The sequence below is a fragment of the Vicugna pacos genome, unplaced genomic scaffold (genome assembly GCF_048564905.1).
Source record: "Vicugna pacos unplaced genomic scaffold, VicPac4 scaffold_202, whole genome shotgun sequence".
NCBI lineage: Eukaryota > Metazoa > Chordata > Mammalia > Artiodactyla > Camelidae > Vicugna > Vicugna pacos.
Genome location: NW_027328881.1, coordinates 47,224 through 119,312, shown reverse-complemented (window position 1 = coordinate 119,312; position 72,089 = coordinate 47,224). Strand labels below are relative to the sequence as shown.

The window sequence follows — 72,089 nt, the reverse complement described above, 5'->3', positions numbered from 1 at the left end:
CTCATCTCAGGTTATTTCATAATCCAGAGGCTTGCAAGCATCACTGACTTGTAGATTGCTCGCTTTATTGAGGTCATTTGTTAAAACAGGAATTCCTTTACCTCTCTCCATGCTCCTCATAACTGAGTCACACTAAGATTCTGATTCAAAAGTATATGAAGCTCTATAAGAAACTTCCAAGTGACAAGTATGTACTGTCTGGTTTGAGAATCAGTTCCTCACCTACTGCTTCTCTATCAGCACAAAATTATCCATCCCTTAATTGCAGATTCAAGTGTTATATCTTGCTGAAATATTACACAATCTTATCTCTAGATAAATATGATTTCTCCCTATCTGCAGCTGTGTAACCCTCCAAGTTTCTCTTTTATGATTCAAATAAAATTATTTTACTGTGATGGTTAAATATGTAATATGTGTATAGTGCTTAGAACAGCTCTTGGCGAGTAATAACCTTCTGTCAACCATTACCTGCTGTGGTTGTTATCACTGCTGTATTTTTTGTTCTGCTTCTTTCTTCATCCCAGGAAAACCACCTGCTGCATATGCTCCTAGGCATGTGTACGAGATAGCTACCCTTAAAGGAAAGAGCTTCTCTGTTCGTTGGTTCATTTTCTTTAAATCAGCATTTCCTGCAGGTCATAGTATATTTTTCACTAAAAAAAAAATTACTAAATACCTGATATAGAAATGAAAGATAGAAAAATGAAAGGATGGAAATAAAAATTTTAAAAAGGAGGACAAAATGGAAAGAAGGTTGAAAAAAGGGCTTGTACTATTTTTTGAGTAACAATGACTGCTTTCTTACTATGCTGGTTATGGAATAGACCTCATTTTTATGTACATTTAAAATGTATTCTCCATGATTTCATTCCTGCTGAGAAAACAGATGGGAAACATTTAAGGCTGACCTTAAACCAAACGTGAATGGCGTGTTTCTTGTGTGTCAAGCACTAAGCATATTGATGAATGTATGAATAAGACCAAACAAACTCAATGTCTTTCAGTTCACAGACCTGAAAATAGGAGGGAGATTAAAAGGCAGAAAAGTAAACCAAGAATGATGTTTATGGGTGAAAAAGTGGGTGAGCATCTCACAGACAGAAGGCCAGGGTGTCAGAGGCTCACGTGAACGGCTTATTTAGGAAATGACCGACAGCTGGCGGCAGTTAAAGGTCGCTGGAGGGGGCGGGTGAGCGGCGCTGCGGGGCCCAGGGCGCGAGCCGAGCGAGCCTGCGGGCGGCGCTCAGCGAACTGGGCTCCACGTCGCAGCTTCCGGGTGGCGCTGAAAGGTACTGAAGTCGGGCAGCTGCATTCTGACACTGCGTTTTATACTTTAATCATAAATTACGGGAGAAAACCAATTAGGCGGCTATCGTGTTACATTCAGAACTGGACTTCAGTGGATGTAGAGAGGGGGTATATAAATATATATATTTAGTATTTAGAAATTCTTATCATATGTTGGAGATATTTGGCTAGAAATTTTGTTGACCTCAAGCCATTTAGGACCTTGGGAAGTATTTTATTTACATATATTCCAATTTTCATATATATATAGATAGATATATATCTATATATATCCCAATTTTATGCAGTGAGAAAACTTCTGACTAATATATGGTGAACACAATTCAATTGGTACTGCATTTTGACAAAGATTTTCTTCCCCACTCACAAGAGATAATCGTAGATGAAAATATGCAAAGAAGAGTGGAATCGTGGCAAGTGTACTAAACACAGTGTTTAGGGCTGGGTGCACACATTCACTTTTCAGACCACTAGGGCACCATTTAGTGTGATGCAGTAAGTTAGAAAAACTCAGCTTAATACCAAGGAATGTCATAGATACTGGAAATTACGAATCTCCAAAGGACCATAAAACCCTCAGCTAGAAGGAATGTTAAAATGTAATATAGTCTATTCTCAACTTCTACTGAGATTGACTGAACATAAAACTTCTCTAAGAGATGAGTATAATCCACACGTGTTCTAAACCTAAGAGGCTCTGAACTCCGGAAGGATCCTTCCAGATTGAGTGGGAAAAGATTCAGTGACAAGCCACCCTGACCCCTCGTTGGGAGATCTTCAGCAATCGAGTTGACTCTCGGTTAATGTGCCTGACGCATTCTTACTCTGTGGTTGTCAAATGAGATCAGATCTCTCAAATTTTCTGTCTCACCTTCCTTCTTCCATGTCTTTTTTTTCTCCCCAATACTATGATTATTTAACTTTACTTTAGCAAAAACAGAATATTCTTTTGCTTTGCTCACCTATCCATAAAAACATCTTTAAAAGGAAGAAAACAGAGAAAGAAAATTGACCACCATGCTATGGTCCAGCCTGGAGCTAAAGCCCCAGCATTTTCTGTGCAGTGCTTGTAAGAAACCACTCTTTGCTAGCATGATCGGAATCATTACAGGCAAGGAGGAAGCAGTGCAGGATAACAGAGAGAGAGAAGAATCCTTTTGGATAACAAATCTTGTCACTTCTCTGAAACTCACCACTCGTAATCCCCAATAAAATGCATTTAAATATTCATTACTTTGTAGGGTGGTACCAAGTGTCCAAAAAAACACTCATGTAAAAGAGCTCTGGGAACTGAGAAGTAACACGGCACACACGCTGACTCTGCTCAAGGAGGAGGCCCTCCTTATGGAATGACCGCCGCTTACCTGGTCTGCCCACAGGGACACGGCGTCTCCTTGCCTGCAGTTTTCACCTGGATTCACAGGTATTTGTTAACGGTGCACACATAATTATTGTGCATATTATTTATAAGTCTAGCAGGAACAAATGGTTCATGGAAAATAACTGAATCCATACTGTTAATAGTAGCAAATACATTGTAAAAAAGCAAACAGTAAATCTAATGTGAAAACATGCCATAGATTAAAATCCCTGTTTAAGAATCTATCAGTTCACTCTGATTAAGTTCCATGACCAACAAAATCAAGCTCTGACCCAAGAAATCAGAATGGTGGCTACCTCTGGAAGATACGGACCAGAAGATCATAAAGCTTCTGATGTAAAGAAAATATTTTATACCTTAAGCTGGACGCGTAGGGTCCAAGCTGGTATATACAAAGGTAAACATTCACTGAGCAGCACCTCTAAGAAGTGTGCCTTCTACTGCATATAAATAATATCTCAAGGACATCTTGTCCTGGTTCTCTTCTTACCTCCTACCCCTTGACAACACATCGCTGTCTCCTGGACACCTTTGTCTGTGCCTCATGCTAGCTGGCCTCCTGCTGGTCACTGTCATGTAGAAGAACTGACTGTTTCTTTGAAAAATATCCTGACTTTTGTCAGTGTTCTGTCTTAGTATAGAGCCCTTACATTCAAGTCTATGTCAAATAATACTATTTCCGTGTTGTTGTTAACAAGAATGTGACTTGTTGCTACTTGCGGAAGTCAATTCTGCTCCAGCAGACTTTTAGAAAGGGGTTGCTGAACCTGCTTCTTGTCACTTTGGACTTGCAAATTGTCTCTAGCTCTGCTTTGAGTTGTGGAAGTTAGACGAGTTATATAAACGATATCGGCTGTCTGAGGGTAGAGACAACTGAAGAACTGAATTCTAGTTGAAGGTCCTCCCCAGCGCGCTAGACGCGAAGCTACGTTACTGTTCTGTTGTCATTTTACCAGGTTCTGTGCCTGACTGGAAACAATCTGGGCTTTGCTTTAAACTCTTTAATGGCCTCAGGCGTGGTTCCGTATCACTGTGTAGTGTCAGCTACTGTTACCAAATTACAAAAGTGCTTGGTGTTTAGAATGATATAAGAACACATCATAGACGTGGTTCTTGCCCTGTTTTGGGCAGGATACCAGTTGACATTTCTGATAAGTGACATGCAGGCAGGTAACGTTTATTAATATAACCATCCCAATTACCTGTGCTTGGAGTCTGTGGTCAGTGGGTTAGCTGTTGGCTTGCTTTTTACCTGCCGGCTGCCAGGCAGTGGGGGAGGAGGGTCAAGGCTGGATGATGAGGCCGCCAGGCTGCTTGTATGTACTGAATAATGGTGACAGAAGCATTGGCAAGTTTACTACTGCAAACTTGTCATTTGTATTCCTTGCATATTTACTTTGTTCAGAGACTCTTCTGGGAGACGTACATCTCGTTGAACAACACAAACTTAAAAAACAACAAAAACCACTGTGAGATAAGTTTAATATCTTATAAAGCAAGATATTAAGTTTGCTTTATAGATGAGAAAATTGAGACTAGATGTTATTCTAAGTTTTTCTAAGGACACACACAAAATGTGGGAGCCAAAACACCATCTTTTTCTGTTACTTCATCTTCAAGAGTCTAGCATGTTATACTCCCTCTGAGCACACTGCTGACTGATATGTGCACAAGACTCAGTGCCACTTAAATTTAAGCAATGTTTCCGATCACCTATCTCCTCTGCATAAAAAAAATAGAATTCAATATATATGAAAAGCTGTGGACTGTACTTTGAAATATATGAAATGTGAAAACATGCCATACATTATAGGATGGATATATAATATCTAATAATTCTAATTCCATAATTAGGATGGGTAATTCTAATCATAATACACAGAAGACTTTATCTTGGTGGTAATGGATTTTAAATGGTGACTCTAGTTCTGTGATCGATAATCTACACTGAATTCCTTTTCTATAGTAGTAATTAAGCATTTGGGATATGACGCTTCCACCCATGTTATTTCAAATTATATCTCTAATATCCTTGTGAGGAAGATAATATTTTCATCTAGAATTCACTGATAAGGAAAATTCAGAGAGGTAAAATGGCTTGACCAACATCAGAGGACTAGTCAATAAAAGATGTGGGGCTCTCACCCAGGGCCTCTGGTGTTGAGAATACAAACTCTTTCTATACAACCTTCTGGCTATGTTTGTTTCACCCCGACTCCCAGCTTCATTACGTTCTATGCATCTGTTAAGATGCTCTCAGAATAATTGTGCTCATCTTTGAGCTTTACTGCCTAGCACGGTATTTGGTATAAAATATACTCAATGAATATTTGATAAATGAAAAGTCAGAAAGATGACTTACTTGCTACATCTCCATATAATTGTTCTATATGCTTGCTATTCACAACTGCCATCCAAGATCTCTGTAGACACATATTAGTCACTTGCTTTTGTTAAAGTTACAGTTTTAATGAAATGTGATCATTTATGCCAAAGACACAGAGGTATTTTTCATGACACAAATGCTTTCCAGGGCTCTTTCTTCAAATCTTGGCCAAAAACAAAAGGGAAGATTTAGAGTATACTATTACTGATTTTATTCATTACCATGAGAAAGAATTTTCCTCCCAGGTTCTCATATAAACCCTATTTAATCTGAAAATCAGTTAGGCAGTGACTTCCTCAATAACATCTCCAATTAAAAATAACATGTTTTCAGTTCATTCTAGGTGATAAGTAACTTCAACACACTTTTAAAACAAAAGCAGAAATAAGATTTATAGTTGACCCTCAAACAACGTGGGGGGTATAGATGCACTGACCCTCACCCAGTAGAAAACCAGTGTAGAATTTCTGACTCCCTAAAACTTAACTACCATGTTGACTGGAAGCCTTACTGATAACACAAACAGTAGGTTAGCACATATTTTGAATGTTTTATGCATTATACACTGTATTCTTACAGTAAAATAAGCTAGAGAAAATGTCATGCAGAAAATCACAAGGAAGAGGAAATACACTTACAGTGTGATGCTGTATTTACCACTACTGTAAGTTTCCGGGGTCTGTTTACAAGAGGAAGAGTCTTTCTCAGTTTCTACATCAATATCATCTGATATTATAGAAAACACTGTAGACGCTATACATACTAATAGCAGACATCAAAAAGAAAAGATAATGTAAAAAAGTCATTCATATTTATTTACAGATGTATCAATTCACACACTGATAATGAAGAAACAGCACTGTGATTGCTGTATAGTAGCCAAATATAATTGATATGATTGCTTCATGGTAACCTAGCATATACACTAATGAATAAATCATTATAAAATTTTTATGGAATTCATTTCAGCAGTCATATTCATAATATAATACTGGGTTCACTAAAAAACTCTGTGATGACAGACTGAATATGCTGTTTCTTCAATTATGGGAGAGTTAAGTGGTTTGTCTGTGAGTTTTTCCAAATTATCTCAAATCTCCAAGAATTATTCCAATATATTTATTGAAAAAAAATCTGTGTATGAGTGGACCTGCTCAGTTTAAACTATGTTGTTCAAGGGTCAACTTTATAACCAAGAATGCAGAAATGACTCCATCTGTATCACTGTAAATTGCATAATTCCCCTTTTTTTGTTCTGAGTTCTTTAATAATAAGAAGAATTGTTGTGTTTAAATATAGGTTCTCCAAAATTATACAGGGGCAAATTATTTATAAAATATATTAAATATGAAAATCATAGTTTTATTTAAAATACAAGTAAGGTTTAAGCACTTTGCTTTCCATTGCTAATGACTTACATGTTCTCTTATATACGTGCCATTGCCTATACAGTGAGGTTTTTACAACCACATGCTTTCCTTTAACTCTTTTTCATTTTATACTTAAGAAACCAATGAGAGAAAAAGTAAAGTGGGAGCAGAGTCTGTGTAAACTGTTTCTAAATTTAAGCAAGAAGCAACAAGCTTGTAAAAGCACAGCATGGTGTGAAAATCTTTTGAATTTCTAGTAGTGTAATATTCCTATTGGCTCTGGAACTTGTAATTTACATTACATTACATTACATTACATTACATAAATTTCATTTATATTTCCTTCAGGGAGATAAGGATTTAGAAGGGGGTGACAGACAAGTTAACAGATAATTACCAGACATTGTGATAAGTGCTTTCATAGAGAGAAGCAATTTGAAGTACTATTTGGTTTAGCAAATTGCTCTTAGACATATCGTGCCATCTGACACTCAAAGTAGCACTCCAAGTAGATAGAGTACAAATTACCCACAATGTCCCCATTCTACAGTTGAAAGAAGTTGAGATTCAATGAGTTTGAAATCATATAGCAAAAAAAAAAAGAAAAAAAAAAGGTTGGGGTTGGGGCTTAAAACAGGTCTTCTGATTTTCAACGCTGTGGCCAATCTAGTAGCTATATCTGTATGGTTAAAACTCCTTAATTATCTTGGGCTTAAAATTTCTATCCATGTGTCTCCAAAATGAGGGCAAACTATATTTAGTACTAGGAGGAATAATATTCTAGAAATACTTGGATTGAAATTCTCAATTTTGATGGCATTTCTCAGGTTTTTTTCTATATCCAGTCCAAACCCATTAAAATCACAAAAGTATGATATTTTAAATTTATAAAGTTTTTCTGAAATGAATCAAATTTATGAAAATTTTCTAAAATGAAAAAGTTCTATGAAAAATTTAGAATTCTGAATTGTTTTCAAAATAATTTAGAAAAAAAAAGGAGACCTATATAACCACATTTTGACATTTGTCACACAGCTATAGTATTTGATTCTGTGATAATAGTGAAAAACAACATTAATAATACTGCTAAGAATAGACCAATTGACCAGATGAGGAAATCCTGATGGACCTAAAACGCGTATGTTCAGTTTATTTTCAGACAATTTTCCAAAGCAATTTCAATGGGGAATGAAAGCTTTTCTAACAATTGGAGCTGGATATTGAAAAGCATGAAAAGCAGGATCTACCTAAAAACATTCACAAATACAGATTTGATGTGGGTCATAAACCTAAGTGTAACATCTAACATGTATAGCTTTCCAAAGGAAATATGGAAGGGGAAGGTCAGTATCTTTGTGACCTTGGTGTAGGCAGATAATTCTCACACAGAACCGTGAAAGCATTCGCTGTAAAGTAAAAAGTAATAGATTTGACTTCACTTTAAAAACCTTTGCTCTTCAAAATAAATAGTCAAGCCACAGGCTAAAGAAAACATTTATAATATATAGACCTAGAAAATGACATATCCAGACTATATAATAAGATATTACAACTCAGTAATAAATTACCACAAAAGCAAAATAACAATGGGCAAAAGGCGCTCAACAAAAAAGATATAAGAGTGGTCAGTAAGTACATTAAAGAGTGCAGAACGTTATTAGACATTAGGGAAATAGGAGTTACAATCATAATTATATACCTCTATTTATCTACTGTGTAGGAAAAATAATGAAAAGCTTCACATCACCAGGTGTCAGTGAGGAGGTGGTGCAGTTGGACACATCACTGGTGAGAATGAAAGATGTATGACTTTAGAGATTACTCAGCAGATTTTTCATAAAACTAAATATACACCTACCCTGTAACCCCAAATTTCACTCATAAGTGTATTTCCAGGAGAACACCTACATATATCCATGAAAGATGATAAGAGCAGCTTTATTCACAACATCTCCAAACTAGAAACAAGCCCATTTCCATCAGCGTAAGGAGTAACCATCTTTTGGTACACTTGCACAATGGACATTACCCTGAAGTAAAAATGACTCAGCCGCTTCTTGATGCTCTCCCTTGGGCAGAGGCACCAGCCACTGGCAGGCAGTTCTGGGCCATGAAGCAGCTGAATGCGGAGTGCCAGGGGTCCCAGGGCTAGTGTTGGCCCACTGGTGGCTGGATCCAGGTTCCAGGGTGGGTGATTGTGGGCCTGGGGCTACCAGCTCCAGTGTCAGCCTACTAGTTCCCAATGGGGCTGGCTGTGAGGTCCTGGGAGGTCCAAAGCTGGTGTCAGGTCACTGTTTAATGGGCATGGATTCTGGGGCAGCTGGATCAGGAGTCCAAGGTGTCTTGGAGCTGGTGTCGGCCTGATGGTGGGCCAGGCTGTGGCCTGGCAGGGGTGTCCTGATGCTGGTGCCAGCCTGCTGGTGGGCAGAGCCAGATTCCAGAAGATCTGGCTACAGAGTCTTGGGGGCCCCATTCTGATGTTGGTCCACTGGTGGGTGGCACCAGCTACAGACACAGCTGGATTCAGGGTCTAAGATCTCCAAGGTTGGTATTGATCTGCTGGTGGATGGGGCTGGGTCCTTGGTGGGGTGACTGAGAGGCCCAAGGCATCCTAGCGCTGGTGGTGGCCTGCTGGCAGTGTAGACTGGATCCTGACATGGAAGGCTGTGGGGCTGTGGTTGTCCTGAGGCTAGTTCTGGCCCACTGGTGGGTAGACTGGGATCTGAGGTCTCTGGCTGCAGGGCCCAGGGGTCCTGGAGGTGGTCTTGGCCTGTTGGTGGGTGGGCCAGGTCCTGATGGATGGCTGCAGGGCTCAAGGCCTGCCAGGGCAACTGACAGTGCGCTGGCGGGCCCTCTTAGGGATGGGGCAGGGTCCCAGGGTGCCCAGGGAGTCCCGGGCAGCTGGCCTGGTGGTGGGCAGAGCTGTATCCCTGCCTGGCTAGCTGCTTGACTTGAGCCATCCCAGTACTGGTATGGAATGGCCAGTGGCTAGGTCTGGGTCCTGGGATTAATAAGCCAGAGGGAGGATTCTAAGCCAGTGCCAGTGTCCTCATGGTAGAGCGAGCTCCTCAAAATGGCTCTCGCTGGAGTCTGTGTCCCCAGGGAGAACTCCAGCTGCCTCCGGCCTCTCCAGGAAGCTCACTCTTCAAGATCAGCAGATGAGTCTGACCCAGTCTCCTTTCAAACTACTGCTTCTGCCTTGGGTCTCAGGGTGTTAGATTTTGAGTGTGCCCTTTAAGAGTGGGGTCTCTATTCCCCACATCCCTCTGTCTCTCCCAAAAGTAGTCTCCCTGGCCTTCACCCCCAGCGTCCTGGGGGCGGGCTTCCTGGTGCAGGCTGAAGGTGGGGAAACCTTGTCTAGAAACTTCAGTTTAAAATGTCATCCTAAAACATGTATTTTTAGGGGGAACCTTTGCTTTTGCTATGCTTAGAGTGCTTAATTAATATTTTAAATATATTTGAAAATAAAGATGCTTTCCACATACTTGGACTCTGTTGCTTAGACTAAAGAGTTGTTAATTAACATAGACTAGGTTCTGCCTATTTACTGACTTACTTAAGCAGCAAGAATTAAATATTGGCTTTTCTAAAAATGGAACTACTGAGATTGAGATATGAGGAATGTGAAGTGTAAGACTAATAGTTCATGGTGAACAGTAGAACAAAACTGCAGCTTCTGTCAATAACTCTACTTATCAAACTTAATATTCTATTAGCTGCATGTTCTTTGATGATGGTGAGGTGACCAATGCATTATTTTTCAAAAAAATTTAAGCGTGGTTACTAATTGTGTCAGCATTATGTAGGACACCTTGCGTTTTATCTCCTTAGCTTGTTATAAACTACCACAATTAAAACACTTTTTACATGTACCTACTGACATTGGGCCATGCTATGAAGGCTGTTACGAGAAAAAGATACCCTGCCTCGCTATGCATTGTAAGAATTCCTCCAAGTTTTTATTTGTATTTATCTTTTGAAATTTGCAAGGAACATGGTCAACACAGAGCAAAGAAATTTTATATTTTTGCTGATGCTAATGCAATCAAGCATACACATAGTTTTAAAAGTCTTAATCTCAATGTCACTAATTTTTAAAAATTATTTTTTATTTATTCAGTTATGTATGCTAAACCCTTATGTGTTCATTGAATATAAATAAAGCCGCAATTTCATTAACAGAAAGTGAGATGAAGGGTGCAACATAACATGAAGTGACACTGGATCCCCTGGACAAGACAAACTTATGTTTTATATCATTAATGCTATAAAGATTTAGGTTTATTTTGTGTCTGGTACTTTCAAATAGTTATGAGCTTTATATCTTTTAATATCTTGCATTAACCAACTACAAATTCCTAGGGTTATTTAAAAGATTTCATATCTTTAAAAGACACATTCATTACTTGATTTTTAAAGACAAAAATCTCATACTGCTTACTTACAAAAGGCAGCACTTTGTGAAATCCAGACACTCAAACAAAAGGTTGGATTTTGCTTATTTTTTTAAGTTGATTTTTTGGGGTCTTTATAGGTGTCTCTACTGTAACCCGTGAGCAGTGCTCATGAAAAGTTGGTCTCTGACCCCTCTCTCAGGTGAATACGAGCCTTAAATGACCTCTAATGTTCACCATTCCCAGGCACTTCTCAGCTCAAGTCCCAGCTTACATCTCGATGGCTTTGCAGCAGAAGGGGAAGCTGTGTCCGTGTCAACATGATGCCATCAGACTACTTGTGGTGAGAGTGGGCAGGGACTATCCAGCCAGGACCTCTTCGTCCAGTTTTAATTTGTTGCTTATAGCCCTTCAATCAAAGGATTGACTGAGACTGAAGTGGGCTGTTGGCTGTAGATGAGGAACGGCCTTTTCAGACTGAAATTAATCATTCTAGAAATAAACATAATCTTACTTGTATCTCAAAAAGTAGATCACATTCAGAGATAGGATGGCCTGATGGGAGAAAGACTGCAGGAGGTACTAGAGAGTCTGCTTCTGGAATGACTGTCCTTCAGTCTTCTCTTAGAATCTTACAACTTGAGTGTAATTAGCAAAGAAAGTCTGCAAATGAGTAAGTTAAATACAGATGCTTTCTGTGAGACCTACTTACAGAAACATCTCCACTTTAGTTCACAGGGAATACAAGGGCGGAACAGCATGGGCACTGCGACTTAGGCGGGTGAGCTAGGGTAGTTGGTTAAGTATGTCAATGTCTATATTCTGAGGCTGAGAAGCTCACCTCCATTTCTCTTCCATATGTGGAAGAACACTGCCTGGGGTTTTCTGAGTATCAGCAGACATAATTAAATTCACAAAACAGTTACCGAGCAATTACTTTGCATCAGACAAATTCTAGGCACTAGGACCAATGTCAAATGATTAAGATTCTAATAGTCTGGGTGAGACTCATTGAATTTTAAGAACCTCAGAGATTAGTTTTGCTTAAGTAAAGACAATAAACAAGGAGAGAGGAGACACGGGAGGGTATGACCATAAACTCAGACAACTACTTAGGGTTTGGGAACTAACAAGTCAATGGAAGGGGAGGTAGTGTTTGTGTCACTACAAAGAAGCAGTGTAAGAACAGCTCTGGTGGGACAGCAAAATGCTTAGGAGACTAACCAGGGGCCAGAAGGCTTGGATTCAATTCCTGGTTCTATCACTTTCAGCTATAGAACCGTCAGCAGGTCACAAACCCTCTTTGCCTCGTTTTTCCCATCTGTAAAGTGGGGATGATCATAGTATATATTTCAGAGGGTTGCCAATTATGTTTAGTAATAATAATTATCTTTGTTAGTATTATTATTGCATGTGTTACACTTATTCTGAATCAAAAGTTAATAAAGCCAAATACTACTTCCGATTAAGACAAGTAAAGTGTTAATCTAATATACACTTTTTAAAACTGTATTTTGCTAGTTGCACTTAGTAACTAAACAGTCTACAGGCAAACACTGTATGTCCAACGTATAAATGACCAACCCCCTCTGCAGGAATCTATCATGAATAAGCTAGGTTTGAAGCAAGAAAATGTCATTGGTCACCACACAGAGAAATGAGATAGACAAGAAACAGAAGGAAGGAAAGCAGCGGGTCAGAGAGTCTGAAAGGGATATGAAGGCAAGCTGTGTTCACATGAAAAGTGAAACCAAAAAATCCAGTTAAGAAACTGGTTCTCATATGAGAAACAGAGATAATAATACCCAGCTCTTCCACACTGGGAAATAGTAAGAGTATTAATTTTTATTGTTCTGATCTTTTTGACAGGAAGCTGTCACCCATTCAAGGTACTGTGTCTACTATTATATTCCATACCCTTGCAACTTTGAAAACATTACTTGCATAAATAGTAAATAACTCAATAAAACTCAATGTAAAAAATCTAAAAGATACACTTGGAAACATTTTTCATTCTCTGTTGGAAAATTTGGCTGAAAATTTTAATTTAACTATGATGTAATCTACAGGACTTTCTCCTCTGCCATCTTGAATTTCAAGGACTTTGTAAACGATGAGTCAATGGGACAAAATATATGAAACAACTGTTTTCAGACACTGGACAACCAGCAGCATAAAAATATGATTCCTAAGCAAAGATAAACCAGTGAGCTGAGTACTTGAAGGTATGCATACTCTGGAGCACTGAGCAGGGAGGGGGAGATCAGGACAGCCTCACATGTTAAGGAGACAGAGATAAGAGTACAGAAAAGATAAGGTGATGAGAAGCTGCAGGGCAGCGATAAAGAGAGGAGGCACCTATGTAGAAACAGCACTAGAAATCTGCATGGAGTCCCCTTGAGTCTTTCCTGAAAACTAAGTCATGTATACGCAAGTTGAGCAAAGAACGGCTGAAAAGCTGCAGGCTGGACAATTCCCAGAGTTCACACAGGGTAAGGAGACTCTGAAGCTCTAACCAGTTTCAGTAGAAAAAAAATTCTTGTTGTTCAGCAGAGGCATTCAGTAGAAACCTCTAAAAAGCTATGCGTTGGAAGCAGTGTCAAGTTCTACTAGAATAAAAACTACTCTAGACTTCCCATAACAAAGCATAAGGAAAGCCTTGAAAGGATCAAGCTACCTGCCAGCACAAAGCTCAACACTCTTTAAAAGAAGGAAATAAAATCTAGACACTCAACAATGTAAAAATCTACAATACATACAACACACAAGTTAAAAAATCACCAGAATTACAAGGAGGAGAAAGTGACCACAATTAAGAGGAGCAGCAGTCAATAGAAAGAGACCCAGAAATGAACGAATACTGGGATCAGCAGAATGTGCAAAATGGTGAAGACCTGAAAAAAAAAAAAAGAACATGAGCAAACATACTAAAGAGATGGGAAAAAACATCCAAAAGAACTTCCATAGAGAAAGAAAAAAGAATCATTCAATGAATTAACAAAAAATTAAAGAAAAAAAATCAGTGAACTTGAAGACATAGCAATAAAAACTGAAGCAAAGAGGAAAAAATGCTTTAAAAAAATGAAAGTCTTAGTGACCTGAGGGAAAAATGTAACTTTCTAACATACTTGTAGTTAGGATCAGAAAGCAAATGATACTTGAAGAATTAATGGCAAAAACATTTTTCATTTTGATGGAAACTATAAATTCACAGATCAATTGATGCTCAACCACCTCCAAACAGGATAAATGCAAGAAAAGCACACCAAGATACATCATAATCAAACTGTCAAAAAATTGGCATAAGGAGAAAATTTTCAAAACAGTGGGGTACAAAGACGTAATATGTACAAAACCACAATAATAGGAATTACCACTGACTTCTCATGAGAAATAATGTCAGGGGACAAGAGAATGAAATCATAAAGTTGCTCAAAGAAAAAAAAACTACCTAATATTTTAAATCAAGCAAAAATGTTCTTCAAAAACAGAGGCAAAAATATGTTTTCAGACAAATGAACACTGAGAAAATTTATTCCTAGTAGACCTGCACTATAAGAAATCTTGTTAAAGGAGTTTCTTCATGCTGAAGAAAAATACTAGATAGAAACTTAAAATAATACTAGATAGCAACTATTTTAAAGATGCTAAGAGAATAGATCTTAAAAGTTCTCATAACAAGAAAAAATAATTTTCTTGTAATTATGTATGGTGACAGATGTTAACTAGACTTATTGGGGTGATCATGTCACAATGTATACAGATATTAAATCACTATATTGTACACCTGAAACTAATACAATGCTATATAAACCAACTATATCTTATTTTAAAAAGTAAAAAAAGAAAGAAATTCAAATCTATGTGAAGGAATGCAAGTCACTGGGAATGGTAAATATGTGGATAAATACAAATTTTTATATAAGCATAAACTTTTAATCTTCCTTAAAAGTAAAAAAAAAAATGGTAACAAACTGTTAAAAACAATAATAATAATAATAATACATCATGGAGTTTCTAAGATATATAGAACAAAGGTATGCCAAAAATAGCAAAAAGATTGCAGGGAGTTGATGGTTGGTAACACTCATATAAACTGGTATAGTGTTATTTGAAATTGGACTGTAATAAGATAAAGATGCATATTGTGAATCAAAGGACAACTAAGAGAAAACAGAGCAGAGAAGTGCAACTGACAGGCCAAGACAAGGGCTAAGTTGGAATGCTATAGATACGAATCCAAAACAATGCAGGACAAAAGAAATAACAAAAAAAGATGGAAAGATAAAAAATAAATGGCAAAACAGGAAATAACCATACCAGTGAGTATATTTTTGCAAAGGGTATAAACATCTCAATGAAAAGTCAGAGATTGTCAGGTTGGATATAAAAGCAAAACTCAGCTATATGCTATCTACAAGAAAACCAATTTAAATATAAAAACAGACACATTAAAAGTTGGAAGATGGAAAAAGATACCCCTCCCCAACCATGCTTTGGAAATATTTGTCCTGGCTTCACAGATTCCCCTGGTCCCAGCGTAAAAATCCTTTTTCTGTCTTCTGCATGGGTCTATTACCCACTCCCAACAGATGAGGCAGCAGTGCACTTACAATTCCTTAGTAGTTCAGCCTGTAACATAGGCAACTCATCCTACCTGTTCAAGCTCTTTCCAAAGTAATACAATTTTCCTTTTAAGTATTTTTCACTTATCAATGTCCTTACTGAAAGCGATATTGTCTTTTCAAATACTTTAAATTTTAAACCCAATGAAATTACCTGCCAGTTCTTAGAGTTTTAATTCATTCTCTTGTTTATCTTCAGTTAGTTCCATGTTAGCTTGATTACTAAAACAAATTTACTTAACCGAGCATTGCATGTTAACAGTACATTTCCGTGCAATCCTTTGTGTAAATTTAAAAAATGTCTCTAACAATACAAATGTCCTCCCAAGCACTCCTGTCAAAAGCTAAATATTTGGAAGCTATGAGGAAACTGTCTTGAAATAAAGCAGTAGATGCCCAGGCTCAGTGACGCTCTCCTGTCAAGCAGCCCACCGCACAGGTGGACAGCCACCACGGACCTCGCAAACCTTGCGGGGCATGGGAAACCCAGGCAAAAAACCGTGACATCCTGGTACTTCTTTTGTGGTAAGAAGTAAAATCCTTTTGCTTCTGCCCCAGAAATCTTGCATCTGCTGTCAGCAGCCACAAAACTGGCAGGCTGACTTGTTGGCTTGGAAGAAGAGTAAAAACCTCAGACCCCACACAGTTCATGACAGTCATTGCTTTGTCCACCGTGTAAAAAATCTACGCGTCTTGAGAACAGGCACTCTAATAACCGGAGGCTGTGAGTCTCCTGCCACTTTGTCTAATTATAGTTTGGTGTTCTTAAAGGTGTTCTTAAAATCTTAAACTGTAATCTGACTTCCATTTATATTTTAAAAAATTAAATGAAAAACTGAAACTGAGGAAATTAAAGAGATCAGGTTTCACCAAAGTCTTGAGACTGCCAAAGGTCTATGGCACTTGTAGAGCCCCAGCTCAGTCAGCTAGCAGGATTCCCAAGACAGATGAGGCCTCTTGGTCAGCGTCAGGGCCGACCACACCCAAAGGCAGGACACAAGCCCAGTCAGTCTTCGCTGCCTGGTTCCTCCTTCCCTTTCTGGTCTGATCTCCCCTGAGTTTACAAAAGCTACCTGGGTTCTCTTATCTACCTTATCTGTGGAAAATCACTTAACAAATTACTTTCCTAGTTAGGTCTTTTTGGCAAAGTGCTATTAGATTAAACAGTATCTCAGGCATGAAATTTCAGATATTTAGAGGCTCTCAAATACAAATACAAATCAACATGTTCCATATGTATATATGTATACGTATATATGTATATGTATACACACACACATGAAACTCCAACCAAAATAATGAACAGAGAGAGTTAAAAATAAGATTTAACTTTTGCCTGTTAAAATATCAACACATTTAAGTCCATGCATAGACCAGCCTTTGAAAAATACAGAAAGACACAAAAATCATTTAATGATTAGTGTATATTATACTTATATTATGCACGTATTCCTTATTTAATCTTGAATAATCCGTGGAAGATATTAAGCCTTTCTCAAAAAATTGCTCCTTTTCCTCTTGTTCTTCTACTGTGTCCAGTCCTAATCCAAGAACACCGTGATTGAGCTCAGAAACTACTATATCTAAATGGAAAGCACAAATATATTTTATTAACATACAGAATTTTGATAAAATTAATTTAATGATGCATCTTTTGACATTATATAAAAAAACTTGAAAAAATTTAAAACATATTTAGTCTTACCCACCAAGTATAGCTTTACATTCACAACATGTAAAGATATAAGGCTTCTCCAGAGGTGTAATTTTAAACCTTCTAGGAAGATATTAAGTCTGTCTACATACCTCAGTAAAGGAGGCTCCACAATAGTTATAAATTAATTTTTCTAAAAATTCTAATTATAAGCATAGTAACCTGTCAACTCATGGCCCTCACATTTCTTACCAGTGGGTTCTAAGCTGTCAATCCTTAAGACAGAAGTTCCACTGCCCTTAAGAAACTGAATCCCTTCAGACTCCTCTTCTATTTCCATAATAGTCTTCTTTGTTTTCAAATAGCTCATATTTGTTCCAAGCAGTCCTAGGGATGGGATTTAATATAGTTGGATATTTATATTAAGAAAACTGTTTTGACTATTATGCATGGGCGGGGGCAGCGACACCGGGAGTGGGAAATGGGAGCAAATCCCCGCGCTAGCATGGGGCAGCCCCAATCCTGCCATCTCCTGAGCACACCCCGACTGCCTCCCAGGAGCAGGCTGACAGAGAGAAATTCTTTCCAGGAATTTCCTGCCCCCAAGCCAGGCAGCGGGGGAGATGGGAGCAAGTCCACTGGCTCTCCCAGGGCAGCCCGCCGCCTGCTCCCGGGGCCGGGCTGCCCCCTCCCTCCCGGCAGCACCATCAAGCACCCAAGGCCCACTGGCGAGAGGTTTGCAGCCCGGGACCACCTTGACCCGTGGGCTCTGAGAAGGCACTGGGCACAGGGGGAGGGGTGGGGGAGTGGGAGTGGGGTCAGACACCCGGGCAGGCATTGGAACGGCCTGCAGCCCCGCCCGCCCAGGCCGGGAACCTGGGACACAGGGCTGTGTGCCCCCACTCTGCCCGGTATCCCTGTCTGGAGGCTGTCGCCCTGGTGATCGGAACCCGGACCGCCCCGCCCCCGCGAGGTGAGGGGTGAGGGGGTCCGCTAGGGTATGGGTGCACTCCAGGTGTGGGGGATCCCGCGGGGAGGGGGGACAGGCTGAGAGGGGAGAGGGGTCGCTGGGAGTGGAATTGACTCGGCTGAGGGTTGGGGGCTAATTCCTGGATGAAGGGTGAGGGGACTACCTCTGGATGGTGGGGGGACCCGGGGTGACGCAGGAGGGGTCCGCTTGGTTTGTGGGGGCTGTAGCTTAGGACGTAGTGGGGCGCAGACGGGGGCGGGGACTTAGGGGTGAGAAGGAGCCTTGTCCTGGGGGTCCGATCAGTCCGGGACCGGGCCTGGAAGGGGGTGGAGAGGCAGTGAGTGGGTTGGGGTCGGCGAGCAGGGGGAGTGGGGCTGGGGAATGTGGCCTGGCCCGGGGCGGTGGTCGTTCTAGTTGGGTGCTGGGACCCTGTGGGGTGCGGGGTGGGGGCGTTGGGGTTGGGGACCTGGCCAGCCCTGGCCGCGGAGTGGGGCCGCCCCGCCCCGCTCGCGGGGACCCTACTGCGGGAGCCGCAGCCTAGCGTCCGCGCTGAGGGTAGGAGGGGGAGGGGCGCGCGCGGACGCGGGAGCGCGCCCAGAGCCAGTGGAAGCCGGGCGGGAGCCGCGTGCTCCTGGACCAGCTCCCTGAAGAGGAACGCGGCCTGGGGTCTGGGCCGCCTGCCGCCTGCTGTCGCCTCTGCTGCCGCCGCCCGGCTGGTAAGGGGGCGCTGGTGGGGGCGCGCAGGTCGGGAGCCGGCGGGTGAGGCCTGGGCTGTGCAGCTGGGGAGGCGCACAGGGAGGGCTGCGGAGGTAGGTGAGGTCCTGGCCGCGTGGCCCGATAGGACCCTGAGGCGGGCCCCAGGCCCGCCGCCCTGGTTGGGCCCCCCCCCAACATTAGTGCTCACTGAAACCCGCGTCTTTCTTGGCAGCCGCTCATATGCGGGCTTTGGAGTGTGGGAACAGCCCCGGGAGGTGGGAGGGCGCTGGACGGCCCCGGAGCACCTCAGACTGGCCCTCAGGCCATGGCCGGCCCGCGCGGGTGGGCCCGCCTTGGGAGCGGAGGCCGCCCCGGACCCTGTGGGGCACCTGCGAGCTGCAGCAGAAGAAGGGGCGAGGCCCGGCCTTTGGGAGCTTGTTAGCCTGCCCCCGGAATCCAAAGCTTTTGACAAGTGTATTTTCCGTCTTCTGAGGAATCTCCCTTCTGTTTTCCACAGTGGCTGCGCAAAACTACATTCCCACCAACAGTGTGGGAGGGTTCCCTTTTCTCCACAGCCTCTCCAGCATTTATCCTTTGTGGATTTGAATGATGACCTTTCTGACTGGTGTGAGGTGATACCTCATAGTAGTTTTGATTTGCACTTCTCTATTAATTATCGATGTTGAGCATCTTTTCCTGGGTCTGTTAGTCATTTACCTCCTCTCTTTTACAGCCTCGGATTTGATTCTTCCTTTCTCAGCCCACGTTCACTTCCCTGGCTCTCGCGATAGTTCACTGCTGCTTGATCATTGCCTTCCTAGTTCCCGTCTGTCCTTCTTGTACCTGTGTCTCCCAGCAGGGCAGTTTTGATCTTTGGACTGGGATAGTTCTTTTTTCTCCAGGATTCTTGCAAATAGCAGATGCCTGCCATCTGTGACCTCCCCCTAGAACTGCAGCCATGTTCCCACAGTCCTGGTGACAGACGCAAACGTCTGGGGAATGGTCGTGCTCCCAGTCTGCTCATACCTCCACACTGGGTTTTGCCAAGTACAGCTTCCATTGTCCCTTTGCTTCCTCGTTTAAACATCTTCAGCGGATTTCCACTGACAATGAAGAAGACAGAGCTGTCTATTTATCCCCCAGTTTTACTTCCCATTTCTGCCTGCCTTGGAGGTTGTGCTCAGTACTTTCTGTGCTTCTCAGCCACCTGTTTGCTTTTGCCACACCCTGCTCTTAGATGGCCTCTGTCTGTTTCTCCTACTCAAAGTCTCCTGTGCCCTCCTAGATGTAATTGAAATGTTAATTCTGCAGTGAAACCATCCCTGATCACACCCTGTCTCCCAGATGAGAAGGGATCTCTCCTTATTCGGAACCTCCCTTTTTGCCCTGTGGTGTGGAAACTGAAGGGAGACAGGGACAGTCTGATCCACGTTTGTGTTCCCTGCATCTCTGTCCTCGGTCCTGCCTTAAGGTCATGCTCAAGAAATACTCCTCGAAATAAACTGAATGGGAGGTCCAGTGAATCCTGCTATGCTGCCTCTGTTCATGATAATTGACTTCTCACCTACTATAAAATTTTCAGAGAAGTGTCATGAGAGGTTATATATATAGCTCCAGAGTGAAGTTTTAACAACAGATCTACTCCGTTCTGAAAGATACGTTTGTTCTTTCGTTTTACATCATTAAATTCCTTTTAGTAGCTAAACTCACACATTTTCAACTCTTCATCACGAGTTTGATCTGTTTTTCCTGCAAATCTCAGTTTGAGAAGCTGAGTAGAAGGAATGAAACCTGCTTCTAAGGTGTCCTACTAAAGGGCCAAGGGTAACTGAAGCACATCTTTGAAATTAAGTGTGACCCCCCCCCACCATTAATCCATCAAATTTTGCCAATGACGCAGCAAAACATATTGGCATTTGGGCATCTCTAGTGATTACCTGTGAACACGTATCTTTGCCATTTGGACTGTGCTTCTGGTTTTCCTCATCACGCTCCATGGGGTTTACACCTGGGTCTGGGTGACTCCTGGTTTAGAGCTGGCAGGTGGCTGGAGCCTCTGATTTGGTGCTACCGTGGAATGGCTCCTGGCCTATCTTCCTCTTCCGGGCTTCTCAGAACCTGCCAGGGCTTTTGCTGTGTGGGCTGTGCTTGCTCTGCTCCTGTGATTTGACTGAGATGAGTGCCATGCTGATCGACCCCCGGTTTTCTGAAGGTTATACACCCCCAGGGTCTGGGACATCCGGGAGTTCTCGTTTCTCTTGAAGCCCCCCATCCCAAACCCGTCACCAGCAGCTTCAACTCAGAGGCCCCACCTGGCGTGCCGCTGCTGGCCTGAGCTGGCTCCCTGCCCCACCAGACCCTGGAGTGCTCCCTGGTCAGCGACCTGTGATGCAGCTGCGATGGTTATGGTGCGAACAGACTGTGGTCTGCCTCAGTGTGAGAGGGAGTATGTAACCCTACACCAGAGGGAAATACAAACGACACAGTGCTGTAACATCGGATCGCTTTTTAAAACATATTTGTGGCAAACTTAAAAAGCATCCTTGTAGTAGGGCTAATATGATCTTCCAGTGTTAATATGAAAATGGCTTTGTAGAAGCAACAGTCTATAGAAATCATAACTGACCTTCTGGGCTGAACATCCTTTTTGCCAGAAAGAGGCATTCAGTGTATAATACAGACTAAGTACAGTGATTTATAATTAACCACTTCTAAAGTTGGCGAGGTGCTAAGTAAGGATAACATTCCTTCTTCAGCTGGTTAGCATGTTTGGTAATCAGGCAAATGCAATGACAATCAGACGTCACAGTCTAGAGCCCAGTGAAATCAAATTCACTTCTCTTGGTGAAATAATTATGACAACACAAGTATAATGAAGTTTAAGCTTTCTGTGATATTTTAGAAGTTCCGTTTATTTATTTTTTTAATTTTATTTTTTATTGAAGTGTAGTTGATTTACCACATTAGTTTCAGGTGTACAGCAAAGCTTTTCACTTATGTATGTGTATATATATGTGTGTGTGTTTGTGTGTGTATATATATATATATAGTAGTTCCATTTTAAAAGGGAGATATCCACAATGAAGTATTTGTATTTACTGAAATCAGTTTTACAAAGTAGATCTCAGTATTTGTTTACAAATATGGTGCCTTCTTGTGATCAGTGATCTTGACAGAAGCTCAAGAATTGAGGTCTAGAGACTTGTTTTTTGCAAGCAGGATTTGTGCTTTTAAAGAGTTTTGGGAGATTTGGAAGGCAAAGAACATTCAGTTAAACATTTGATTAAAAACATAATTTTGAGGGGGAGGGTATAGCTCAGTGGTAGAGTGCATGCTTAGCATGCATGAGATCATGGGTTTGATCCCCAATACGTCTGTTAAATTTAAGTAAACAAACAAATAAATAAACCTAATTACCTCCTCCAGAAAACAAAACAAAACAAAACAAATTTTAAATCACGTGATTTTGATTGATTTCTCTATTCCTTGGATAGAATAAATAAAACCTTGGGTAAACATAACTACCACGTCTGCAGTGCTTGCTATGAGCTGGACATTGTTCTAAGTGCATCATGTGACTACGTAATCCTCAAAAAAACACATTTTACAGATGAAGAAACTAAGGCCCAGAGAGACTGAGTTGTGAGCCTGGAGTTCCCTGCTGCATGGCAGAGCCAGACTTCAGACCTGGCCACAGGGCTCTGGGTCCATGTCCTCCTCTCCACCCTCTGATGCCTCCATAAGTCAAGTCTCTGCTGAATGTTTTTTGTTTGAAGTTAGCTTGGCAAATTCTAATGGCACACTTCTTTCACAAATTTTAAATGTCAGTATTTATGGAACTTTCACAACAAGCATTTAACAAAAGTCTAAGTGGAGCTAGTGAAGACACACCAACAGAACATCAGCCCCAACAAATCCCTGGGTCTTACCCCAGACCTGCTGAATCAGGATCAGGGCAAAGAGATGGGGTGTGGAGGGAGAGAGAGAGAGGAGGGGTGGAAGACACCAGTGAAATGTATTTCTGAAAACTCCCCAGGGGATTTCAGTGCACAGCCAGAGTTGGGAATCACTGGTAGAGGGTCTGCATCTTTTTTTAAAAAAGCCTTGATTGGCTTCTGAAATAGGGATGAATGTTGGCAGATGTGTCTGAACATGTTGGGGATATACATGGTGACACAGAGCATCCAAGAGAAAAATAGAGCATTTCTTATGGTCTTCACATTTTTAATACGATTTTACCTTTTTTCCTGGTTCCTTCCAATTCTCTTGTTAAAGATCAAAACTTTTGTCCTGGAATTTGTAAATATTAGCCACTGGGCAGGATCGCCACTTCCCCACCAGCCTCTGTTGCCCACATCTGAGAATATGGTTTCACCACAGCTATTGAAACATAGGAGATTTATCATTTATTTAGCACACTTGTGGTTGCCAGTTTATGGTGAATTGCTCCTGGCAGGATGTATTTCATTGGATGTACGTTTTCAGAGATTATTATTAATGTCTTGATTCCTCATGTTCACCTTAGTTCCACGTGGGATTCCAGAACTTAGAGAAAGAATATGCATGGTTTTAGAACATATAGAAATCATAAGATGGCCATCAGAAAAATCTTGTCCTAATACTTTTTTCGTAGCTATTTGACTATTGTTGTGAAAATAAGCATTCCCCTTTTTCACAGCAAGTTGATTTCTATAGAAATACTAGCCAAGGATTATAGGATAGAAGTGAAATGAAAATGAAGACCCACATGCTGTCTGTGTGCAGTGATGGCAGAGTAAATGCCCATGACTTCACCGGTCTTTTCCCTGGTCCTGTGTGTGTGGCAGTGTCATGGCTGAAGAAGTTCAGCAGGGCAGGCTGTCTAAACTGGGTTCTGAGCCATTCATAGGTGTTAACAAGGGCCTGCCAGGGGTTGGGAAAGACTTCTGAACTGAATAGTAAGAGCTCATGAAAGATGGAGAAAATGAGATTCCAGCAGAGTAAATCTATGCCTTTGACTAGGAAGAAAATTAATCTCTCCCAAAGTGAATGAAAGGTTATAAAATCCTTTATTTTAATTTAGCTCTTTGGTTTGTGGAAGAGAAAAAAAACTATATTAATCATTTTTATTTTGGAATCGATGGCATAACAGTTCATTTGTTTAGGAATGAATACTTGAGGTTGTGCAAAGAACTTTGCTTTCTTTTTTTGATTTGATTAATGATGTTTCCTGCCAAGGATGATTAATTGTTCTGTGGATTAAAGTCACATTAGCACAGTGACATTTAGGATTTCAGTCATGATGCAGTTCAGAAATTATTTGGAAATGCCAGCAGAGAAGATATACTGGAGAAACTCTGTCTTGAACTTTGAAGTGCTGGGTTGAATTAATGGGGTGGAACCCAGTCTTTATGGGTAGAGACAGACTGAAGAATCTGTCACCAAGGTTGGTTTCCATGTGACTGACATCTTCCCAGCATCCATCCTTGTCAGGCGTGGCTTCTGGCTCCTAAGCTGCTCACGAGGGTTAAGGACCAATGTCATCATCCAGGCTCATATATTAGGCAGGAACGTGTATATAAAAGATTTTGAAAAGCATTCAAGAGCATCTTGTTTAAATCACCTGTAAGTCATAAGAATCAACTGCCATGAAATGACAGCTCATAGTGAGAGACTTACAACTTGACAAACACTTCTTAATCCTTTAGAGCAGTTGAAACTTTGGAAAGCTTATGGGTCTTGACATTTCCTTCTATTTATAGATCAATGACTAGCATATGGGTCAGGTCAGGATAATCTTATCAGAAGCATTTACAAATATTAAGCATTAATATGAAATTGTTATGTCCTTTACAAGGAAAACAAACTCAAAAGACTACTTTCATAGTCTTTTGAAATAATAAACGAGCTTTTATCAGCCTGCATAGAAGTGTATGAAGTTCTCAGGTTAAAAAATGGAAGAGTTCATGTGTTTCCTTTACTCAGAGGGCTTGGAGTTTCCAATAAAAAACTGAAATTGGCTCACAAAAGTGTCGCTTTTGGTATATCTTCATTATAAATTGTACTTTCCAAAATATGTTTAACCTTTTAAGGCATGTTTAGAACAAGCACGAATAGAATGAATCATTTTTAATTTCAGAAACTTGACACATTTCTACTATCTGTGTCTTTTTGAAGTAGTAGTTTATAGGGAAACATCTCTGTCCTGTGCCTCTTTTTTCACTCTTTTGAGGTTCAAGATCATTTGTCAGATACTGCTTTAAAGCCTACTGTAGACCTGAAATTTGCTCTGTGTTTTAGACATAAAAGTAGAATTCAAAGTTTTAATATGTCTATACCTCGAACACGTAAGTCTAAACGAGAGGATAAAACATGTACACAAAATAACCATGATCTAAGTGAGGTTGTGATTTAGACGCTGGAAATTCCTGATTGCCATTTCCTGTAGGGGTATGGGATGTGACTTCTGTTGAAAGGTCTGTACCACAGTGAACAGCCCTCGAATATTTATGGAAGGATGAACACTGAGGGGGCTGCAGGCATTTTATATAAAGGTCTCTCCTTCGGTTGAGGATGGGGAGAATACCTTGATGACTTTTATACTTAAACAAAAACCTAGGTCGAATGTTATTTTACTGACGCAGGGATTACACATGTGCGTTTTGGTAGACTGTCCGGTTGACCATCGTGTTTGTGTTTTTCCAGGGCAGTCGAAGTGAAGTAGGGCCAGTCGGACCCCCAGGACCACCAGGTAAACTGGTCAGTAATATTTCTAGTCTCCAGCAGCTTATTTGCTTCCTATAAAATGCAACAAATTTAAAAAAAAAGCCAGGAGAGAAAAACAAGTTACAGAGGGTGATTTCATCACCCTTGATTTCTCTTCCTGGGTGAGTGTGTGAAAAGGTAAATGTGAGATTTCCAGTTAAATCTAGGAGACCCCCAGAGGGTATTTCAATCTACGTGGCTGGTAGCATTTATTTTAAAACTGGGGAGATGTGGAGGGCTCCGTGTGGCCTCTGCTGGTTCTTGGAATTGGAAAGGACTGTGTGTGAATGCTGCCTTGTTCTCAGGCAGGCTTGTTTACACAGCAAGTGGGGCTGTCCTCATCCCAGGGACTCAACTGAAAGAGCCCACAGTTGGGAAGGTGCGTAAAGCATGGAATTGAAGACCTCAGAGGTGGGGTGGTGGGAGAGGGGATGGGCTCTCTTCTCCTGAGAATGTGGCAGGTTGGAGGAGCAGGATTAAACCGAGCCCAGCACATTTGTTTCAGACAGGAGTCAACACACCTGAGGCCGTGTCTGGCTTGTGTGTTTTCTTTGTTGCAATAACTGTGCTTCTGGGGACTCTGTGTTTGTCCTTCAGGGTTCTTTGGGTAGCGCTGGCCTCCCCGGCGTTCCTGGCCCCCCTGGACTTCCAAGAATGAAAGGTGACAGGGGTAAGCTCTCAAGCTGTCCAGAAGGTTCCTTGTTTGGAAGGCTGATTTCTGCTATGTTGAGAAACCAGGCTTGCTTTGGGCCCAGTGGAGAATTTTTCTAGGAATTATCATAGAGATCTATCCAGAAAGATATCCTAAAGTACTGAGAGTGGAGGTTAAGAAGCCAGACATCTACTAATGCAATAACTTTTTAGAAGGGAAAAAATAAAAGCCAAGTAAAGTAAAAATTTTAGCTGTAGTCACACTTCCTATTTAGTTGTAAATTTACATTCCTACTTGCCACATTTTACCTGAATGTGGTCAGAGATCACTTCAAGTGGCCAGTGAGTTTTTGGACAGTTGTCAGTTTCTCCAGGTCATTCCTGACACTTGCTAGGTGGTGAGAAGATGGCATTTCTCTTCGGTTGGCGAAACTGGTCCAAAGGGTGAACCGGTAGGCTCCATCGTCCGAATAGTGTGAAATACAGGGTTTAATGTGCGTTGATGAGTTTCACCAGCACTGGCCGATTTGTGGGCAGTTTCTCTGAATGTGTTTTGTGAGTGACGCCCAGGGTTTAATTTGGTCTGTAGCTTGATCTACTATTTTTACAAGCTGGAGCTAATGAAGGCTTTGCCTTCAAGACTACACACTGTCTGCCTTTGAAAAGGGTGGTCCTGTCTCTCTTATTCACTGAATTGGTTTACTCCAGGCTGATCATGCCCTCCTGAGCCATACCATTTTTTTTTCTTTACCCAAGACCTTAGCAAATAAACTATGCAGGTGAATTAGAGTTAGACCTCCCTCTGTTCTTTGCTTTCTGCTGTCAGAGCCCTTTCTAACCCTTCCCTAATTACAAAATTGCTGGTACAGTCAATAATCCTTAACTTTAGCGGAAACTCAGCCTCACCTCCTGGTTTTCTCCAGGCTGTTTTCTGGTTGGGAACAGCCCCTGACAGCTAGATTGGAAAGCCGCTGAGAGCACTGTGTATTTCTGCATGATCTAGGGGGCGCTGTGGGGGCTTAGGAATGCTTAGCAGTATTGGCTGGTGAAAATTGAGCCAAGGGACTAAGAATTTTAAACAATGTGACATTTAGTCTTACTTTTTAGGGTGTCTCTGGGGAAGAAGGTGAAGCAGGAGAAGGGTGAACTCGTAAGAGCTTTTTTTCTGGTTATTGATGGAGACTCCCTGATTTTAACTCTATTAGAAGCATACATGTTTTCTTCTCGCTGACACTGCTATCCTTGCTGACTTCTTTAAAGGCTAAGATGTTGCTTATATAGCTGGCAGATGACCCCCTAGAATTGTAGCCAAGACCAAGTAAAGCAGAGGGAAACACCCGCAGATCAATAGACCTAGCCTGAAGCACTTGGAGGGCAAAGTGTTCCCCTTAGGGGGCAAATTTTCAGTCACTTTCCATCTAGACATTCAAGGTGATTCTTACATGACTGTAGAAAGTCTATGAACAGTGTTTATCATGGAAAGAAAAGGAAAGTTTTGTTACAGTTGGAAAGTTGTGGCTCACGAGTGTGACCCTGGTGGCCATTCTCTTGAGTCTAAAACCCTCCAAAGAAGTGACTTCCACCCCCAGAGGAGGCTGCAGCTGCATCTCCAGGAAGGCAGTGAGAATGAGAGCAAGTTGCCGCTGCCGCCGGCACTGCTGGGTCTGCGGGCTCAGCTGCCTGGTTTTGACACAATGTAACGTGACCTGGTGTGGAAGCACACTGGGTGCTTTGGGGTGGGGAGGTGACAGAGTTCTCATAAAATCTTTTCAGAGAGCTTTTAGCACAGGAGAAAACTCTGGTAATGTTGCTTGATTCAGATTTTTAGAATTTAGAGTTACTATAAGTGTGACATCTGAATTAGGCTGAGCTTCCTAACAATTAAGTGAATGACAAAAGGATTATTCTAATTCTATTTTCTATTCAAACTGTTCATTTTATAAGCTAAGAGGACTTTTTTAAAAAAAATTTTGAGGGGGAGGTAATTAGGCTTATTTATCTATTTATTTAATTTATTTTTTTAATGGATGTACTGGGGATTGAACCCAGGACCTCTGCTATACCCTCTCCACTAAGAGGATGTTTTAAATTATTCTCTTTTGTAGTGGAGATGCACTGATATGCTAAAACAAGCTGAATTCATACCTAGAACCAATGGTGGGAGATATTGAAGTTTGTTTTTTAGGCATAAAAGTATGCATATTTATTCGGATAGACTTTTGGGGACAAGTTTGAAAATATTGTTAGGGTTTCAAAACTGAAGCCACCTGGTTTAAATATCTATTGTGTTATATATAACAACATGGTAGTTTAATATTTTTTGACTTACACATTTAATTCTCAACACCTAGCATTTTAGATCTGGATGGAGCCTTGGAGAGCTCCTATTCAACCCTGGTATTTAGCAGACAAGGTCACCCATGGCTGGGAGGTTACAAAGCTCACACACGGTCATAAAGTTAAGTAGCAGAACTAGGACCAGAATCGAGATTTTGAATCTAATGTGTTTCTGCGGGGCCAGGGTTCTTTTGTTTGTGGTGTTCTGTAGACTTCAGCAGCACAATCCCTCTGAAATACTTTTACTGAACTATCAGATGTGAATACACTCTTCTACTATAATTGGGTTTTATTGATTTAGGGAGATATAGCGTTACCTGGCCCAAAGGGATCTGTAAGTATAACAAACAGTTACGGTATAAAAATAAAAATATCAATAAAACTGTAGAAAATACAGTGTTCTGCTTTATGAAATCATTCTGTAAAACTCAATTCTAAAAGGACTTACATTTAAGGAAATTAATGTCTAAATTTATTTTTTAAGTAATGAATTAGTGCAAAGGAAAAAAAAAAAACCTTACAACACTGTAAATGGAACTGCATTTTGACCTAACCATGCCAAGGGAAGTTTTTTTTTCCTAAGTGGCTCACTGAGTATATGTCGTAATTTGTTCCATAATAAGTCACTTTTACAAGAACTGAACTGTGCTTAGCAGTGAAGAGAGGATAACTGAATTTCCTTGTCAGTGATATCACTGCAAATATTTCAGTAATTTTCTTAATCTCCTGCGTATTCTACTTACAGAAGTAAGTCACAGGCACTGTGCTTAAGAAAATACAGATAATTATTAGAGGTAGAAAATGGTCACCTCATTCAATTGATCACTTTACAGAAAGTCAGCTGATGTCCCTAGAGATGAGATGAGTTCAGAATTAGAGAATCAGTAGCAGACCTCTGATGATTTGCTAAAAGTTGTGCAGATTTATTACAGTAAGAAATTTAGGGTAATATAAGGAGAAAGGATGAAGCTGACTACAGTCTCAAGTGTCGCTACCAGCAGGATCCATTAATTTCCAAGTCAATCCTGTTTCTGGAATCCACCACCCCCTCCCCACCAAAGCCCCTCTGTCCCTGTGCAACACATTATCCTCACGGCCGCCAGTGTCGTCTAGATAAAAAAAAGGTAAAGCCCACAGCCTGTCCCTCCTCTGCTTAAAACCCTTCAGGAACAACACTTCATAGAGAAAAACCACAGCCTTAGCGAAGCGCACACAAAGCCTTCAGCAAAGCGGTCCCTGCCTCGCCAGGGTCATCTCCGACCTCTCTGGAGCTTTATCTGCTTGCAGTTCAGCTAAATGTTTCTTCATGCTGTGTGCTCTTCTCCCAGCCTGGAGCACTCTTCCTCTTTCCTTAGAATAGTGCCTCCTACTTAAGCACTTAACACCATCCTCAGCCCAACTTTCTCTGGAGGGACCCATCCAGGCTGGGTCCCAGTGCGCTGCCCTGGGCTGATCACACAGCACTGAGATGGAAATGATCACACTGTGTCACTTCAGCTGCTTGCATGCTGCTTCTGAATGCCCTGTGACAATCTCGGGCTTCAGGTGACAACTCTGTACCTAGGACTCCCTGACAGCCATGGCTGAGGACTGAGAACAACGTAAAGAATGAACTTGGGTAGAATTTGGGAATGGAAATCCTCCTTTACTGTCTAGAAATAATCACTGATGTCCAACGGTGATAATTCAAGTTATAAAAGAAAAATGTGGGTGAGCAATGCAGATGTCAAATGAGTTCATTTCATTTAATTTTGGATATACTACTAGGAGTTAGTTCTTGATTTATCGCCACCCTTCCTACCCTGTCTTTCCCGACCCTTCCCAAGTAACACCGATGAAACTGAAGTACAGCCCCTGCATCAGGGGAAATGGCTGCTAAGAGAAGGGCTTCCCCTTTCCTCAGTGACTTCAGCCCGGACAAACCCGGCAAGTGGGTGAGGTCTGTTCCCCGGGTTCTATTTCAGCAGCCCACTCCTCAACTGATAAATTCTTTCCCAAAGACCCGGGACCCCTGTGATGTCCTGGCCATGTTGGCCCTTGACATCTTCATCGAAACTGCCTGCCCCTTGTTCTAGCAATATTGCAGACATTGCCAGCCAGGTATCACCCTCAAATTTGGTCTCCTTTGTTTTCTCCTAGTTCTAGTTCTTCCTCTCCTCCTTCTCCTTCGCCATCATCATCGTCGTGGTCACCTTGTCCTCCTTTTCCTCCTTCTTCTCCTTCCTCTCCTTCTCCTCTTCCTCTGTTCTTCTCTCTTCTTCTCCTCCACCTCCCCCTCCTCCTTCCTCTCCTCCTCCCTCTTCTTCTTTCTTTTTAGCAGCTTAGAGCAAAGCCATTTACTAAATCTCAATTCTGCAGGTAAAAGTTGGGATTGATTCAACTGGACTCTACTTGGAATCTTGAAAAGCCAAAAACAGGATATTGGATGGCTAAGCTCTTATCTGAAGGCTCTGGGGAAGAACCCACTTCTGAGCTCATTCATATCCTAGTGGTTGTAGGACTGAAGTCTCTGTTTCCTGAGGCCACTGGCTGTCAACTGAAAGTCCCTCTCTTCTCCTAAAGACCATTCACATTCCTTCTTATGTGTCTGCCAGTTCTTAGTGCATTCTGAATTCATTTGGTTTCTTCTGTGGGTTTTATTTTATTTTTTTTGTAGTTGCTGTGGTTTTGCATCCTAGTCACCTGACAGGTCCCCCGCCTTCATTCCATCCTCAGCTCTCCCCACTGACCCTGACTTTCAGGAAGTCTTTTAAGCCATAATTTATTCAAAGAAGCAATTTTGACAGGTTGACTTGATGAATGTCAGGGTTTTTGTTTGTTTGTTTTGTTTTTTTGCATAAAGAGAGATTGGGAAAAAGCATACTCCCTGAGCTTTATTTCGATGTGTCTAGGGAAAGCATTGCTTCACCACCTTTTTTCTTTTAGTTTAAAACATTTGAATGTTGGAACGAGTAGGCTTTTTCTAGACGAATGTTGCATATGAAACAGAAGCAGGATTGCGTTGTTTTATGAACATTCATGTCTTGAGCACTAGCATTCCCTCGATGCCTCCTGCCCTTTTATCTCTCATTCTTATTCTGTGAACAGTTGTACACCGGAACTAGTATGCCACAAATTCCACTAGAGGTGGTTTAACAACAAGTGAATGAATTTAGTCTCCTTTAAAGCAATCATTGTAGATGAGGACTTTAAAAATGCTTTTAGTGGTCTGCTTTCAGAAGAAAAATCTAATTGGTTTATGCTTTTGTGCTAAAGAAATAATTGGTTTATTTTTTAACATCTTTAATATTTAGATTTTTAACTTCCTCAGCACTTAAATTATGGACTCTCACTTTTTGTTTGGGTATTTTAAATACATTGATTTAGTTCCTGCTAGTATTTGATAGTTCCCAGACATATGTGACTTCTCCAAATGCTCCAGAGACTATTATATAGGCTAAATGACTTACGTTCTTGGAAATATATTTATTTGATGCTTTCTGTATTGCTGATCTACCACGTAACATTTCTTGTGAACTCAGCGGTCTTTTGGTGGCCAGGAAAAGTTATCATGTTTCATTAAAAACTACCTTGCTGTTAGAACTGGATCAAAGTATGAAGAATGTGGTTTCAAAATGGATTGTTCCAATTAACATTTTGAAATAATAACCATACCAAAAAGACAGATCTTTAAAAAGTTCACTTGAACTGGAATTTTAAGAGATGGGAGCATTGTCATGTGGCCTTGTGTGTCTTTACCTGGAGGATTCGCAGCCTCTGGGCAAATACCTCTTAGGTAATGGAGCTTAAGTCAACCCGCAGCTTCATGTCAGTGCCTGTGTTGGTATTAAGCAGACACATTCCCTGTGCGTGGCCCAGTTTTACAGTTCGCTGTTGTGTTCCAGGCAGGTAACCCTGGGGAGCCTGGCTTGAGGGGGCCTAAAGGAAGCCGGGGGCTTCCTGGAGAGGAAGGACCTTGAGGACCGCCTGGACCATGAGGCGTGCAGGGAGAAAAGGGTGCCCCCGGCCTGCCTGGTATCCAGGGCCCTCCAGTGAGTGATGGGCAGTACCTGGGGTTCCCTTTGGAAACTCCATCCCAGTACCAGGTGGGGGCAGAGGGGCAGTTGGGCAGGACGAGACCTCAGCTCCTCAGCAGCTGGGCCATTTCCCTTGTAAATCCAGACGATCTGGCTCCTTGCCAAGTCCGACACTTGCTCATCTAACAGTGTCCCCTTTATGGTTCCATGTACAACGGTCTGTTTTCTTTTCTGTCCCAGGGTAGAGCACCCACAGATCAGCACATTAAGCAGGTTTGCATGAGAGTCATGCAAGATAAATACGTCAGAATGGCTTGACATTTTGTATGCTTTAAAGGTGGGAGGTTTTTTTTTTATTGAAATGTAGTTGATTTACAATGTTTTTGTTAGTTTCTGGTATACAGCATAGTGATTCAGTTACACATATCTTCTGTTTCAGATTCCTTTTCATTGTAGGTTATTATAAGATATTGAATGTAGTTCACTGTGCTATGCAGTAGGACCTTGTTCTTTATCTGTTCTGGACATAGTAGTGTGTATTTGCTAATCCCAGACTCCCAATTTATCCCTCCCAACCCCTTCCCCTTTGGTAACCATAAGACTAACAGACATAAAGGTGGGAGATTTTGAATAACATTAATTTCAATTCTGTTTTATCCAATTTGTTGCCATTTGCAATAGCTTATAGCCTCAAAGAAAAATATTACCTTTTGGGGTTAGCCTGGATTTTTTTTTTTTTTTTTTGCCAATGCGGTTGATTTACAAGAAAGTACACCCCATACACACACACACACACACACACACACACACATTTTTTTCCCCTTTGGAACACAAATTCTCAGAACCTTTCTCCTGTTAACATCCTACCACCTGCTGTGTACCTGGCACTGACCTAGACTCTCCCTGTGGATTATGTGAGTAGTAACTGGCAGACTCTGTGCCTCTAGGAAGCATAAGGACATTGCTTCTACTCAGGTACCATGGATGTAGAAAATCAATAACTAGAATTTTACTAAAGTAGTGATATATTTTTGCATGTTAGCCTTTTTTTCCAAATTCATCTGTAACTATGGCAATACTATTAATTATCGTGTTCTTTCATACATTCATAAGGTAGTAAGTTTATCTAGTAGGTTCATCAAGTTTTCCAGAATGGAATCATCACCTCTGTATTTGAAAACCACTGCTGTCGACATTTTATCTTGAAACGATATTTCAATTTTAAATATTTCACACTGAGAATATTATGACTTTATGCTAACTCTTACCTAAAGAAGGCCAGCGTAGGACACTCGTATTTGAACAACTTTAAAATCTTGGTTAAAAAATGGGTTTCCAATTTATATTCTCCTTCACACTCTAAAAGCTTTTTAAAAACACTGCACTAGAATATTTCCCTGAGAGCATTTTAATGGGACCATTTTCCTGTTCTCCATGGTTACTGTGGATGGTTCTTAGTCTCTTTAATGATTCCTGGAAAAGCCTACGCAGTTATTAATTTTTCAGACAGACTGACCATTCTTAGGGAGCGAGCACTAATGTCTGGTGTCTGTTCCAAGCATGAAAAAACTTCTGAGAAGGATTATTAATAGGAAGTCATGAATTCTCTGGATATTTCATGTGACTTAAGTATCTTCAAGCTAAAAATGTAAGCCTGGGTCTCAAAGGGTGTCTTGGTACTAATTCTGGATGATGTCCTTGGCTTTCAGAAAGCTCCTGGACATCCACTCCCTACCCATGTTGAGAAACTCACTTTCCTCCTGGCTTTCAGATAACCAGCAGGTTCAGGTGAGACCCTCACCCCTGAGGAGCACCGCTTAGCCCAGAGCCCTGCAGTTTAAGGACTTTAATTCCCTCCCCCGTGTCTCAAAGCAGCAGGACCAGGTTTATCCAGGGAGGGCTGAATAGAAAAGCATCCCCAGTGAAGCTTCCTGGCAGAAAGCTTGTGAAAAAAATGACCCCACTTTACTTATTTCTCACCGCCGGTTTTGAAGCTGTGGTGACACGCTGAGAAAAAGACACACTTGAAATACCTCTCTTTTCATTTGAATCACTTGCATGTGTCTGACTATTCTGGGCTCTTTTGTTTATTATCTTCTAGGGCATTTTGCTGAGATGGCTGCTAGCCTCAAGCGTCCCGACTCGGGAGCCTCTGGCCTCCCTGGGCCACCTGGACCCCCCGGTCCCCTAGGACCCCCGGAGAGAATGGTTTTCCTGGCCATAAGGGACATCGTGGCCTCCCAGGCATGAAGGGTCCCCTAGGGGCTCTCGGTTTGAGGGGACCTGAAGGTAAGGCATTTTGCCCCCGTGGAACCAGGGATGTACACTGCCCTTTTTCAGATGAATTCACGTGTCCTAGCAAGCACCAGCTGTCTGCGCGGTAAGATGGATTGCTCGCTTTTCACAGTGGTGATGGTCAGGACTGGAAAACTGTTGTTTGATATTTTCTTTACCTTGGTGTATGACAACAGTAGACCAAACACCAGAATTAAGGTCCCTTGCCTTTTGGTGCCAGGGTTTTTCAGTTACAGTCTGCCTTAACCATAGTTCAAAATAAACCTCATGGGATCTGGTAAAGGATCATTCAGGTTTTTATTTTTATCGAGACCCCTAGAATCATCATAGAGTTGTTCTGAGATGGCAACCAGCCCTTGAAGATTTGTGCGTGTCAACTTAAACCAACAGTTTGTTAGGACGTCAGAAAGGTCACATCAGGAGTTAACGCGGCCTCCCCCACCCCCCACTTTCTTGCCTCCCTCTTCTTTTAAAGAGTGACACTGGCTGTCAGATTTGAGGGACTTTCTTTGTTCAGCTCTGAAATTCAGTCTAACTTTATTCCTTATTTAAGGTATGAGAGACTGTGAGAGAGTTTGTTTCTTCTCCATTTATTGAAAGCAAGCTAAGCCCCTGAGACCAGTTATTTTGCAGGGGAGTAGGCTTATGAATGGGTTAGGTATTCCGCAGAACTTGGAGGAGGGCTGGCTGCCCCCGGTGGTGTTTGCTAGTTGAGCTGAGTAAGTCTGTCAGCTTGGGGTGGGAGTGTGCCGGGTAATTTACAGAGAGAACTGAGAGCGAGGAGTTTATGTATCATGAGGAGGGACTGACAGCTCTCCGGGGAACTTCAGAAAGACATGGCACCAAAATCAAGAGAGGATGTGTGTTTTTTAAACAGGGGTGCCCCAATTAGGGATAAACATTTTGGTGTGAGTGGTCAGAAGTCAAGCCAGCTGCATTTTGGGATCTGTCTGTGAATTGCTGACACATTCGGCTCACTGCACCCTCAGCTGGAACAGCGTTGTTCATTATTTCCTATTTGGCATGCGCAGAGCGGTGTGTTAATGGGGCCCCGGGTCAACCTGGCAGATTTCCAAGTTTTCAGAGGCTGAACACAATCAAACATGGAGAGAGCTCAGAGTGCATCTTAAAGAGAACCGGGTGTTTGAAAGAATCCCATGGCCACTCACCTTGGTCCTGCTTTTACCTTCAGTTCAGGAATTCTGACCAGAGGTGCTCTCCCCAGGGTCGGGCCCTGCTTCCTGTGTCAACTCTTCGAGGAAACTCCACCACTGCGGGCGGACTGCTGGCTTAGTTGTCTGTGTTGTGGCGAAGCCCATGCTTTCCTGAGTTCCCTGCTGAGCCGTGGTTCCCAAAGAGTGGCCCCCGCTGCGTCCACATCATCAGAGACCTGTTAGGAAAGCAGTTCTCCTGCTGGCCCAGACTCACTGAATCAGAAACCCTGCAGTGAGGGCAGCAGTGTCCGTGGGGGGCGTCACCCATCTTCCCACTGAGAAGGAGCATCTTGTAGGGCTGCCAGCCCTCTCTTCTCTGGCTAAAGTGAAGTCTCCATATTTGGGACAGAGCTTAACTTTGACTTAGTAAAGACCGCTTCTGAAGTCCCACCTTATTCCCTAAGAAAGGAAAGTGTCTGTCTACCTGCTTCCCTGGGAGAGTCTGCAGAGGGCTGCCTCTCCAGCCTGGGCTACATCCATGTCTGGGTCCCCTTCCCAGAGGTTTTGATTTACATTAGGCATTCACAGTATTCCCCAGGGGATTTCAGTGTGCAACCAGGGCTGAGAAGCACTGGAAATAAAGGGGACCTGTTCTGGAAACTTCCTGGGATGCTTGGAACTGGAGCATGGAGTTGTGTCTGGGTTGGGCTGGGTTGGCCCTAGCAGGTGAACCTTATTTTGAAAGGAAGAAAAATCTGTTTCTATATTTGGAACCTGGAAAGGATCTCTAGCAGTAAGTTCATTCATTAGGCATAGTTTGATCATATAAGGGACTGTTTCTTCCTGCAGTATTTGTGACATAGCCTAGAATCTGGATGTGATAGAGTTTTTTTTTTTCCCTAAAGAACTTTCTCTCCCCACCCTCCTTCATACATTTCTTGGCATTGGGTTCCTTTAAAACAGTATCTTCTCTCAGTTTTACTTCTTAAAATGTGGGGCGTGGACAGAAAGGAATAATCAGATGGACTCTTATCAGTCAATACTGTCACAATTTGGAAATGTAAGATTCTTGATAAGTGGACTGAATCTTCCTTGTCCATCACATACACTAAAAGTCCTATTTAGTTGAAAACACGTAGTGTTCTACTACCCAAAGGTTACAGATCAAATTTTTCTTAAGAATAAACACTCCACCATTTGAAACTTAACTGTTCTTCTGATCAGAGATGTATTTCATTGCCTCTTGTTGCCTTTTTTCCCCCCACTTAATAAAGAAGGAATGGTGTAGGTGCTGGTTTCCATGGAGATGCTTTGAGAGCCTTTTTCCAGAGACATTGCTACATAGATAAGTTTTACTAATAGTTCAGGCTATGTCTTAATCAAATCACTGTTTTCTTTCTAAAAACTTACTCTGAAAAACACAGCAGAACATTTTTAATAGGAACTCGTAGAAACAGGCCTCAGATCATACTCAAAGCTTAAGTCGTGTTGATGTGTATTTTGGCTTTCATCACCATGCTTTACACGCTTTTACACAAACGCGTTGGAGCCACAGCCTTGTTGTGTGTCTGTTTCATGTGTGTTCATGTCATGTGACGCTGGAGCAGAAACACAAGAGACCCCCGACTGGCCCAGTGTTCACCTTGCTTAGGATCACGTCAGTCTTTCATGTCATAAGTACTTTTTAAGTGTTCATGGTTTGGGGTAGTTTTCAGTCTCTGAGTGAGGCTGTGTGTATGTTTAGAATTTTTTTAGTGTGAGTCAAGTAGATATGTCGCTATGCCTTGTCTCAAGCCTCTGACAAATGTTATTCTCTGTTCTTCAACTTTTTATCTCTATCTGAATGGAAGAGTGTTTCATCCTTAAAGGTCAGAGCCTGGAGAGTGGGCTCTCCTGTCTATTTCAGGCTCTAGGCAACATGCTTTTACAAAAGGTGCAGAACCAGCATGGCTCAGCCCAGGACACAGAGCACAGGGCTAGAGCTAAGGGAACAGATCTCATAGGGAGTCAGGTTTGTTCTTCCCTATTGCACCATCCCTGTGAAAGCTGCAGTTTAACTTTCTCTGCTCATCTCATCTCTTCAGAAAATGAGGCACAGTCTATGGCCAGCCTTGAGATTTGCAGTGATATGACATTTAAATTGCTAAGTTAACTAGAGAGCTTAAGCTGTTAGTTTTAAAAATGCTAGTTGTCTTAGCTTCCTAATGCAGTAAGGCCGTATCGGTGATGAGTGTAAAAAATAACTAGTTCGTGTGAGTTCGAGCTGAGCTGTAAATCCTTACACAATACTTACAAAACTTTGTTTTGAAAAGGTGGTTGACATTGTAAAAAATCTTCACACAAGGAAATTCACAGCTAAAAATTGAAGTATGGTTACTATTTAAAGATTCATTTCATAATTTGAGATTTTTGACTGACAAATGTGCATATGGTTGTACAGATACTCTATTTTTGTTGTGTACGTGGCTTAGTTTTTAAAATTATAACGAACCCGATAACATTGGATGAGGTTGAGCTGATATGAATATTTGGAAAAAATGATTATGTATAGAATTTGTTGCAAAATGCCATTGCATCTTCTAACAATGTAGTAAAATAACAATATAATACTATACTGGTGGGGAAACAGGTAATGCCTCCTACCAGGAGCAGTAGAAGTCATTTAGGACCAGTTAACTAAGGTTTTGAGGCACTTTGTTAATGAGGCCAAGGTTGTGGGTTTGGTCTCTGCAGGGGCCAGTTTAATACAACTTTGTTCTGTGGCTGCTGGATCCCCGAATTCAGTCAGCTGTCTTGCAAAGACACATGGTTGGTTGCAATCCAGATTTCCTTTATTCCCTGTAAATAATGAGGCAGAATTGAAATGTACTCCCTTGTGACAGCACCCTCTAAATTTCAAAAATTCATTAATTCATTTTTGGTAATACTAAATGTACATTGTTCATGAATTTTAAAGTGTATAAAAAGATATTCAGTGAAGCATGTCTCTCCCAGCCCCATCTCCCATCTGCCTCGATTCCTTTATCCTTTCTATTAGGTAATCACTATTATTAGATTCCTAAATATCCATATCTGTGATGATCAATGAATGTATATTTTTTCTTATATCATTTCAATAAATTGTATTGTCCTTTAGTAAGTGGTCTGGCCCTGGCTTTTTTCACTTAACAATGTCTTGGGGATCATGTCAAAGAGCTTCCTGGTTCTTCTTCACAGGTGCATAGCATTCTACTCTATAAAAAAGTACCACCATATATTTAACCCTTCAGTGGACACTTAGATTGTTTTTAATCTTCTGTTAAATTTTTCTCCAGGTTGGATTTGCATATTTCTGATTAAACTTATTCCTGGTTATTTAATAATTTAGTTGCTATTACAAATGGGATCTTTGTTTCACTACATCTTATTCCTGATTGTTTGTATATGTGAAAATTATTGATTTCCATATATTAATTTTGTACCTTGCTCCTTTACTGAATTCTCTTATTGTTCGTAGATTTTGAATTGGTTTTCTAGGGTGTAAGATCAACAGTCGTATCACCTGATGTTGCAGAAAAATGTGTTACAGCTCAATTGTGACAGCAACCTGGATCCAGGCGAGAAACCAAGCAGCACTCGGAGAGTTGGAGAACTCAGGTTTATTACGCCAGCAGACCCAGAGGAGTTAACACTCCAAGCTCTGGACTCTGTCTGTAGGTTTGCACAGGCCTTTATAGGCTGCCAGTTTTACACTTTGCAACATCATATGTAAATAAAGTATAACAGAAGTTGACCAACCAGGAACAAGCTTTATGGAAATAGACCAATCAGGAGTGAGAGAAATAACCAATCAGGAGTGAGCTCCATGTGACTGAAGTACTACAAATGGACCAATCAGAAGTTAGGGAAGTGGACCAATCAGAAGTGAGAGTAATAACCAATCAGGAGTGAAGGAAGTAATCAATCAGAAGTGAGCTCAGGGAACCAATAGAATTTTAGGGGTAAGTAAGCCATTTCAGAGGCAAAAAGTGAGATAGAGCCTCTGGGCCAGGGAACTGGATGGTGTTGGCAGGAGAGTAGTGGCCCTGCCTGGGGGTCCTGCTGGTCTTTTTATGGGGCTTCCTGCCTCACTGAGAACAAGGGTTACTTACACCAAATAATAAATAATAGTAAGAAAGTAGGCGTCTTTATAACATCCTGACTGGAGTGGAGCTGCTGCTTGTGTTTCACGTGAAGCATCACGCCAGCCAGGGGTTGAGACAGATAAACTTTATCATGCTGAGGAATTAGCTAGCTTCTTATTTTATTGACTGTTGTATCAGGAATGCATGTTTAATTGTCTGGTGTCTTTTCATCATCTAGGGATATAATCATTTGATTTTTCCCCTTAGACCTCTTAAAATAATTAACTTGATTTTTCCCTTGCTATGTACTTACTACAATCTAGTTTGTAGCAACATCATAACTTTTTGATTTCTGAATGCAGGCCTTGCTTTAAGTTGAAAAATATGGAACTTTATTTTTATAGATACATAGAAAAATAACATTTCTCTAATGAAATCCAGGTGACATGGGAGAAAGGGGTGATCGTGGCCTTCCAGGAAGATGTCCCAAAGATGTGCCCAGAGCTACAGGTCTCCCAAGTAAGTATGAGGTGGGGAAATTGGTAGCAAGTGGGTAGTCTGGCTAGAATAATATTTCAAAGAATTGCTCTTTGATTACTTGAGTTTATCACGTGATAATAATGGCTAGCATCAATTTTTCAAAACCAACTTCAATGAAGAGTTAGATAATCTGTAAATCATGTCTGAATTCTTTGAGTGAGAATACATGTCAGGGCTTGAAACAGCACTTTATTTTTTAGGGGTAATTAGGCTTGCTTATTTATTATTTATTTATTTACTTTTTATTTTATTTTATTTTATTTTATTTTAAAATGGAGGTACTGGGGATTGAACCTAGGACCTCATGCATGCTAAGCACATGCTCTACCACTGAGCTATACCCTCTGCCCACCTGACATGTAACTTTCTTGAATAAATACTGAAAAAAATAGTGTCAAAGTCCAGCCACAAGGCGCCTGTTATGAAATTGAGTGAATTTCTACCCCAGCTGCTCAATTCCTCTTTGTTTAAAAAGAGCGACAGGAAAATGAAACCAAGTTTCAATTGTTTGTGTTGCCCAGGGAGTTAACTGAAATTTATTTTAAATGCTTCTCCTTCAAACGTACAGACGGTCCGGAAGTCCACATGCAAAAATAAACTTGGACATTTCTAACCCTGGCCACCAAAAGCCACACACAGGTACATACCCAGCTGGGTCAGCTGAGGTGACAAAGTAGCCTCTGTGTGAAGGGCCCAGATTCTCACCTTGGGCGTCTGTTCTCCTTCCACACTGGTTGCTCTGTGGCCGGAGTCTCGATGGCCGCTTGCTCTTCCACTGGGCGATGGCTTCCAGGTCCAACCACAGAAGAAGCCTGAGAGTGTGAATGGCACGCAGCCTCCCAGCAAACTCCCCGATCGCTGTGGGGCCGTGCCTCAGGAAGGTCCCCAAAGCCCCGGGGCGGCAAATCAGGGGAGGGGGCTTGTGCTGAAGGAGGAAGGAGGGTGGTCCACGCTCCCATAGTGGATTTGGAAAACTCGGTCAAAGAAAATCTAGAGAAAGAAAAGATGGTTCTCTAATTCTGCCGATGGCTTGCATATTCAATCAAGGTTATAATTGCCACCCCAAACATCGTTGCTTTCTGATTATCCATTTCATTGCACCTTGGGATTTTCTCATTTAAAAGATTTTTTTAAAAAATACAAATACATTTGGAGAGAGCTCAAACACTGCTTTTCTAAGACTGATTCATGGGCCTGTCAAGACGTTTTCACAAATCGATGATTGTGATTGGAATCACAAGGGAGGCTTTTACTATTGGAAAAGGAAAGAAAATGTGGTTGGAGTTAAATGAGGCCAAGAGAAGATTTTACTATAGAGTCTGGATTCATTGATGGACGTTTAGAAGAGAGAAGAGGAAAGAGACTGCTGAGTGCTCCTCTCCTTTATCAATAGTAGGAATAGGAGGTTTTAAAGCTGATGCAATAGCATCACTGCAATTTACTTAATTATCTGTGGGTTATAAATCCCACAAGAGCCTTACAATTTCTCCTCCCATTTTGTTAACAAATCACTTAACTGTTCTTGGACCAGAAACGTGCACGGTTTACAAGGTTTTACTTTATCAAAAACATATGATTGTTTCTGGTGACCCTTACTTTAAAAAAAACCTGTGGATGAGCCACGTTTTAAGTTTAAGAATGGGGAGATTAAAGAAGAGCCTCTCGCATGTGCGCAGTGCCCCTGGCCGCCACGAGGGGCGCTATTTCCCACCTGCACCCCCCACTCACCTGGGGTTTGTGCGGTGCCGGGAGGGGGCTTCGCTGATGAGCTTTTTTTAGCACATCAGACCATCCGTGTGTGGGCAGACGGTAAGGTAGGACAAGCTCATCACTGGCAGCTCTCCCTGGCCCTAATCTTGTCTCCTTGATGAAAAAAAAAATTGTTATGGCCGCTCTTGGAGTTAATACTTAAATCTGATTTGTTAAAAAGTTCCATGGACTCCCCATCTCAGGACTCCGACACCTTCCCTTCTGGGTTTCCTTTCTGCCTTTTACCAGCCCGTGCCCCTCTCTTCCTGGTCCCACTCGGAAATCTGGTCTTCCTTTTGGGGCTTTGGTTACATTTTCATTGAGAGGATATTTGGCGTCACTTAGTGAAAAATCGGAGTAGCAGATTATTTTTTTTTGAAGGCACTAAAGATTGAACCCCACTAAGCATGCACTCTATCACTGAGTGTACCCTCCCCTGCCCCAGATTACAGATTATTACTATTATTTTTTTAAATTACGGCTTGCTTTCCGAAGCATGCCACTTCCCCAGGGCTTTGGCACACTGGCTCACTTCTCCGGAGGCCCCAGCTGGGGCTTCGGCTTTCTGTCAGCTCACATCCCCTTGTCTGCACGAAAAGATGCTCAGCTGTCAGTTTCCCAACCCATCAAGTCCCTGAGCAAGGGTTTTGGGGGCCATTTCTCCCCTAAAGCGAGTGCTCTGAAACGGGGCTGTTGGGAGCTTGGGCCCCACAGTCCAGACGCCTGGCTCACATCTTGACGGTCACTAACTGGCTTCCTGACACCAGACAAGTTCTTAACTGCTCAGTGCCTCAGCTTCCCCACTTACCAAAGAGATGATAGTCAAGAGTCCCATCTCCCAGAGAGCGTAATTCTGAGAATGAAAGGGAAGGAGGCAGCCCATCTGACATGCTTAGGGCGGTTTCTGGCCACCGCCCCTGCGCAGTCCGGGTTCATGCGTGGTGCTGCTAGTAACGTAGCAAACCCACTTCTGTGTGTGGAGGTGGGTGGTGGGCAGAGCTGGGCCCTGGTTCAGCCCTGGTGGCCTCTTCCTGGCTGTCGCTCAGCGGGAAGATGCTGCTACTCCCGACCCCTCAGACCTTCCCTCCGCGAAATCTCCAGCTCCGCCCACAAATGCATAGTGCTAGGTCACAGCAGATCGTGTCACCATCTCACTGTCCTCAGAGAGGCTGGGCCATTCTTCATTTCCTTGTTAGAGCTTGAAATGGGATTAAATGTGCTTTCTGGTCTCTCCCAAACCTAACGGATGGGACTTCAGGACCTGAGGGAACCCTCAGCAGGGCCCTGTTCAAGACCTTGTCCAGAACCTTCTAGATACATATACATCTCATGTCGAGGAAAGAGCCTGCAGAACAGAGTATTCTGCGACCTTCTTTGTTGTCCCTGTTGTTAGATTTGGGACTCAGCCTGTTGAGTGAGAAGACGACCGTTTGGTCCTTCTTGGTGCTAATATAGCTGATGAATTTGAAAAAATGGCACTGACTCCTTTACTATCTATCCAGCGATCAGAATTCCTTCATTCTTTCTGCACAGTTTAGTTCTCTGTCTCTCCTCCTTACCCCTTAGTTGGTTCAGTGTTAAAGATTACGTGCCCTTTGGGATTGTGATGGTCCGTTGCCGAATACGGACCACAGGGCATTGTTATCACCATTGTGTGGACTGTCATTTTGGCCTTCGTGCTCTGCTGTGTTAACGTCAATAGAAACCATGAGTGAGCTTCTCGCGGCCAGAGGGAGGAGGGCAGACAGGTGAGAAGTGCGGACTCAAGCCCGGCTGCCTTTTACTTACTTTCAGCTGCGCTGCCTCTCGGTGCGCTCGCATCTTCTCTGCACGGGGGACAGGATAACCGCACCTACTGTCCGGCCTCATTCGGGAGGACCTGTGGGTGTGTTCGTACCTGTAGAGCACTTAGAATGGTGCCTGGCTTGTAGCAGACGTTCTGCGAATTTAGCTCTTACCGCTATTGTCATTCCTCCGTTTATATTTGAAGAGAGACAGACGTAACACAGGTCCCAGGCCCCGACAAAGGTCTCGGGTGAGTGACAGAGGCAGATGTGCGTATGTCCAGGTTCACGTTGTGGATGAAAGGATGGGCAGGCTGGGCGGGTGTACGATGAGCTGGTCTTGCCATCTGAGGCATCATCTGACTGGCGTGTCCCATAGCTGCTCAGTGTCTTGATTCCTCTTCTGCCTCCCACAGAGCTGTGCAGAACTCACAGAGCAGGATCTGTGGGGCTTTAGACCCCGATCCCTGCCCCTACCTTCCATCTCTCACCAGAACCTTCCGTGGCATCACTTGTCCCATCAAGAGTTACTCTTTTCCTGCTGCCCCAAACTTGTCCACTGGGGACCAGTTCATTGGCACCCTGGGAATTTTAGGAAAACATATTTAAGGATGGGTCTTGACTTCTCTTTGTGCATTTAAACACCGGGGAGAGGGGTCAGCTAAGTGACAGTCGTGTGTGGACCACCAGGAATGTGGCGCTCACCATACCAGGCCACGGGACCAGATTTCTTGTGCAAAATCTGCAGTTAGGTGAGCTGTGCTTGTGAATGTTGAGTGGGAAAAAAATCCCGCAATGCAAAGGGCACCTCTGAAGCTTAAGTCTAGCAGTAGTCATTTATCCTATTTCCACAGCTGTCCAATTTCCACTGTTTTATTCAGTCCTGGGGATCTTAAGTGAGCAAACCACTAAATACACCAATTCCTTAAACATGTGTGCTTTGTCTAACACCACAAAAGTTAGCTCAGGACAAAGTGAGACATGTAAGAAATTTCTAATTAATGCTGGAAATGTATCCGTGTTTTTTTAAGCCTGTATGCACAGCCCCTGTGATTCCGCAGCGTCATTAGAGCCGTCGGAAGGGTCCTGGCACGTTGAGCCTTCATCAGTGTAACGCGACTGCCCTCTAGTGTTAGCACAGAGAATGACACCGATGTTCACTTTAAGAAAAACGAAATGTTTGGCAATAACACTTTATAGGTCCTTGAAATTTTGGAAAACTGTAAAATCATCAGGCAGCTAGTGTAGCTAACACACCCATGAGGCCAGCAAGGCAGAATGAGAACACTCTGGATCTGGGCTTTCTCTTCGCAAGAGTTGAAAAGCAGTTTTTAGATATTTGTTAATGGAATTCTTGAGTAACTTGAATGTGACTTAGTGTCACCCCAAAATTAGGTTCCCACAGAATAGTCTCCGAGCACCTTGGAGCCCAGGTCAGGGCTCACCAGAAGCTGATAAGCTGTTATGGGAAGGCTAGTTTTTCCCTCTGGCCACTTTTACAGGGCAAAACCTCAGACAAATAGCTTTAAGGATCATCATCTTCGTCCATCATCATCTTTAGTCATCCTCTATCATTTAAGAAAGCATTAAAAAATTATTTTGGAGGGGAGGAGGTAATTAGGTTTCTTATTTATGTTTTGGAGGAGTTACCTGGGATTGAACCCAGGACCTTGTGCATGCTAAGCATGTGCTCTATCACTTGAGCTATGCCCTGCCTCCTACAAAAACATGTATTAAGGCCATTTGTACACGCTGCTGGACAGTGGGAGGTCCAGTGCCTCCTGCCAGTCTGCAGCCACGAGGGGTGTCCTGCTCATGTGTGCAACTTTTTGTGTGTTTCAGGTGACCCGGTTCCTGCCAGCTATGGGAGGAATGGCCAGGATGGTGGGCGAGGCCCCTCAGGGGTGGCAGGCCTCCCTGGTGTGCCTGGCTCCCCAGGACCTCCCGGCCCTCCTGCTTTCTGCGAGCCAGCCTCCTGCACCGTGCAGGCTGGTCAGCGGGCATTTAGCGAAGGTCCTGACTAGTGAAAGGCTTAGCGCTGCACCGCTGTCAGCGTAAACCACACTTGGAGAGGAAGCTTGGGAGAGAAGCACTGCCCGAAGCGAGGGCAAGGGGATGGTGCCTCACCTTCAGGTTTATTCCGGAAGACCCACCTGACAGTCAGAAATCCTCTTCCCTTTCCTGTGGATGGGAGCCAGCAGAGCCATCAGTGACACAAACAAAACCCCTCCCTTGAAGCAAATTTACATTCCTGTCCCCGGGACCGTAAGCCTTAGCGTGCTATACACGCTGCAGACCACTGTGCCAGGAAACATGGACAACGGTTTGGACACCTCAGCTGCGGTAGTTACTTTCCTTCTTTATTTGGATGTTGTTTCAGTGCTGTAGGGGATTACCAGACTAGGTACCAGGAGACCCCACTAGGGATGATAGAATCGGTGCTCAAACTCCCCGTCAGTGTGCGCTCTCGGGAGTTGCAGGGAAGGCTGGACCACATGGAGTGACTTCCTTACAGCTGTGGTGGTTTTCACAGTCGGCGTGGATTTTTTCAAACTGTATTGCATCTCCCACCTGTTAATATTTCGGGCTCTTCTATGTGAAAGCAAAGAAGGAATTTTAATATCCTGCCAATCATAAGTTTTATTGATGAGGCTATTTATTTTAAAGGTTTGAGGTAACACCTCTGGTTGTACCAAAGAAGCAATAAATACGATTTCTTAACCTTGCATGTTTTCTTAGTCGTAGTCAATGAAAAGAAGTCTGAGCTGATTTAGAGACATTAGAATTTTTTCAATTACTGGTATTTCTGTGGGCATGCTTGTAATATTAATACTTTTTTTCTACGGTGAAATTAAAAAGCCCTTACTGTTCCCGGGAGGGTGTTACCATGACGGAAGTTCTTTATATGTGGGTGTGTGTGTGTGTGGTGGGGGTTGGAGAGCGGGGGCTTGGGGTGATGAGGAGGCCTGCATGGACTTTTTTGAAATCTAACAAACATGGGACATGAAATCTAACATATGGAATATGAATCCATATCCCACAAAAATGCACAAATGCATATGCAAAAATATGTTTGCATGTGATGTCTGAGATCTCACGGACCCCCTCTGCCTAGCCTTGCTTGGTTTCTAGGTGAGAAACCAGTCTTCATTTCAGTGCTGTGTTAGTGCCCTCCTATTTAGAACTTCACTGCTGCGAAATGATTTATGTTCTGCCATTTTTCTTATAAAGGCAGCTCAGCTAGAGCGCCGCATTCTTACCAATAAGATGGGTATTGCCTGGTCACTCAAAGCACTTTATTACTGTTTACACAGTCACATCGGCTTGCTGTTTTAGCAACATCTACATGAACTGTCGATCAGACTTAATAGATGAATTTTGTGTCGCGGTGCCTGTGACTGACTTGTCCCGGGCCGTAGCACGCTGCTCAGAGTAGTCAACATCTTCAGTGAGTTCATGGAACTCCATTCTCTCAAGTCAAAGGGAGGGAGGGTTTTTGATATTTTTTTCCTCATGTGTACTTTCTACACATTTAAAATTTTTAGTCCCATTTGTTTGCTCAAATCAATCATTTCATAATATATATTTGAGTTTCTTTAAAACCGCTCCCAGCATCTGGGCCTGTGCTTCTGGCGTGGATTGTGTTTAAGGGGAACGTGCACAGCCTGACCGCACAGATCAGTGCCGTCCACCCCCAGGAAGGGCGCTCTTCCTGCGCATGGAAGAGACGATCCTTGAAATGGAGGTATCGTTATAACTGCTTCAAAGGGCCTTTAGAGGAGGTGGCAGACCTTTCCGGGTCCTGTGACAGATAAACAGGTGCAAAGAAACTGCCTTGTCATTTCACCAGGGTGGTTTTATTTTAACTGGAGTGACACAATCAAATACGACAAAAGAGAAATTATTCAATAACCAAATACATATGTTTCTCGGTTCTGTAATATCCAACTCATAAGAAAATTTAAAAAAAAATAAAATTTCAAAGAAAAAGTTCCTTTGACTGTTTTACAAACTTGAGAGACAAAAGGAAGTACAGTGGCTCCTACAGATACAGCAATTGTGGGAATGACCACTTACAAATGGATTGTGCAAAACGAGCAGATTCCAGACGGTGGGAACGATCCGTTATAAATCCAGTTAGCTGAAGTCGCTTATGGAAGCAGTAAATTCTGGACTGAGAAACTGCAGGGACAAGTAGCCCGCAAATCTCCAGGAAAGAGGGCTGGTGGATATTGAATGAGACCAAATAGCTCTCTTTAGCAAAGCAGAAATCTCCAAAACCTCTGAGCTACCTCTCAAAGGTGGATGAAGGGCCACCTACAGAGGGGTGGGCGGGCAACCCCAGGTGGTGAGAAACATGCAGGTAACTTCCTCCAGGGCAAGAGAATTATGATTTATTTCTAATCAGTGCTTCGATGGTATCACGATGATTTTCATCCCGAATGTCTGACAGATTGGTTAAGAATTATGGAAATCACATCCCAGCATGACTGAGCACATAAATTCTCCATCATAGTTTGGCCTAATTGACTTTGTCTAGCAGAAGAGTACGAATGAGTCATCATGTCAGTGACATGACTGATTTGATCATTTGTGGACACTATATTTCAAGCTGACTAAATGAATACTGTTATTCTTCAACATCATATGTAAAATCTGATTTATCTGCAACCTGAATTAAGCTTCGTGTAAATCCCTGCTTTGGAAGGTCACCTCTGATTGTATTATTATTATTATTATTATTATTTTATTATTAGGCTATTACAGCATCTCTGATGTCTAACATCTCTGAGTTTAAAAACAGACCAATATAGAGGGAAGATCACTAGAAATACATACAACATACCGAATATCCAGAAAATTGCTTTTTAACATTTTCTTGTCTGGAGTCCAAACAAGGGATAATTCAGGAAATTTGATCATTCTTCTTCCCTGCTGTGGACATTACTGCCATCTGTGTGAAAATAAACAAATGTTGTGTATTGGAATGGATCAGAATGATACAAGAGAATTGCCGGCCACCAAGTTAGGGGACAATGTCACACCCTCCTTTGGGGCCTTAATTATCTACTTTCTTTTTGTTAAAGGAATTAGGCAACTGCCACAGCTCCACTTTACCTGGCGTGGTATCAGCTGGCCCAGGCTTTCCTGGTGCTCTTTGCTGCATGTCATGCATACAGAGGCGGGGATGGTGAATATACAGGAGGCTGAGCAGAGATGCTCCCGGTGACACAGCTCCATTCCTCTGGTTACACCCAAGGGAGATGGAGTCACACGTGTCAGTTGTAAGAAAAAGAGCTTCAGTCACTGTGACAGCTCTACTTTGAAATGCACCATATAGCAGTCTACTCCCCTGCTCCTCAAATCACCAGAATAAATTCAGGTTCTTGAAACCAGAATAAACTGGCCCAGCATGAGTGGAATTTAGAAAAAGAAAAGTTCCTAAATATGCAATTTGTAAGAAAGGATACAGGCCATATCCTCTGGGAGTAAAATGAGCAGAATTTATAAAACAGGAAACTGAATTAAGTCTTCTTATGTATGTGAAGGGATCGACTCAAAGAAAACAAAAATACACCGATCACCATTAGCAATAATAGTTCATGAAAACATTAAAATGCTAAAATAAATACTTCTGGATTAGCAAAAAGGTGAAAGGATCAACAAACTATTAATTAATATGAAAAAAACCTTTCAAAACATGAGATGTTCAGCTTTATGTCAAATTCAAGTAAATTAATGAGTAGCAGATGTGTTATAAGCTTTCAGAAAATTCAACAAATTAAAGTTCAACAAATGAAAAGATATACACATAGCATCAGATTTTAGATCTCTGTACATTTTTGGGGGGAAATGATCATTTTACTAAGAAAATGCGTATTTGTATTCTGATTGTGTAAGTCTGAAACAGCACCATTGTAGGTATTGCACAGGAAATAAAATTAAGAAGAAAATAAATTTAAAGTTAAAAACACTTGAAATAAATGAAATGACCTTGGAAAAGAGAGTGAATAAACTTGGAATTGACATACACAGCACCGTTCAACATGAAATGAGGAAAAGGTTGTATTATACAACACAGTCGTGTAGGAAGTCCCTGACCAGCAGTTCGTCCATCTACAATGACAATCATCTCAAACCAAGGGCTTGCCTTTCAAACTCATGTTTCAATTAAGAGAGAAAAGCAACCAACCCCGGGCGGCTTTAGCCACCTTGGCCCCAGTGCTGCTTCCGCGAGGCCAGTGCTGGCCCCGGGGTGATGCGGCAGGAGGGCGCTCAGCGTCCGTGGGCCCCACCGCTTAGATTTCAGCAGCGTCCTCAGGCCCAGTGTTCAGAAAATCAGTTGTTCTCAACAGCTTCTCAAAGCAATGTCCAGCCAGGCAATATGGGTGCCGTTGAGCCGTTTGGTTGGCGACCACCCGTTTCCGGTCCGGCCGGAGGCTGCGGCCTGGCCGCGCCTGCTCCCCCTGCAGGGCACGGGGACGCTGTGGGCTCGGCGCCGGCTGCGCTTTGGGCCCCGTGGCTCTCCGTCCTGCCCCGCACCTCCTGCTGCAGCTTGTGGACGCGCATCTGCGACACCACCCCCTGGAACAAGGGCGTTTCTTCTCCAGTCGCTGCAAGTCCCGTCTTCTGCTCTGATGGCTGGTTCTTAAACTCTGGGGGTGATGAGGTCAGAATGATGGACACAGGGCCCAAAGACTCGTTGGACTTTTTAAGCTTCACGAGGACCAAAGACGGCTTGGTGCCCTCGCCACCGAACCCCTCTTGGGGAAGGCAGCGTTCTGTGTCCCGGGTGAGAAGCGCGGTGTGGGCACCGCAGGGCTGGGCTGTGACGCCTTCCTCCCTTCTCATGCAGAACGTGTTCCGGCCGGTGGGGTTGCCTCACATCGACCTCCGTACACAGAGTTAACAAAACCATCTCAGTACTTGGCTATGGTAGAATTTGGGGCTCCCTGATAAAACAGTCACGTGGGGTTTCCCCTCTAAAATATAAGTTGTGAAGTGAAGTTCTTACTGCCTATCTGTTTCTCTATATAAGTCGAATGGATATAGGATGGTATAAGAATTCTTAAGCTATGAAAAACTAATTAAAAAAATTCAGCAGGAGCAATGGACTATATCAAAAAAAGTTGATGAAATTTTTAGCAATGTTAGTAAATTTAAACACCAAGAAAACATTAAGTCTGAAACTTTAAAATTCAGAAATCAAAGGCCAAATACAAATTGATGAGGCTACGAAACGTACATCACCATCCGTCTTCTAAACCACAAGCTGTCATTTCCTCTTGAAGAAGACCTAAGGATCAAGGTCTGCTTGCATATTTCATAGAACACCCTGAATAAAAATCATAATGAAGGTGAAGCAAAACATATAGAATGAATTTGGAAAAATTCTAAAAATGCTGATATCGCAATTACTATAGGAATAAGATTTCAATTTTTGCTGTTAATGTCTGGCTTACACCAAAAAACAAACAAAAAAAGTCACTCCCACATCACATGGGTTTGATAGTATCAAGAAAGGGCCGGTTTGATAGTATTAAGAAAGGGCCAGCGGCAAGGAGAGACGAGCAGGAATCCAGTTGCCCGTAGGTGCGTCTACTTCCCACCTGTCCGCTGACAGGCATGAGAGACAGGACAGGGGCAGTCCTCGGGGTTACATCTTCCACTGGGGCCCAGGAGCACCTGGTGAGCCTGGCAGGCCCGGAGCTAATGAAATAAAAGGCCCCATCAGAATGCAGGTCGACATATGGCCTTTCCTCCCTCACTCCATCCAACATGGGTCATTCAGCGTCACCTGTAGCAATACAGAAGGGCCATAGGGGAGAAGGCATGGGTCCCATTTTGGAGCCAGCTGGTGTTGTGAAGACAGTATCACTATTACCTGAAGTCCCAGGAAGACCCGGACTCCCCGGAAGCCCAGTTCCTGGTTCCCCTCTTTCTCCCCTCTGTCCTCACTGGCCTCAGTAAGAGATACACAAAACAAGAGACAGAGAAGTGAGCGTCCTCTATGCCAACACAGCCCATGCAAGAACCATGATCTTAGTCTGCAATCTTTACGCAAGTCCTTCATTTAATTTAACAGTATATTAGCTGTTCTACATTAACCACATACTAACTAACATGTCAAACAGATTTTGTGCAATAGGCAATGCAGACCTTGGAAATACACAGTTACTATAAAATGTTCTGACTAATCAAACTCTTGATAGTGAGACTTTGGGCACTGAAAATGATGCTTAGACACACCAATCATGTGTATCTCCTTTCAAATAGCTAACGACGAGGTGTGTGAGCCCTCTTCAACTGGAGTTCTGCCTGGAGAGTAGACGCAGCTAAATGTGAGTAGCTGAAAGAGTTCTGCTTAATGGGGAGACCAGATAATGTGACAGCAAGAATCCGCAGCCTCGCCCAAGAATTAAAGGGAATGAAAGGAACAAAAACTCATGATTTTAATAAGTGACACTAAATGTCTAAATATTTGTGAATCCACCCAACTCGGGACTTAGGTCTTTGTTCAGATTACCGACTGTAACTGTTGTTACGGTCCCTTCCAGTGCTTTACATCCTTTCCAAGGAGAGTTAAAACAGCAACCCCTTGTTTCAACGTGGTCCTGACAGATTAGGAGTTTCAAAAATGCTGGAAAGCAAGAGGAGATTGGAGGCTTCATCTAAATTCACTTCATCCACTTATGTTGGTTTAACCAAAATGAATTAGATCTAAGATCTGTATACATTTTAAAATGAAATCATCCTTCTTCTTGAATATGCTTGTCACCTGAACTAAAATAGTACAGAGTGATTTTTGTCTCTGGAGGACCTTAGCCCTGTTTTTAAAAAAGCATAGAACACCTTTTTCCCTCTGTATTTTATATATTGGCATCCATGTAAGACTTTATTGAAGACAATGTTCTTGATTATGAGAGCTTCAGTGATGATAAATGGGGTTTTCATTCTCAACTCTTTCAGACTTCAACAGCAGCTTAAAAATTGCTCCTACTCCCCGATGCACAGAGCAGTCATGTGGAGTCATGCAGACACACAGCCAGGGTAATCACTGGGAGAGCATCTCAGTAGGAGCCAGCAGGCCGTGACTCAGCTGCACCTTTCCTTAAAGGTGTTATATTAGCACAATGTGACTGGAGGAGAAATGTTACTGTTCTCTGTGAATGTATGCAAGACAAATTATTTCCTATTATTGCTGGGAATTAGGCATTTTGGGAGTTATCATCCTGTTTTGACCTGACCATATATAGTCGCATAGTATACACATTATTATTTAAATAATGTTAGCAATGTAATTACCACACCGTTTTTTTTCAGCTTTGGAGGTGTGACCAGACCATAAACGTGAAAATAGTTGAAAAAAGGGTATACATTCAGGAAATATTTTGAGGTGCATATTGAAAATACACCCAGTGGAATATCTTCACCCATTTCTATCTGGAAACTATGTTACAGATATTCAATACAATCCTAGATCCCAGAGAGAACAGTGGCTGAGCATGTGGGCAATATCCTAAATTGATACATACTAACATTTAGAATATTACCAGGATTTCTTCTATATAAGTGACTTTGACTTAACATATGTGAACAATAAGGGAAAATGTTTGCACTCTGGGCCATGTGGAAGCACCCTTCCAAATCTATTATTTAAGCCTGTGTGCAGTAAAATAACATTTACTACCTGAAGTAGATCTAATAGTTCAACCCAGTTCACACTATTACAGAGACGTGGTTAAATTGACCAAGTCATCTCAGTGAGTGCTTAAGATCATAGGTTGAAAAATGAGGAGGAAAGAAATATAACTGAAGATACATGAACTTTGGATTAACAAGAGGATTAACAACACGGTGGCACAATTCCAAATGAAGAACATTTCTGCCGAAAGCTACATGTTTAAATTCAGTTCTCAGATTTTAATATCATGTAAAATATATAATCCATTCCATGTGGATTTCAGTGCATATGATATCATAAAAAAAGAAACAATAATTTGTGTATTTGTATAATAAGGTACCATTTACACTTCTTGTATCAAATGTAATAATTGATTTGTACAAATCTCTCAGCTCATTAGGTTAATAATGAACTACTATGAATAGATAAAGATGTTGAATTGCACAAAGCACATGAGAGCTTTCTGCTCATACATTTCCTAATAAGGTCCCAAGCTCATTCCTTATGAAGGCTGCCAAAAAGCCACAAGGTCCCATTTCATATTTGCTTCACAACACAACTTCAGATAGGAATGCTAATAATGCTAATAAGGTCAATAACAGCTTTCCCATTTTCTAGAGTTAAGATTTTCATCGCTTTAGGGTAGGTCACTCTTAAAATTTGTAAAGGACTAAAAGACTAGTCTACCTGCAAACAGACATGTATTTTCATGATGACAGTTTGATACCAGTGTAGCTTACGTAGGAAAACAGAAAAAAATCACAGCAGCGTCCTAATCCAGACATTCAGAAGTGCTGGTCACTGAGGAAACGTGGTGCTTGCTGTGGCTTTCCAGCTGGGAGGCTTTATTTCTGGTAAGGAGACTTCCAGTTCAACTACAGGGATTTACTTCTAAAGTTGTAAATCTGTGCATCTGTATGCATACCGGAAAAATGAAGACAGAAAAGGAGTGTCCCTGGCGTTTGGGGAGGGACAATTCTTCATGGGGGGCGGGGCTTACAAGCCATCTGCAAGGCTTGTAAGTTGTTTGGTCTCCCTGGTTCCAGACCGCTGACTGACCACACTGTCCTTCATCGTTCTGACACCCACAATGTGTTCCATTTCTGAAGGTCCCTGCTGCTGACAAATTTGAAAGATCAGATCTGCATCAGCCACGTGAACTACCCCATGGGCCACTGGATCACAAATAAGAGAAGGGTTGCCTTCACTATAAACCAGTAACAGCTCAACTCGGGAGGTTCCAAAGTAAGAACGATTTTTCCCAACACCGTCCCTCCAAAACCGAAGGAGGACAAATGGCTGGCTCTGTTTTCTCCTGGCGACTCCATATTCTCTCAGCATGCAGGGCTCTTTCTCAGGTGGATGCGGCTTTCAGGGGCGCGATCTGTGCTTGAGGGTCTTCAGAGAGGCGGAAAGTCAGCTGTGTTTGGAGAGAGTTGAAGTCGAGTTCTTGCAGGGCTCTGATCAAGATGGCGGACCAGTCAATCTGCGCCCAAACCACAACTATGTATAAAACAGGCATCTGTGGGAATGACCTGAAGACGAGCAGAAGAGAGCTTCTACAGCTGAGGGGTCAAGACGGGGAGGAGGGGCAGAAGCGGTCCAGTCACATCCCGCCCCCTGGCATGGTGACCCACAAGCAGGACGGACATCACAACTGTGACAGCCCCCCTGGGGAGTCGGGGGTCCAGCCCCCGGTCACGCTCCCCAGCCCAGGGAAACTGCATCAGGGAGACGAGCCCCCATAAGGTCTGGCTTTGAAAACCAGCAGAGCTCATGTCCAGGAGAGCCTGGGGGCTGTAGGAAACCAAGACTCCACTCTTAAGGGGCTCGCACACAAACTCACTTGCTCCAAGTCCCGGCATAGAAGTAGCAGTTTGAAAAGCACCTGGGCCATATGAAGAAGAGATTCATTGACTAGTTTTAGGGCATGTGCCAGAAAGGCAGGGATCCAACGGAAACTTCTCCAAGGATGGAAGTTCTGGCGAGCGCCATTTTTCTCTCTCCTAACACCTACTTGGGCCAGTGCTGGTGGGCGGGCAGCATTCAGTCACTCTCCATCTATGTAGCTAACCCTGTGTGGCCCACCCCAGCATCCTCCTGAGGAACCACCCTGCCCACCCTGCCTGCCCCCGCCAGCCACTGGCGGGCACCCCTGGGTGGCACTGCTGCCCTTCCAAAGTGGCGACCACTCTGGGGAGGCTGCTCTGCACACCAGTGTGTCTTGCAGCCAGCCAGCTGGGGGCCAGTTCTGCCCACCAGCACGCCCACAGCAATCAAGACCCAACCACAACAGGGGGGTGTTTGAAACCTACAATCTTCCAGGACTGAATCAGGAAGAAATAGACCATCTGAACACACCAAATGCTAGCAATGAAATTGAATCAGTAGTAATAAAAAAAAAACTCCCAACAAAGTCCAGGACTTCACAGGTAAATTCTATCAAACATTTAACGAAGAGGTATTACCTCTCCTTATCAAACTATTCCAAAAAATTGAAGAGGAAGGAACACTTCCAAACTCATTCTATGAGGCGTTACCCTGATACCAAAACAAGACAAGGGCACCACAAGAAAAGGAAATTACAGGCCGATATCCCTGAGGAACATAGATGCAAAAAATTCTCAAACTGAATATAACAAGCGTTAAAAGGGTGCTACACCATGATCAAGTGGGGTTTATCTCAGCATGGTTCAATATCCACAAATCCATCAATGCGATATATCACATTAACAAATTGGAGTGCAAAAATCATATGATCATTTCAATAGATGCAGAAAAAGCTTTTGACAAAATTCAACATCCATTTATAATAAAAATTCCCCAGAAAGTGGGACTAGAGGGAACATAACCCAATATAATACAGGCCATACATGACAAACCCTCAGCTACCATCATACTCAACGGTGCAAAGCTGAACGCATTTCCTCTAAGATCAGTAACAAGGGTGTCAACTCTCTCCACTTCTACTCAGCACAGTACTGGAAGTCCTAGCCACAGCAATCAGACAAGAAATAAAAATAAATAAAAGGAATTCAAATTGGAAGGGAAGAAGTCAAGCTTTCACTGCAGATGACACGAGGCTAGAGTCTAGAGATGAAGGAATCGGGTTTGGGGGGTCCCCTGGGTTCATAAGAAAGGTAGTCCCTGCTAGAGCCACCTGTCAACATCTGTCCTCCTGGAAGGAGGAGAGTTGAGAAGGGATTTGGGAAGAAAAGGATGGCTTTGGACCAGATCCAAAGACATCTTGTAATAAGGACTGAGGCACACGGTGGGAGTGAGACTCTCTTTCATTCATTCACTCATTCACTCATTCAACAAACAGAGCACCTGAGAAGGTCCCTGTCCTCAAGGGTGCTCATGCTCTGGATCCGGAAGGTAATCATGAAACAGGAAACCACATAAAATGACCTGAGCTAGGGTGACTGCTACACAGGGACAAGGTAGAGCTGGGGGAGATGGGGATGTCTAGAGATCGGGGGCTCTCTGCCCTGTGCAGAGGTGACTGGAGGGATGGGAAGGTCTCCCTTCCCCTACTAGCTATGGCCCCTCAGCCCTCTACAGTGGCAACAGGGAAGAATTCTCCACCCCTTGCCACCAGGGGTCAGCAGACAGGTCCCAAGCAGACATGGTGATGGGCAGGCAGGTGTCTGGACTCAAGGGAGCCTGGGCCACCAGTGAAGCGGCTGCAAGAACCCAGGTGGGCACCTCTTGAGGGAGAGAGGAGGGAGTGGACCCTGGGGCTGAGCTCTGACAACAGAGTGACAGCACATGACACTTACTAGGTAAATTAAACCCATTGGTCACTGTAATTAGCAGAACTGCTTGGCCTGGCTGTTAATACAGCGGCACAGGCTGCCCCTGCGGACTGAGTGGCCTCCCCATGGCTGACTGTGCAGGGGGGTTGGGGGGCTGACTGCCAGGCTTGGCAGGAGGGGGATGGAGAACGGGGGCTGGGGGACTCTGCGCAGGGGAGAGGCGACTGTCCCTTCCACATGTCTCCCTGTGTCATCAAGATTTCTTTGGATAAAATGAATGGCCACGTCCCATTAGCATGAAAGTGCCACGAGGTAGGGGTACTGTTTGCCTGGCTCACTGCTGCAGCCAGCCCCAGCATCTGAAAGCCAGCTGGGCACACAGCAGATGCTGGGAAACTATCTGTTGAATGAATGGATGAATCAGTCAATCGATGCCCTCTCACTTCTGGGCATTTGTACAAACCAGTCACTCTGCTTGGAACACTTTTCATTTTACCGAGGTAGCTCCTCAGATCCTTGAGGTCTCAGCTGAGATGTCCTCCCGCCCCTGAGAAGACTCCCAGGTAGGATTGACGTACCTCCCTTTGCACCTGGATTCTCCTGCACTTACCCCTGGGGTGGAACTTAACCCCCAGCCTGACAGCTGCTTGCTTACGCATCGCTCTCTCCCCACAAGACTGAACACTCCAGGACAGTGGGGGTCGTCATGGTGTCTCCAAGACTTCGCCCAGGGCCTGTACATAGTGAGTACTCACTAAAGAGTTGTTGAATGAAGGAGTCAGTGAATCAATGAACGAGGAATGGAAAACCAGCTGGTGCGCTGCTCTGAGTCACACCTACTCTTCTCTGATTTTGAGTGGGTGTGAGCGGCAGGCGTGGACGGGGTGGGAAGGCAGAGCCTGAGCCCACACGCCTGGATGCTGGGGCTCCTCTTCCAGCCACTGGCATCTCCCCAGACCCGCACTTTAATAACAGAGATACTCAGCCATAAAAAAAAAAAAGGAATGAAATAATGCCATTTGCAGCAACATAGATGGACCTTGAGGTTATCAACTAAGTGAAGTCAGTCAGGCAGAGACAGACAAACATCATATGATATCAGTTATATGTGAAATCTAATAAAAAATGACACAAACGAAATGATTTACAAAACAGAGGCAGACTCACAGACATGGAAAACAAACTTCTGGTTACCAATGGCAGGTGAGGGATAAATCAGGAGTATAGAATTGACAGAGACACACTACCACGTATGAAATGGATAGACAACGAGGATTTGCTGAACAGCACAGAGGACTATGTTTGGTATCTTGTAATAACCTATAATGAACAGGAATCAGAAAAAAAGTGTATGTGTGTATATACATATGTATACCTGTATATACATATAAGACCAAATCACTCTGCTGTACACCTGAAGCTAGCACAATATTGTAGGACAGCTATATTTCAATAAAAAATAAATAAGTAAATAAAATAATAATGGAGATGCTGATCTCACAGACCACAGCCCCCCGGTCTCCAGGTGGGGTCATCCTGTCAGGACATCCTTGTCTCCAGAAGACGCTTGGCAAGGCATCCCCAGGGCGGTCAGCTCTGCCCGGGCCCCGTCCCTTAGCACCTAAGGCAGAAGGCCACGCTGGGGGCTTCCCCCTAGTGGCAGACAGGCCCCTTGGCTCAGCTGGAGCTTAACCTTCCTCCTGGGTTGGGCAGGCAGGTGTCCCGGGACGACGAGGTGGCCTCGGGGACCAGATTCGTCCTTTGATGATGAGAACATAGGAAAGTGCTCAGGAATCCAGAAGATGCCACCCTGATGCGAGTGGGAGTCGGGGAAATGGTGCGAGGTGAGGCTGCAGGAGGGTATGATGGTTCTCTAGGGGTGGGCGGGCTGGCGAAGGGGGCAGGACGGGATGGGGAGAGAAATCAGGTCCACACGAGCTTCCTCACTGAGCACGGGAGAGGTGGCTTAGGGAGGGCACGCTCTGCTTGGCGCACGCCTCTGTGGCCCCAGGGCCCGTGGGCTGGATGGGGCGGGGTGGCCTTTGAAGTCAGCACACCTGAGCGAGCATATTTCTCTTACCGACTCCCTCTGAGGAGGATGACACCTACCTGGCAGGGGTGCAGCTTAAATAAGACAAGGCAGGTGAAGCTCCTGGCACCCAGTACTCAGTGTTTGTGACCCGTAGTGAGCCTCCCCACCATCAGAGCGACCAAGAGCCTCACTCAGTAACCGCTTCCCGACATGGGCCCCCGACACCCCACTACGCCCCAACATTTCCTTCATCCTCAAACTGAAAGTCACGACTGTGCTGACATTGGGTATACAGTCCTGACTCCTGACCTCTCCGGACAGGACCAGGGGGAGTTTTCACTTGTGATGAGCCAGTGACTGAGCACTCAGGGACTCCCTGACCCACTCCTCTCAGAGTGCTGGAGCCCGGCTCCTCCTGCTGCAGATGGGAAGGCTAATGACCAAGGAAGAGAAGGACTGCGACTTCCTCAGTACCCCGCACTTTGGGAGGCACTTATTTCTGCAGCCTAGTCCTCCTACTTCCTCTGAGAAACCACCCCTACTCCAGGTGGTCCTGGTGAGGCTGTCAGTCGAGTACCTGCCTCCTCAAAGGGATGGGCGTCTGGCCAGTCACAGAGTAGACCCATTCCCCTAGGCAACGGCGATTGAGCCAAGCGTGGCCACATGACCCAGGCTAAGCCAATTGGAACCCTTACCAGAATGTCAGCTGCAGGAAGGGCAGGGCAGTACCTGTCCTGTGGTTGGGTTTCACTAAATACTTGCTGAGTAGGGGGGAGGGTACAGCTCAGTGGTTGAGTGTGTGCTTAGCATGCACAAGGTCCTGGGTTCAATCCTAAGTACCTCTATTAAAATAAACCTAATTAACTCCTCCCCACAAAAAATAAAAATAAATATTCACCGAGTGGGTGAATCTGATGGAGTTTCCAAGTTTGGGGAAGAGGGTGCTGGTATGAGGCTGACCTCGGGCACCAGGAGGAAGGGTCGGGGTGACCTGTAGCCTACAGAGCGTCTTACTTGTATTAGAATAGGTGAGTCTTCCTGGCAGGTGAATTAGGAAACTTGCCCCTCTGGGCCAACACTGCTTCGTATCAGGGCACAGAGCTTGGCGAGCAGAGCTTTGGATGGGTTTCAGCTCCCACCGGGCCCCTTAGCTGGTGTCTTTGAGCAGTGCCTAACCTGCCAACGGATGTAGCCCCACCCTTCCTCGCCCTGAGGATGGAGGAGAGAACTTCTGGTGGATGAGGTCAAGAGAGAGTCAGTGAGCCCTGACCACATCGTTTGATCCCTAGAGCCACCCTTGGACTCCCCTTTCACTCGTGCCAATAGACCCCCCTTTTTTTAGCTACTTAAGTTGGATTTCCATAGCTTGCTACTGAAATGTCCTGTTCACTACACACAGCCACGTGTGGGCCTTACAGCTCCTGGGATCCTTGGATACCTGGGACCCCACCCCTCCAAACCCCATCCCTCCCATGGGCGTGACGGGCATCAAGCCAAGAATAACTGTGGCTTTTATGAATTGGGTGTGAACTGAAGAACTGGATCTCATTTCTAGCTCTGCCACGTGGTCCCGGGTACCAGCTGGCCTGGATTTGGACCCCAGCTCCATTACCTTCCACCCCTGTAACCTGGGGAAGTCACTTAACTTCACTGGGCCTCAGTTTCCTCAGCTGCAAAATGGGCATAATAGCAGTATCTACTTCATAGGGTTGTTGGGAGAATTAAGTGAGTTAATACAGGTAGAGTTCATTGAGTAGACATGATCCATGGCCAGTAAATGCAGTAAGGAAATGTCAGCTGGTAGTGTTTCTAGTAATGATGGACGCAACTTCCCCATCGGTAGAATGGGAATAAGAATCCCAAATGGGAAGGTTGTAGGAAGGCTAAATGGGATGGAGTGGGCAGAGCTATGGGCCCAGGGATTCCCACTCAGTAGGTGCTCAGCCAGCGCTTGATGAATCTGGATCTTCAGCGGCTTCACTGAAATCTGTGGGCTGAGCTCTCCTCCTGCCAGACCCAGCGGAAACAAGCCAGCGCTTCGGCAAGGAGGAAATAACTCCTCATGCAGATTATTCCCGAGTGAACGTTCTCCTGGGACACCGCTTGCTGGGAGCCTTCTCATTCCAGAGCCAGACGCAGCAAACACTGCAGCAGCTCACCTCGGGCTCGGCGCTCACGGGCTCGTCCTCCAGCAGCAAGACAAGGTGAGAGGGAAGGAAATCGCAAAGTCTTCGATTCATTGGAGCCTGCCAGCACCGGACGAACATCACTGGGTCCCCAGGCCCGGTCCCCAGATCACTGGTTCTCTGCCAGTGCATCTCTGCTATTTCTTGGAATTAGTCTGTCTGAGCATTCAGGGCAGCCCAGGGGTGGGAAGTGGAGGCGGGGGCGCCTGAGGCTGGAGCTACAGAGCAAAGCAGAAGGGAAGCAGCTGAGAGGACCCCTGCCCAGAAAAAAGACAAAGCAGCAGGGACCCATGCCTGACGTCCTGACTGGAGACACAGCCTTCCAGAGAGTTCGTCTGTGCTGGCTAAGCTATCTGCTGGACTTTGGCACCACGGTAGGAGCCAGGACCTGCCTGCAGGCTGTCTAGGCATTTACGGGCTGTGTGATTGGACCTGGAGGGTACGGGGGAGGGAGGGACAGGGCAGGGCTGAAATTCCTCATCTGTAAAATGGGAATAAACATCATGAGCCACGTCTCCCTGAGACACCACGAAGAGCCCATGAGATCAAAGGTGTGGCCATCTTCCTGAAAGGAACGGCTTCCCTGCCTCGTGAGGAAGTTTTGTCTTCCCCCAGGGCTCCGGGCTTTGCGCTCCCAGGCTGGCCCGCCTCCCACTTCCCGTCTAGGGCACAGGCCAGGCAGAAGTTGGTTCTCTGTTTTAGAGAAGAAGAGACCGTGACGGAGAGAGGGGAAGGCGACCTTGTCAAAGTCAAGCCCAAGAGAGGCTGTCCCCCCCACTCCCGGGACGAGGAGCCGCCGTGTAGGGAAGGGTCAGGCCCCAGCCCTGCCACTTGAAGCTGCATCATCTGTGGCGAGTCACTTAACCTCTCTAGGACTCGATTTTCTTATCTGTAAATTGGGAGGGTAGCAATAGTAAATCATGCATAAAGTGCCTAGCATGGAAGAAATGTCCACAATAATAGCTAACACGTACTGAGGACTGTCTCCGCCACAGGCACTGTTCTAAGTGCTGTTGTGATCGTGACTGTCCTCGTTAGCAAAGGGTCCATCTTCTTTTCTCGTTTCTGGTGAGAGCTAGATTTTAAAGCTCCTCTCTGCTCTGCTGCTGCTGCTTCGGGTTCTACAGAGAGCTGTTTCCCTGAGCCCTCTGCAGGCACCTACACAGCCCGAATACACGACTTACAGCCTGCAGGCTTGGCGGCACCCCAGGAAAGGGGAGAGCCCTCTGGTGCCCTTTCTAGTCCCTTCTCGGAGCCTCGGACTGCGTCTTCCATCCGAGGACACGTGGCCAGAATCCAACATCAGGTCAGAAAGGAAGCAAGAATGCAACCCCCCCACCCAGCAAGCTGCTGGGAAATCCTATGAAAGGCTCCCTCCATTGCCCTAGTCTTCAGAGATGGTGATTTATGGAGACATCGTCCTCCAGCCTAAATCTACTTCCTAGGACTTGAGCTGTCATTGATGTAAAACTAATGAAAGGTTTATGAGTTCCCGAGCTACAGGTATGACTGATAAGCGCCCTTTCATGCCATCGTTATAGCTCGTCATCCGCACAGCCGCTCTGAGCCCTTGAAGCAGAGAGCAAAGCTCAAAGGTGGACCATTTTATACCTGCTCTGAAGAGGAGAGCCTGTTTGCACTGCTGCTTCCCCACCTCCAGCGGGAGGGAGGGGTCCAGGCTGGCAGGAGGACAGGTAGCTGGCAGAGACCTCAAGACGACATGAAAAAGTTCTCCACGTGGCTGGTGAAGATGGTCACACAACTTATGAATGTCTTGAATGCCACTGACTGCGCTCTTAAAAATGGCCACAAGTTGTGGCCTGGAGAGCCTTCCATCTTTCTTGCAGGGCTGTGAACCCCTTTCTCTCTGATGAGCTGGGGCTCCCTCATAGAAAGGGAATGTTGCCTCACATCATGGAGACAATAAATATATAGTTAGCAGAATGGGCTCTGGAAACAGAGCCTAGCTCTGCCACTTAAGGGCTGTGTGGCTTCAGGCAAGGTCCTTACCCTCTCTGTGCCTCAGTTTCCTCATCTATAAAATAGAGTCGAGGGTACCTACTCCACCAAAAGGCTGTAAGAAGTTAGCACTTTTACCATGCTTGGTACAAACCTCACATGTGATAAGTACTCCATAAAGGTGGGCTGGTATTGTCCCCAGCTTCCCCTATGCTCCAATCACGGCTGAGACAGACTTCTTTGGACATGAAAGGTGAAGCAATTTGGGGTGGGGGGGTGCAGCAAGCAAATTGGGAGTGGCTGTGCAACAAGGGTCTGCCTTCCCAGATGGCAGCTGCTCACGTCAGAGTTTCTGAAAAGGAACCATGAGTACACTGATGTCACAGCATTTAGCGATGGCCACTCTGGAGGCAGACACAGCTGCCCAGGGACCCCCAGCAGCCGTGCTCTCAGCGGCCATTGTCTGGAATGTTGGGGAAGCTTGAAAGGGTAACTGTCAGCCTTTAGGGCTGTTTGTGAGGTCTGAGATCGGTTCATAAAGAAACCACAGCAGCTCCTGCCTTGTCCTCTCTCCTATCGCTCACTCTGGGGAAGCCACCACCACGCGGGGATGAACTGAGGCCTCCCACCGACAACTAGCAGCCCGGGAGTGAACCATCTTGGGAGCAGGTCCTTCCGCCCCAGCCAGGCCTTCAGATGGCCACAGCCCTGGTCCACATCTTGACTGCAACCTCAAGACAGACCTAGAGCAAGCTTGCTCCCAAATTCCTGAAACCCATAGAGACTGGGAGAGAGAATGGATAGAGATGTTTATTATTGCTTTAAGCTGTTACATTTTGAGGTCATGTGTTACGCAGCAATGGGCGACTAACACAGATGCGGAGGGAGATGGGCAGGCAGGGCCAGGGGTGCCATCTCACGCAGGCTGTGGAGCTGATGGCAGACTTCCCGGGTCTCTTCCCTTCACGTCCACCCTGATTTTCACACAGGTGAAATCTACTTCTGTGTCTTGCTGCTTCCCAAACACGCCCTGCCTTCCCCACCTCTGTGCCTGAATGTGCTGCTTTCTCTGCCAAGAATCCCCTTACTTCTCCCCCTCCTGCTTCTTCCTCTTTTTCTTTCTCCTCCTGAAATGCTCTCCTACTCAGCCTTCAAGACACATCTCAAATGTGCTCTCCTCTGGAAAGGCCTTCCCAGTCTCTCTTGGGCAATTTTTGTCACCTTCCTTGGCACCCCCATGATACTCTTGTTTTTTTAATGGATACCTGAGGGGGTGGAGCTGCAGTGACTGGTTCCATGAGCTCTGGCTGGAGTTTAGAATTTGAATTTCATTCATCAACTCTGCCCTCCCTCTCTGTTCACTGGGAACCAGGGGATGCTCAACGTAAGGATGTTGAATGAATGCATGAATGAATGAGCAAGCATCAAGGGGTGCTGTGGGGAGGAAGGAAGGATCCACATGCAACCGCATGGCGGGGAGGAGGGCAGAGCTCGAGCTGTGTGAGTGGAAGGGGTGCGGGGCTGGCTATTGGTCTGCGTCTGTAAGTTTCGGGTCTGCTCATCCCAACACCGGTGACCTCCTAACACAGCCCTTCTCTCCTGCCACCCCCAGAGCTTCCCGGGGTCAGGGGAAGGGGCATCACTTGGGAGGCCCCTGTGTTTGTTTCCCCATCACACCCTTTTCCTGATCCCTGCCCTTCCTCGCTCACGTTTTCCCTGCCCAACGGGCAGCCCTCCAGAGTCCCTTCCCTTCATCCAAACCTGGAGGGCAGGTGAGTGGCAGCCTGACAAACCTGATTTCTAAAACAGGTTTAAAGGTCTTTTCCCAGAGCCCCCGAGATCATTTCTCCGTCCTCTGTCTCTGAGGTGCCAAGGCAGGAATTTGGATCTCAAACACCCAAACAGGAGTGTGGCCAAGTTCTCTACTGCATGGAATTAATTTGTTATGTGGAGAGTCTTTGGCCTGAAGGATTGCTTATTGTCCTTATGTCACACAGTGTCCCAACCCAGCTGGTGCTCAGAGGCAGGAGAATTACCTTGCTTGCCGGTTGACTGAGAGGAAGGCTGAGCGGGGCTGAGGCTGGGGAGGGGTCACCAGCGGACTCTGGTCCTACTGCTGGCCACTCCTGCCATTGAGCGCCCAGCAAAATCAAGTCCCAGAGAAAGAAGTCATTTGTCAGAGGTCTCAAGGCAGGATGTGAAAGAGTCGAGATTTGCTCCCAGGCACTTCGAAGACCCCTGTTCCAGACCGCTAGCCGCACTGCCTCAGTCGCTCCAGGGGGTCACTCGGCACCCCCCCCCCCGCTCCCAGCCCATCCAGGGGCCCCTCCAGCTCCCAGAAGGCAACCGGAGGTTCTGCGGTCTCCTGCTCGGCTGAACTTCATCCCTGCTGGGGCAGAGGGGGGCAGTTCGCCATGTCTGGTTGTGGGGCTTATCTTTTGATACTGCAGTGCATGTGGAAACCTGTGAACCAAAGAAGGCAGGAGGAAGATTAAAGAGGGGAAGGATTAACATCTGCAGGGCTCCCCACGCTCTGCAGAGCCTCTCCCACGAGCAGCGCTGAGATCTCTCTATTACAAAGCCCGCCGGCTGCCAGCTCTGCTGGTGGGGAGGGCTGAGCCCCTGACCCCAACCTTAAGTCATCGAGAAAGCAGCACATTCAGGCACAGGGGTGGGGAAGGCAGGGCGTGTTTGGGAAGCAGCAAGACACAGAAGTAGATTTCACCTGTGTGAAAATCAGGGTGGACGTGAAGGGAAGAGACCCGGGAAGTCTGCCATCAGCTCCACAGCCTGCGTGAGATGGCACCCCTGGCCCTGCCTGCCCATCTCCCTCCGCATCTGTGTTAGTCGCCCATTGCTGTGTAACACATGACCTCAAAATGTAACAGCTTAAAGCAATAATAAACATCTCTATCCATTCTCTCTCCCAGTTTGTATGGGTCAGGAACTTGGGAGCAAGCTTGCTCTAGGTCTGTCTTGAGGTTGCAATCAAGATGTGGACCAGGGCTTTGGCCATCTGGAGGCCTGGCTGGGGCGGAAGGACCCGCTCCCAAGACGGTTCACTCCCGGGCTGCTGGTTGTTGGTGGGAGGCCTCAGTTCGTCCCGCGTGGTGGTGGCTTCCCCAGAGTGAGCGATAGGAGAGAGGACAAGGCAGGAGCTGCCTTTTTATATGTATATGAACTGGCCTCAGAAGTCACCGTAATTACTGTAATATCTTATTGGACCCTCAGATCAGCCCTTTTCAGTATGAAAGACCAGGCATGGGTGTGAACACCAGGGGCTGGGGGTTCTCGGGGGCGCCTCGCTGTTAGCCGTACAGCACAAGCCCTGGCCCACAGACTTTCAGGGAAGGAAGCACTCAGGCCCCGAGGCAGATGCTTCCATCAGTTCCCACGGGGCTTTCCAAGGCACCTTCCAATGGCAACTAGTCAGAGTGTGTGGTCCTGGGCAGGCTGGCGCTGACCTTCCCTGGGGGAAGGGGCTCCGGGGTCAAGAGGACCATCTGTGTCTTTCAAATCATGCCAACACGCAAGACTGAACCCATCCCTGGCCACTGCCCAACTGCCCGCTGGCTTCTGGAGCGGTCATCCTCGAAGCAGGCCCATAATTGTGCCCTCCAGCACATCCCTGAGGCACTGCCAGTTGGACGGCCCACGCTGGGCCTGGGCCGGCGCCAGCGATGCCAGTGAGACCTCCGTCAGGGCCTGGGACCTATCCAGAGGTTTGTGTGCTAGGTGGGGGATCTCAGTAAGTCTCCCGAAGCCCGGCCCAGGTCCTGGACAGCTCAGACCCACCGGCCCCTGAGGCGGTGCCTGCCTTATATAATGGGGAATGCCAGGCAGGACCTGAGGACAATTTTATCACACTCTGTATAACGTGTAAATATCATTAAGTTAGACAGATTTTCTCATTAATTCTCGGTCCCAGTGACAGACCAGGAATTAACACAACTGATTTTCCAGTCCCTACTCATTACCAGTCATCCCCCGGAACTTAGTCACCTGTCACCTGCTCCACTTGGGCCCCAGCATCTATGGAGTCTTCAGCATACATTAAACTAATAAAGAGCAATGGGCACCACCACGTCTGCCCTGGGAGCTGGTGGGGCTGCATGAAGAAACAAATCTTGGGCAAAAAGTTGCTTCTGGGGCTTTTGGAAGCGCATTTGAGGGCACAGTGCTGTCCCCTGGAAAGCTGCCATTGGCCACTGAGGGCTTGGGCCAGCATCTGTTATGAACTGCTATGTGACAAACCACCCGAAAACATAGCGGCCTAGAGCAACAGCTAAGGTGTTTGCTTGTGATTCTGTGGGTGGACAGCCTGAGCCAGTCTTTCCTGGGTCATTTGTGTGCCATCAGCTGCTGGCTGGGATGTCCAGAAGGTCTAAGACTGGCCTCACGAACATGTCCGGTGGTGGGTGCTGGCTGTCGGCGGGGTGGTCTGGGGAGCCCAGCTGGGATGGCTCATCTCTGCTTCGTGGGGCTTCCCACCCATCCAGAGGCTGGACCGGACTCCTTCACCTGGCGGTCTTAGGACCGTCCCAAGTGGAGGAGAGCAGCGGCCAGGCCCGTTAAGGAAGGCCTGGGCTGAGAAGTCGCACAGCATGACTTCCATCGTATGCTATTGGTCAAAGTAAGTTGAAGACCAACCCAGATTCAAAGGGTTGGAAAGGAGACTCTGCCTCTTGACAAGAGGAGTGGGGCAAAGGCACAGTGCAAAGCAGACGTGTCCCGGGGAGGCGGGTGCTTGCTGCAAACACCGTCCAACCAGTCACTGAGCTGGGATGGGGCTCTCAGGCCTTCCTCCAATGGACAGTGTTTTCCGATCCTTCATACCAAGACCTGAGTTTGGTACCCATCGAAGCAGGACAGAAATGTCCTGCAGTGACCTGAACAGTGACCACATCCACCACTGAGGGAAGGGCCCCCAGGTGCAGGGAGGAGACCACCATGTCAAGGTCTAAATCCCGTCTGCATCTGACTTCGCTACCTCCCGGAAGGTTTCTGGACCGTCTCACCACCAAGGCTGAGTAGTATGTGTTCAGAAATTGCCAATAAATTTTAATACCAGCAAGAGCACGCACACTTACAGAAGTAAGTCCTTTGCAAACAAGTGCATGTCGTGTGTAACGCACTCATTCTAAGTCCAAGTCAAAAACACCTGTGGGTTATCCGCTGCTTTCTATTACCTGCTCCCCCCCAACCCTAGCAGAGGTTATTTCATTTCAGTGATATAATTATGGGTGTGTTAACGACCTCTACTTGACAAAGGGCTTTTGATGGTACTTAGAGTGTAACGTACATTCAGAAGAAGTCACAAATTATAAGGGTATGTATCATTCAATGAATCTTCCCAAAGCGAACGCACCCATGGAATCTGGGCCATGAAGCCCCCCTCTAAGCCACCCCCTCCCAATAAGGGGCAACCACTCCCCTGACTTATGACACCATAGATTAGTTTTGAAACGTTGTATATTCATCGAGAACATGCTTTAAGAAGACGCATCTGCCCAGCCCAGGTCCCAGACCTGGGAGATGACTGAGGCGTCATCACTGCCTTCGGGGCTGGTGGATCAGGAGTCCCTGCTTGGGGCAAGGAGATGCTTTTCCTACTTCTCAGGGGTCCTCTCCATCCTAAGTCCTTGCGTGCCATCCTTAGGGCAGAGCCCTTTGCTCTAGAGAGCACTGCTTTTGCAAAACCAGATCCGAGCATGGGAGCAGGGGTGGTGAGAGTAGGGGTGTGGGCAGAAGAGTGAGTGGAGGGAGGAAGGGGTGACCAGAGGTAAGCACGCCTTTGAAGGCTCCGGCCAGTTTCCTTCCATTTTCTCCTGGACAGAGTTCCTCCTCCGACCCCTTGTCACTGGGGAGCGCAGGGCAAGCTGTCTGATGGTGTATTCACGATGACCTGGCAGGCAGGTTGCTGGCAGGGACTGAGTGAGGAGGGGAGAGCGGGAGGGCTTTAGGGAACATTCAGCAGACCCTTCCTGAGTGCCTCCTAGAGCAGGACAACGTGGTGGGGGCCGGGGGGAGCCCTCCCTCGGCTCTGGTACTCAGGAAGCCTGTGTACTCGCCTGGAATCATCACCAGGCAACAACAACTGTCTTTATGGAAACCATTTCAGACGAATTCTAATGCGCTTTATTATGTGACTTTTTCAGAAGTTCTGCTACAGGGAGGTGAGATAGGTTCTGAATATTAAGCAGTAAGAGGCTACAAAGGGCATCTCTGCCTGGTGGGAACCTTCCCCGTTACTTAGCTCCCTAACACCACCAGGTAGAGGCGGGGATGGCAGACAGGGAATCCCCCTACCTCCACTCAATTAGGTTCTCTCTTCTTTCATCAGAGTTGTCGGGTGCCCCTGGGTCGCCCCCGGATGGGAGCCTGAGGTCCCCTGTAATGAGCCCCTCGGCCCCCACTAGGGGAGGAGACAGGCACAGAGCAGGGTGTGGTCGCGGTAAGGCGGCAGGGGTGCAGGAGATGGATGAGATGCTGAGGCCGCCATCCACCGCGTCTCCGCCCCTTTTACCCCACTGAGACATGGGGGAGGCATATGGGGACAGAGGCAGCCGTGTCTCCAAGCCTCCAGAGTTTGAGGGTCAGCAGAGCATTAAGTTTTCCCTCTACTCCAGAAGGGGGGCAGGAGGGCCGGGACAGCCCGTTCATCTCACACTGTCCGTCTCAAGCAGAGTGGGGCATCCAGTGATGCCTGGAACCGGGTCCCTCTCAGAACTGCCCTCCCACCACCACATCCCTAACTCTCTCATCCAGCCTTTCAGGCCCTCCCTCCCAGGGCAGCAGCCCATGGGCTGGACATTTCTTATCTCTCTCCCATCAAAACTTATCCATCTTGAAGGGGGAGGTCACAACAGAGTGAAGAATCACTTAGCGAGAAATGCAGGCAAGCGAAGGAAGCAGTGGTAGTGGTCAGGCTTTAATAATTTAATTGACATTCAATAAACATTTACCCAGTGCTGGGAAAAAAAAGACTTATCCATCTTGCATAGCACTCCTTTAGGGCCCCATCTTCTGTCTGCAGTGGTGACGGGCAGATGTTTTCCCCTCTGCAAGCCCTCCTGTTATGCACCTGTATTTCAGCAAGGGCCTGTGAGAAACACAATGCCTTCATTCACAGGACTGACTGCTGATGGAACCTGAGGCACCAGGCAGGTTGCTGCAGGGCTATTCAGGTGCCGGAGAGCCTCTGAGCTCCCATTAACTCATGGCCGTGGGGACCTGATGTAAGAGGATGTACCGTTCTTCTCATGAAAAGTTTTCACCTGCAAACCAGCGTGAAGCTGTCAAGCGCAGGGTTCAGCCTTTCAGAATGTGCTCAGCAGCAGATCATTGAATGAATGAGTGAATGAATGAATGAATTCCAAACAAAAATGGAACCTAAGACTTTGATCTCATTAGCCCTTGACATCAGTCAAACTCCCAAATTCCGGGAGTCAAGCCAGAAGGCCAGAGGTCCCCATCATCCCTTCTAATATCAGCTTGGGGTCCAGTCCGGGGGGTGGACCTAGGAGAGAAGGAAGCCACCTGCTCCCAGAACCAGTACTCAGCACCCACTGGCCTGGACGAGGGACCACCAGGGCAGCTCTTCCCCAAGGCTGGCCCAGGAACACGCGGGCCAAGGGAGGAGGTCCTTCCCTGCTCCCATTCTATCCCAAACCCCAAGTCCCACAGAAGAGCAACCTTCCGGAAAGAGACTGAAATAGACACACTGTTCTGTCTTGGTTTCTCCGTTCCCCCCACCCCTACCCACACTTAAGTGCTTATTAGGGACAAAGGGACGGGAACAGAGGACAATAACGTCTGTTTTTCCAACAACCGGTGACAATGTGGATCCGGAGGCGGAGCCCACGTCAGCACCGGGCCCCAAATGCAGCCCCACAGCTGCAGAAGCAATCAGCACTCCATCACCTCTCAGACGTTATCTCCCAGTCGGCGGGGCCTGCTTGTTTGCTTTATCCTCACCCGCGGAGGTATCACTGCTCTCCGCAGGATCCAACCTGCCTCTCTGCTGGCGTTTTACCTCTGTCGTGGGCTGGGCCCTGGTTCAGGAGGAAGCGGGAAGCCACAAGTCCTCCAGTCTCCGTGCTGCCTTCTCATGGCTGAGACCAAGGTGGAGATGCTGGCTCACACCATAGAGCCTAGTGGAAAGAGCACTGGGGGAGGAGTCAAAGGACCTGGCTTCTAATCCCAGCTTGGCCACTGGCTCTGTGACCTTGGGAGGCTAAATGTGTCTGGGCACACTGAGAGCCAAGTGCTTAAACTTGCTGCAGGAGCCTCATTTTCCTCATCTATAA

At 44.9% G+C, this 72,089-nt stretch overlaps 1 long non-coding RNA gene and 1 pseudogene across 1 annotated transcript; one reads left to right on the top strand and one right to left on the bottom strand.

Moving 5' to 3' along the window:
- Nucleotides 1–16,786: 16,786 nt before the first annotated feature.
- LOC140695385 (uncharacterized) lies at nucleotides 16,787–18,297 on the bottom strand. The gene is made up of 3 exons (XR_012071116.1): nucleotides 18,255–18,297; nucleotides 17,374–17,508; nucleotides 16,787–17,050 (listed from the first exon to the last, which is right to left on the bottom strand). It is a non-coding gene; the product is annotated as an uncharacterized lncRNA (long non-coding RNA).
- Nucleotides 18,298–25,921: 7,624 nt separating this feature from the next.
- On the top strand, nucleotides 25,922–46,331 carry LOC140695387 (uncharacterized; annotated as a pseudogene).
- Nucleotides 46,332–72,089: the final 25,758 nt, after the last annotated feature.